Here is a 72,089-nt window from a genome sequence, read left to right on the forward strand (position 1 = left end):
TTTTGTGTTAACTTATTCTATCACATTGCTTCTCAAACTTTTTGGTCTCAGGGCCTTTTATACTCTTAACAATTATTGAAGATCTCAAAGACTTTTTGTTTAAGTGAGTTATATCTGTAAATATTTATTGTATCGAATCTAAAACTGATAACATTTAATATTCATTAAAACAACAATAACTAACCCATTACATGTTAATATCAATAATATATTTTATGAAAAATAACTATTTTCCCAAACTAAATTCATCATTGTTTTACATATTTTTGCAAACCTCTAATATCTGGCTTAATTGGCTAAAGTTGGGTTCTTATCTCCGACTCTGTATTGAATCTGTTGTGATATGTTCTTTTGGTTGTAGTATATGAAGAAAATTTGACCTCACACAGATATGTAGTGGGAAAAGGGAGGGATATTTTAATCGAGAAATAATGTCTTAATATTATTTTGAAAATAGTTTTGACTCATGGACACCCTAAAAGGATCTTGGGAACTCCTAAGGGTGTAAGAATTTTTGAGAGCTGTTGCTGAGACAACAAAAAGTCTCGCACTTGGTTGTTGCATCAGAACTGGGTGCACATAGAAAAGAGTCATCTGAAATATCTCTGCCTCACTTGGTGGTGGTAGTAGTAGTTGTCCTTCACGCTTGAAGAGGACCAAAATGATATCACTATGTTGGGGTCAAGGTACGTTGTCCAACTATGCCTAATCAGACCAATATAAGCTCAAAAGGCTCTACCACGTGTGAACATTGGGAGTGGAGATGTCTCTAAATTTGTACATCTCATGTTTCTTTTGAACCATTGCAATTCTGCTTTACTCAGAGATCATGGCACCTTCTTTGATGTAGGCACATTATGCCTCCCAGTCCTGTGCCCATATCTCCCATGTCTCGTAATTGATTCCAGAGTTCTTCAGAGAGACCTTGAGATTGTCTTTGTATTGCTTCTTCTGACCTCTAGGTGAGCACTCATCTTGTTAGAATTCTCTATGAAATTGTCTTTTAGGCAAACACTCATTTGAATGTGGCCAGTCCATTGGAGTTGGGCTCTGTAGTAGAGTTTGAATGCTTGGCAGTTCAACTCAAGAAAGGATTTTAGTGTCTGGTACTTTATCTTGCCAGGTGATCTTCAGAATCTTCCTAAGACAGTTCAGATGGAAACAATTCAGTTACCTGGTAGCTTTTGAGGGATGATGAAAAAGAAAGGTTTAAGCCGCTGGGTGGAGGTGAGAGATAATTTGCAGTGGCCTTCTGTCAGCTCACTATTCTCCTCACCCAGCTGCCATATTGCCGTGAATACATGGTCTGTCTCTTTTGTGTCTTGACCCTAAGTCAATGAGTATCAGAGGTGAATTTGGCCAGGAGATGACCTAGTGAGCTTTGAAAAGTCAGAAAAGCCATAGACACACAGATACTGGAATCTATAGTAGAGTATGGCAGCAGATGCAGCAATGGAGTCCAGGGAGGGACCGGCTTTGAAGAGCAACCTGTTTGATATAATCCATCAGTGAATTAACCTTAGCAGCTGAGATTTGGTGTCATGGAAGCAAGGGAGTGTCCATTAGCTAAGCCACCCCCAGAAGTTAATTTGGTGAGGGGAATGTTTTATCGTCACCACTTCATTTTGAGTACACTCTCCCCAGGGACTGAGTGAGTATGTAGAGGGGAGAACATGCCCCAATTCAGGCCCTTATTTTTTTTTTTAGGCAATTAGAGTTAAGTGACTTGCCCAAGGTCACACAGCTAGTAAGTGTTAAGTGTTTGGTCCGAGGCCAGATTTGAACTCAGGTCCTCCTAACTTCAGGGCTGGTGTTCTATCCACTGTGCCACCTAGCTACCCCTTGAGTCCAAGTTTTACAGAAGAAATCTTTTTATTAAAAGGATTTATTAATTTGTTAATATGTGAAGTTTGGATTCAGTCAAAGGGCCACACTTCAGGACCTAGAGGCGAAAGGTTCCCCACCCCTGTACCTTAATCTTCATCCTTTTCCTCTGTCAATTATTTTCAATTTATCTTGGATCTACCTTGTTTGCACATGACTGTTGGCATGTTGTCTCCTGAATTAGACCAGGAGCTCCCTGAGGGCAAGGGCCATCTTTCGTTTTTCTTAGTATCTCCAGTGCTTAGTCTAATTCAAGCATTGCTACTCTAGTTAATTAATTAAACCCAAAGATATTTTATCTACATTACCTCTACTGGGATGAGCTAAATTGTTTTGCATGCACACACATGTGTGATATGTATACATATATATGTGTGTATGTGTGTGTAAAGCCATACAATGCATACTTCTATTTATCAGTTCTTTCGCTGGAGGTAAATAATATCTTCCTTCATGGGTCCTTTGTAGTTGATTTGAGTATTTATAACAGTCAGAATTACTTGGTCATTCACAGTTACTCTTCAAATAATATTGCTGTTACTGTATACAGCCTTCTCTTGGTTCTGCTCATTTCACTCTTCATTCTTTCGTGCAAGTCTTTCCATGTTTTTCTAAGATCATCGAGCTCGTCATTTCTCATAGCACAGTAGTATTCCATCACAATCATATACCATAACTTATTCAGCCATTCCTCAATTGACTGGCATCCCTTCAATTTCCAGTTCTTTGCTACCACAAAGAGAGCTGCTACAAATATTTTAGAACGTATAAGTTCTTTCTCTTTTTCCCTGATCATCTTGGGAAACAGACCTAATAGTGGTATTGCTGGGTCCAAGGGTATACACAGTTTAATAACTCTTTGAGGACAATTCCAGCTTGCTCTCAGTAAGCATTTATTAAGCACCTACTATATACAAGACACTGTGCTAGGCACTAAAGACAAAACCAACAGTCCTTGCCACCCTCAAGGATCTCACACACTGCTGGGGAATGCCATCCTGTAAATAGCTGAGTAAATAGAAAGCCATTTGTGGGGGTGGGAGATGAGAACACCAATCCTTTGGGGCATCAGGGCAGACTCTGTGTAAGGGGGGAGCACCTGAGTGGAGACTTGAAGGAAGCTAAAGACTGAAGGAGGCAGAAGTGGGAGGGGGAGCAGTGGGGGCACGGAAGAGAGCCCGTGCAAAGACCTGGATGCAGGAACACCCGGGAAGCCAGTCTGGCTGGAATATAGATGTATGAAGAGTAATATGAGCCATGTCTGGAAAAGCAGGGAAGGCCCTCGGCAGCTGGCTGATCATTTTGTATTTCATTCTAGAGGCAATGGGGAACCACTCTAGTTTCATAGCAGAAGAGTGAGATGGTCAGAATTAAAAAAGAAAATGAAACAAAAGAAATTCCATGAAACTAACCTCCATGTCAACAGTCTGACAGTCAGGGATGGGGAACCTGTGGTCTCGAGGCTGCATGCAGCTCTCTAGGTCCTCAAGTGCGGCCCTTTAACTGAATCCAAATTTCACAGAACAAATTTGGATTTGAAGCTTGGCTTCAGTTAAAGGGACACACTTGAGGACCTAGAGGGTCACATGTGGCGTTGAGGCCACAGATTCTCCACCCCTGCTCTAGACAATGTCTCACCCCACCAGACCTTCATCCTTGCAAAAAGGAAAGTCCAGTTTTCCATCTCCTCTATGAGGCAGTGGGGCACGATGGCTAGAGACTACGCCTCCAAACTGGAGTACAGTCCTGAGTTCAAGCCCTGCTTCCAACATGTTACCAGCTATGTGACTCTGAGTAAGTCATTTTCATCCCCTCAATGTTCTAGGCCATGCTTAGTGGCAGAGAACATGCTCATCTGTCTTGTTGGAAGGAGCTTCCTCACCTGAGAATTCCCAATACCGATGAAATCAGGAGTGTAGTATCCTTATCCATCCTATAGGACCAAACTTGGGCATCACAATTACATAACATTCAGTTTCATCTTTTTGTTGTTGATTTTTCCATTTGCAGTGTTCTAATAATTGCCAGTCAGTCAATAGACGTTTATTAAACCCCTATTATATGCCAGGGGGCAGCTAGGTAGCACAGTGGATAGAATGTTGGGCCTACAGTCAGGAAGACTGGAGTTCAAATCCAGCCTCAGACACTTACTAACTGTGTGACCCTGGGCAAGTCATTTGACCCTGTTTCCCTCAATTCCTCGTCTCTAAAATTGGGACACACTGGAGAAGGAAATGGCAAACCACTCCAGAATCTTTGCCAAGAACCCCTCCCCCCATGGGGTCATGTAGAGCCGGACAGGACTGAACAACAGCTACATTCCAGGCACTCTGGGAATACAAAGAAAGGGAAAAGATAGTCCTTGCTCCCAAAGAGTTTACAATGTAATGGGTTAATAAGGGACAGAGGCAGGATTTGAAGCCTCCTGGTTTCCCAAGATTCCCTCAAGATTCAAAACCCATCTTCTGCAAGGGTCACGCTGCTTACAGCCTTCTCTGGTTATTAGCTCCAACTAACTCTGTGGATTAGTAGTTGGTTTGCACAGAGTTGTTTGCATTGTGTTAGATTGTGAGCTCTCTGAGGGCAGGGGCTGGGTTTTTTTTTTTTTCCTTTCTTTGTATTCTCAGTTCTTAGCACAGTTTCTGGCACAGAGTAGGCACTTTATAAATGTTGACTTGTGGACTGACTGCTCTTAGGGAGCTTACATTCTAACTGGGGAGATAATGTATGTAAGCATGTACAAAATAAGGATGATGTCATTTTTGGGGGAAAGGGGTGAGAGGAACTAGGAGTTGGGAGGAATCAGGTAGAGCATGTTGTGGAGGTGATTATGGAGAAGTTTTGAAGGCGAATAGATTCTAAGAGAAGGAGACAAGGAGGGAACAGAATTCCAGGGGCACAGCCATTGCAAAGGTGTGGAGTTGGGAGATACAGGAACAGTACTTGAGGAACAGTAGGGAGGCCTGGCCTCCTTTTGCTGAACTTTGAGGTCCTTCCCATTTCTCAAATCCAATGGTTTTCAACCATGGAAGGTCTGGTGAGTGCCAGTGGGTCAGGCCAGCCCAGGGGTTGGGAGTTGTTGGTGCGAGGTATTGGTACAAAACTGAGCCCAAGAAGCTCAGAAAGTGCCCGAGTTCGCTTGTCCCACTGGAGAAGGGAGACAGAGTAAACAGAGGTGGCCAGGCCAGGAAAAGGGCAGGCTGTTCCAGGGAGGGGAAGGCGGGGCCTGAGGCCAAGGGGCGGGGCCTGAGGCCAAGAGGGCGGCCCGGGAGGCCCAGGGGGCGGGGCCGGGGGCGGAGGCGGGATGCGCGCCCCTGGAAGCAGCTGCGGAGCGGGAGGGAGGGGGAGGAGGCGGCTGCGGTGGCCGTTAGACAGCAGCAGGAGGAGGAGGAAGGGGAGGAGCAGGAGGAGGTGAGGGGAGGCGGCCGAGGCTGTCCGTCGTGGCCCCCCCACCCCTGGAGCCCCTGGGCCAAGCCCACCACCTGGGGACCAGGAGCGCGGGCCGCTGAGGCCATGGAGCACATCACGCTGCCCAAGGTAAGGCGTGCCGCTGAACTCCGGCCAGGGGAGGCTCGGGGCCACTTCCGGGCTTGGGGGTACCCCCATCGCAGCCCTCGGGGGCGCAGAGACTCCCTCCCGGGGAGTCTTCCCCCAGGTGCCCCTGCTTCCCACTTAGGTCCCGCCTCCCCCAAACGAGCCCTCGGGGCTCCCCTTTGGATCCCGCGTGTGGGTCTCCCCGCCACACCTTGGCACTCCAGTGAACTTCCTCCCCTCTGTCCTGTCCCGTCTGATCCCGTCCCATCCTGTCCTGTCCACTTCTCCCTGAGCTCACCTAGGCAGTGTGGTGTAGTGGGAGGGGTGCCCTCGGGCTTTGAGGCCAGATCCCGGCCTCCCCTTGATGGATGGCCGCTGGACTGTGCCCTTCCCTTTTCTGGGCCTGAGCTTTCCCCCTGTAAAATGAGGGCTTTAGACTTGATCCCCCAAAACCCCTGGTCCTCCGATTCCAGACTTGGAATTCCCGTGTAGGAGAAAACTATCCAATGAAGAAACTCCCCCGCCAAAGTAGATGGACAACTCTTCTGCAACTTTTATGTAGTCTTAGAGAGTTTTGTTCAAAAGAAAAGAAAAAAAAACAGATGAGACCTGTGATTTCATTGGTAGAGGGAACTCCCAGTTAGGGGAATCTCTCTTACCAGTGCAGATCTGTACCTGCTTTATAACTAAGAGTCTTAGAGGGCCCATAGTTGCAGAGCTGAGTGATTTGATGAGTAGAGGGGGACTCTCTGCATTTTGCTACTATCTTCCTACTCTGATATTCTGTGAAAAAATAACCACCACCCCACCCCCATGTAAGGGATATAACTCATTGAGGATGCCAGGTCTAGTTAATAATGGCTGACAGTTTTTATCAAAGGATCAGAGACTCAGTTTCCTTTAAATGAGGAATTTGGATGACATGGCTTCTAAGATCCCCCTCAGCTTTAAATAGGTGATCCTATATCGCCTAATAAAAGGAGACAAATATAGGCATCACTGTGACTTCCTGGAATGATTGGGAAAAGCTCTGAGAGAGTTTACCTGATTTGAGAAGAGAAGTATAAATGAAAGGGGGTAAGTAAAAGAGTAGTTTTGTGTATGAAAAACACATACTCATCAGGAAATTCTGGCACCAGAGGAGTAGAAACATGGTGAAACATTGGAAACATTAGCAGACAGAGAAATAAAAGCAAAGTCGTTGCAAAATACTAAAATACCAAATAATACATAGGCAGAATGAGGACAGAGAAAGGACTTTGGGAGGCAGATCAAAAGCCCAGCATGGAGGCATTGAAGGAGTGATGGTTGAAACCCTGCTGGAACTCTGGAAAAGCAAAGCCACTACTTCATTCTAGGCTTGCTGTATTGATAATTTGGACCTTCAAAAGGTGGAGTAATCATTGAGGGTTATGTGATTTACTGAAATAGAAATGAAAGAACCAATCTTTGAATTTGTGAGGGCAGCTAGGTAGCGCAGTGGATAGAGTGCTGGCCCTGGAGTCAGGAGGACCTTAGTTCAAATGTGACCTCAGACATATGACACTCACTAGCTGTGTGATTCTGGGCAAGTCACATAACCCCAATTGCCGCACAAAAAAAAAAAGAATTTGACAAAGAAGAAAACTGGGCATAGTCTGACATGTACCCTAGCCTTGGGGAAAGCACATTTCAGAAGGTTCATAAAAGGGCTAGACCAGGAGTAGGAAACCTTGGCCTCGGAGACCACATGTGGCTTTCTAGGTCCTTGGGTGCAGCCTTTTGACTGAGTCCAAGTTTTATAGAACAAAATCCTTTTCTTAAGGGGATTTGTTCAGTGAAGTTTAGATCCAGTCAAAGGGCTGCGCTTCAGGACCTAGAGGGCCACATGTGGCCTTGAGGCCCCAGGTTCCCCATCCCTGGGCTAGAGGCATTGAGGTGGCCCATTAGCTAGAATTTCTGGCCTATAGTCAGGAAGACCTAAGTTCAAATTCGATCTCAGATACTCTGCCTCAGTTTCCTCATCTGTAAAATAGGGATAATAATAGCACTCACTTTGCAGGAGTTTTGTGAGGATCAAATGGGATAATGGTGGCAAAGTGCTTAGCACTATATAAAGTTAGCTATTATCATTATTATCTGTCCACACCCTAAAATCCCATAGCCCATAAGATTCTCAAGAGTTAGATTCCGAAGACAGAAAGAGAAACAATTCCAGTGAAGGAATGTAAAGGAGCAGCTATCTAAAAAGACTCATATGAATAGAGAGAATTCATTGACCAAGGTAGTTTTAAAAAATAAAAATAAATTTTATTGCTATCTTTTGTCTTTACATCACCTACATTTCCCATTGTATCTCTTCCCCTCCCTCTCCCAGAGAGCCATCCCTTTTTAATAAAGAATAAAAATGAGGAAGAAAAAAAGTTTTAGTGAGACTGCCAACATGTCAGAAAAGATGGACATTATATGAAGCATTGCCCACCTGTGGTCCCTCGAATTTTCAGAGAATCAGAAGGAGGTATCTTCTCCTCACTTGTTTCGAGGGCCAAATAGAAGATAAAAGCCAGGACTATTTAAAAACGAATATGGAAGCATGATCTAGGCCTGGAAGAATAGGCCAGGAACATGAAAGCTTTGAGTAAACTGAAGCTGGTGATGAAAAACTCAGATTTTTTCTAGCACTTTATGAGGAAGGTGATGAATGCAAGGATTGTCATCCTGATTTTCCAGCACTTGCCATGAAGGGTCACAAAGAACGGCTTTAGGTGGAACAGAACTGACTGGTGATGTACAGCAGAATGCATAAATGATCAAGAAAGTTGTTTAGTGCTTGCTATGTGATAAGCTCTGGATATACAAATAGAAAAGGAGATTTGTCCCTGCCTCTAAGGGGCTCTCATTCTAATAGGGGCAGAGAGCATACATAGACAAGAGAAGAGGTGGCATTTTGATGTATGCCCTTTCCAGGTGCTTTCTGCAGCTCAGGTATACCAGCACTTACTTTCTCATCCTGCCTTAGAATTATAATTCAACAAACAGTTATTAAACTCCTATTGTGTGCAAAGGCACTGTGCTTAACGCTGCTACTGTAGTCTCTGTAAAGGCAAAAAAGACTACAAGCAATAATTATTATTCTGATTGAGGTAAATGGAGGGATCTTAGGGAATATGTGGTCCGACACCCTTATCTTACAGATGAGAAAACAAAGGAAAATGATGGGACTTATCATAGGCCACAGTGTTAGTAAGTGGCAGAGCTGGGCTGGAACCTTGGTCTTTGCACACCAGGTCCTGTGTGAATCTGTAAAATGGGGATAATAATAGCCCCTCCCTCCAAGGGTTTTATGAGGATTGAATGAGATAAAGATCGTAAAGTTACTTACCTACCATCAATGAGGTCCCTGTCCCTGACATCAGCTCTTTAAGACAGTCAGCTCAATACTTTCAACTGTCTTTTCCTAGCTTTAATTAAACAAAAAAAATATATTGAAGTGAAGTGATTGACTCATGATGTCTTCTGGGCCAGGGGTCATTTCTTAAATGGTTTTTAACAAATTTCTTGGCATTACTGCTCTGTCCCAATAGAGCTTACTCCCCCAAAATATTCCCCTCCCAAGTGGCATTTGCTGGGTCTTTTTTTTTTTTGGTTAGGCAATGGGGTTAAGTGACTTGCCCAGGGTCACACAGCTAGTAAGTGTTAAGTGTCTGAGGCCAGATTTGGACTCAGGTCCTCCTGACTTCAGGGCTGGTGCTCTATCTACTGCACCACCTAGCTGCCCCTCCAAGTGGCATTTGAAAGCATCTTCCTGCCTAGGCCTGCTCTGCTCTCCCACCCCAACCCCTGGAATGCTAGAAAGAAAGGGTTAGGCCAAGGGTGGGGAACCAGCAACCTCCAGGCCACGTGTGGCCCTCTAGGTACTCAAGTGCAACCTTTTGACCGAATTCAAACTTCACAGAATGAATTCCCCTTAATGAAAGGATTTGTTCTGTAAAACTTGGACTCAGTCCAAAGGCCGCACCTGAGTATCTAGAGGGCTGTATGTGGCCTGGAGGCCGCGGGTTCCCCATTCCTTTAGGCCACATTAGAAATGATGATGCATTTAGCAGAAAATATGGTATTTCAATATATGGCATCTCCAAATAACAGAAGGAAATAGAGCAGATACTCCGCCTCATCCTTCAATTCCTATTTCTCTGCCCTCTTTTTTTCCTGACCCTTTCCTTCACTGGGGCTGAGTTGCAGGCTTTGTCTGGCACCTCTTTCTTATTCTTGCCTTACTGCTTTCTAGCTCAGGTTGTTTATACTCGCCTGCCTGGCAGGTTTGATGAAATACAGCCATCAGAGTGACATGAACATGGCTACTTCTAATTTAGAGCTTTGTCCCATTCACCTTCCTATCCATCGGGTATATCCCTTCCCCAATTTGAATTCAGGGCCCCTGATCCCCCTCCCTTAAGATAATACATGGTCAAGGAAGCAAAACCAACAACTTCCCCTAAACTAAATCAGTGCTTCATTTCAGAGGGGGGTCCTGGTTGGGGGGATGCGGGGTTAATGCTCAGAGAAACTTTAAACGATCACATACAAGGACTGATTTTAAAAAAAAAAACAAAAACAAAAATGAGGTTAGCCCTCATGTAGATGGATTTTCAGAAACTTACAGCTGTGAAAAGTCTGGTAAGCGTGCCTTTTCTAGTAAGCAGAAGGCATGCTCCCGTCGAGTTCCCCATTCACAGGAGGTTTATCTTGAAAAGCTTAAAGATTTGCTCTTCAGTATTAGGAGAACATGCTCATTCAAAAGGCAAGGGACTGTAACAGAGGATGCTGTTCTTTGCCTTTTTTCCTGAATTTAAAGTCCCGAAATACTTTGCCTCTGGATGCATCATTCTGACTCTCACTTGAGAGAGACTTGCCTGATTTTGTTAAGTCCTGGGAGGCTTCAGAAATGAAGATCTCTTAGATGATAGGCCTTGGGGCTGGAATGGGCCTTAAAGCCCATCTAGTCTGAGCACCTCATTTTACCAATGAAGAAAGTGAGGCCCAGAAAGGAGAAATTATTTTGCCCTAAGTCTCACAGATAGTAAGTAGCTTGGATTTAAACCCAGGTCTGATGACTGTGCTGCTTGCATTATACCTTGTTACCTGATCTAATAAATGCATTCAACTTCTAATAGTGGCCTATACCAGGACTCTATTTCCTATAGTGTTTTTCCACTTAATCTTTTTCAGAATAATAGAATAGCAGAATTTCAGACTTGGAAGAGGCCTAGGTGGCAATCCAATTCAACTCATACTGGAACCCTCACTGCCTACCACAAGGGTTTTTAATCTGGGGTCCACTGTAGCTAGGCTTGGGGAGCCCATGAACTTGGATGAAAAAAAAAACAATTACTCCTTTATTTTTACTATCCTTTGGCTTCCTGTGTAATCCTGGTATTTTATTTTATCTGTTTAAAATGGTGATTCTGAGAATGGGTCTATAGGCTTCCACAGCCTGCCTACCCAAGGTGGTGGGGCAAGAGATGGGAGGAAGAATCTAGGACACACAAAAATTTCAGAATGTCTGCTCTATGACCCAGCCAATAAGTGGTCATCCCGTCTTTGCTGGACCACCATAGATCAAGAGTTCACTGCCTTCATATTGGCTCAAATACTTTCTCAGTCTTCACTTTCCTTCTCTCCCTTCTCCCTTGCATTGTTGATGTTTTACACTTTCTTACTCATCCTTTTAATGGAGAGACCCTGTTGAGAAAACTGAAAAAAGTCTTTTGAAAATGTGAAAAGAAAAGGATTTGGAGGGAGAATACTTGGGTCTAAATCCCCATTCTGTTACTGCCTGAGTGACTTTAGTCAAGTCATGTCATCACTCTGTGCCTCAGTTTCCCTCAACTACAAATGTAGGAGCTGGACTCAGATGAACTCCAAACACTCTGTTTTTCCAGTAGTATTCATGATGAATGATGATATCAGGCATTGATAGTATGGGGCATGTCTGGTGCATGTTCTTAGGCTGGTAAGCTCTTCTGCAGTCACATATTCATCATTTTTAAAAAATAGTAGATTTGAGCTATTGCCAGTACTTGTGGCAAATCAGGGTAGTAAATGGATTAAGAAACCTCGGAAGTGCACCTCATTTCCTTTCTTCCTGGAAGGGAAATGGAAAATGCCATGTTTTATGGGTCACAGCATCTCTAAGAGCAGAGTTCTTGTAAGTGTCACAACATCCGGTGTGGTCGTGGCAGAGGGTGAAGTGGAGGAGAAGGGCATTGACCAAGCAGCCCTTTGGAAGACAGGGCCATCTAAGCTACTTAGCCAGGGTGACCACTTCAGAAGCAGATTGATCCCTTGTTCCTGTAGGCAGAGAATACAGTTGTGTACTCTGATCCTCGGCTCATTCTTAGATTGGGAGAGCAGGCACTATACCATGTTGTCTTATATTTCTGCCAGTGCACAGCACAGTTCTCTGCACGTTTTGGGGTAAGAAATGGTTGTTGAAGTTTGGGGTTTTCACTCTCCTTCCTTACTTCCCCGCTGTGTGGCTCAGCTCTTGCATCAGCTTCCTTCATCCTTTCAGCAAGTATTCTTGAATCACACCCCACCCCAACCCCTTCCCTCTAGTGCCTGAGCCCTTCATTGCTCCTTGACTCTTTCTGGTAGGCAGTCCTAGACACCCATGCACTCCTGACCCATCCATACACACTCTGGTTGAAAGTGCAGAGCCAAGGAATCGTTTTGGAATGCCTCAGTGATCTGTGTGCTCTTTAACATTTTTACAAAAGACTTGGATGAAGAGATACTTATCAAAAGATCTTGATGCATTAGGACATTGGGCCACATATTATAAGGTGAAATTTAATAGGAATAAATGTAAAATTCAAAAAACATCAGCTTCACAAGCACAAGATGGTAGAGATATGCCTCTACTGCAGTTCATCTGAAGAAGATCAGGGGGCCTTAGTAGGCCATATTCTCAGTGTGCTATGACATTCAAGAACACCAATGTCCAGGCCTAGGGAGATGCTAGTCCTGCTGTCTTCTGCCTTGATCATATCTACTTGTAACTAGAATACAGTATTTACTTATGGTTATGTCATTTTAGAAAGGATGTTGGTAAAACTGGAGAAAGTCAAGAGCCACCAGGATAAGGAAAGAAATGTTTCATTCTTATATTTCAGTCACAGGTAGCAAGTTGGAGTTTAATCTTTTTCTCTTTCTTTCTTTTTAAATAGGTTGAAAATGTCCTGTTATTGAATCGTTATGTAAACAAGAAACCAGCTAACGGGACTCTCTACCTTACTGCAACCCATCTGATATATGTAGATGCTTCTGCTGAGGTCCGGAAGGAAATCTGGGTCTGTGTTCCTGATAAGAAATAAGAAAGTATAACAAGGACTTGTACATGGAGGCTTCTCATTTGGCATGTAGGGGCTGCCATAGAGCACCAGTATTTAGTAATGAATTTATTTCCTAAATCATATAGGCCATGAGTGGGGAACCTGTGGCCTCCTAACTCCTCGGGTGTGGCCTTTTGACTAAGTCCAAATTTTACAGGACAAATCCTTTATTAAGGGGATTTGTTTTGCGAAGTTTGGATTTGGTCAGAGGGCCACCCCTGAGTGGACCTAGAAGGCCACATGTAGCCTCAAGGCTGCAGGTTCCTGACCACTGATATAGACCCTTTCCTCCGAAGAACACTGTTGAAATGAACCATTTATGGTGAGAGACATAGGCTGCTGCAGTGACCAGCTCAAACTGTTCTAATTCAACAGATGTTTCTTAAGCACCTACTGTGTGCTAGCTTCTCACATTTCAAACGGTGATGTATTTTGTAATAGGCAAGTCTTGTTTGTTTTCCAAATACTATACTTACCACGCTGTGTATGCTAGGTAAATAAAATTTATAGCAAACAATATTATTTGTAAATTTTCTCTTTTCTGCAATAGCATACCCTCCAAAATCTCTTGCCGTGCTGGTGTCCTGCCTTATACCCTTTGCAAACTATTGGACTAGATTATCTCTGAGGTTTATTCTAATTGTAATGTTCTCTTCCCTAGTGGTTCTTCAATAGTTTTTTTTCTCTGCCTCTCTAAAAAATTCACAGAAACGTGACATTTAGGTCTGGAAGGGAGCTGAGAGGTTGTATAATATAATGCTCATATTTACCATATAAAACTCAGAGGAGAAAGTGACTTGCAATTAAGTGATAGGGTTGGGATTCACACCTGGGTCCTCTGACTCAAAATCTAGCACTGTCTTGCCTACTGTACCGTGTTGTTCCCTAATGTTTACAGGGATTTCCTTCTCAGTTACATTTTAAATCTAATGTTCTATTGTTCTTTATGGCTGTCTTGCCCAGGAGGTGGGAGAAGAAGGCAATGCAGAGACCCTTTATTCCTGGCCAAGGAAGCTTCTTTGCCTTCCGAGTAGAATTGTTGTTCAGTCATGTCTGACTTTTCATGACCATGTGAACCATACTGTCCATTTGCTGTTTCTTGGCAAAGATACTGGAACAGTTTGCCATCTTCTTCTACAGTGGATTAAGACAAACAGAGGTTAAGTGACTTGCCCAACATCACACACAACGTCTAGGGCCTTCCCTACCATCCCCTGCAGGACAGGATGAGTTGCTGCTCCCTGGTTTATCGGGGTGACCTGGACTTAGGAAATTCGATACTTGTTTTTGTAGATGATTTGGTTTTCTACCAGATCTTAGCTCCTCAACCATAACCCAGAACCTGGCACAGTTGTTTTTGGTCAGGACCTATCCATGTTGGGAGCTCCCAGTGAGGAGGTTAATAGAGGTGAAAATCCCTAAGAAGAAAGTCCATAAGGATTTACAGGGAACTTCTGGTGAGCAAACTCCCTTTCTCAATACAGAATAGCATATGCTCTGCCACTTAGAGCTGCCCAGGCCACTAAGAGATGACCCACCCAAGACATGCCTGGGACCCCTTGGCACATCTCAGGTCCACCACCCCAGGCTGCCTCACTTGCATTGCCAGTATCCATTTTATGTGGATCATCAAAGCTCTTTAGTATTCCAAATAGTGAGAGAAAGGGAGCAAGTTAGATGAGCCCAGATGATTTCCATGTTTGTGTTCTTTGCCCATCCACCCTGGCCACCCCACAAGTCTTCATATACTCTCAAGACTTCTAACTGAAAGATTTCGTGAGAGAGACAGCTCTTTGGGGAAGAATTTGAAAAAAAGGGATGAGACAAATGAAGTTGGCAATATCATTCCAGAACTCTAGGAAGGAAACACCACAAAGCTGTAAGAGGTCAGGTTGGATCCTAGTGAAAAGAAGATGATGGAGCCTATGGTAATAGAAAATGAGTCACAGAGATAGGAAGAACTTAAAAGGGAAAAATCCTCCCCCAATTTCTTCTGTATTTTGCTAGCTTCAAAGGGAAGCTGAAATAGTAATGCCATTTGGACAGCATTTCTTCTCTTTCCCCATTCTGTTTTGTTTTCTTTTTTTCTCAGGCAGCTTTAGCATGAGAGGGAGTTACAGGATAAGCCTTGCTTATTCATAGTTCTTGTTCTGGCCTTAGGTCTACCATTAGAAGAACTTACCTACTTTTTTGCAATGACTCTAGGGAAAAGTTAACTAACCAGTGGAATTGACCCTAGAATCAAATTGAATGTTGGAATACTTAGATGGAGCCATGATTTCTCATGACTGTAGGTATTCCTCGCATTGGTGGGAGTTGTACTCAATCAAGTGCCATCCATTCTGGTGGGTGCCACTCTGTCCAGCTTCCAACAGAAAATGCTTAGCAGCAAATAACAATTCCAATTTCCCAGTGTTTCCATTGGAGTATCCCTACCCAATGCACTAGGATCCTTTCTCTTGTCCTTTTAATTCGGAATTGGCTCAGCACTAAGTTGTATTCCATTCCCATGGTGCTTCTGTATTGTAAAACGTTTCCCCCAACAGTCCTATGAAATAAGAAGTGCAAGTATTATATGTTTATATAGTATATCATATCATCTAAAGCTATATTAATATTCCTCATTTATAGATGAAGAAACTTGAGTCTTGGAGAGATGAAGTAATTCAGGATCCTGGAGCTGGAAAGGACCTTAAAAAGTGACCAAAAAGATGAAGTCCCTTCATGTAGGCCAACCCTCTTTTCATTTTACAGATGAAAAACTTGAGTCCTAGGGAAATAAAGTGACTTGCCCGTGGTCTCACATAAGTAGTAGAGGTGGAATTGGAACCTGGATCATCTCCAAATCCAGCGCTCTTTCTACCATGTCTTACTGCCATGGTCATATAACTAACAAGTTTCCTCATCTGAAAACTGAGGAAGTTGGAGGAAATGATCTCTAAAGGAACCTTTCAGATCTAAGGCTAAGGATCCTAAGTTGGTGCAGCCTGGACTTAATCTCAGATTGTCTTATTCCAAGTCCGTTGCTTTTTCCACCTCTTGCCCCTCTGTAGCTTTTGTTTTTTGATCAGATTGTGGACTCATTGTGGTCCAAAGTGATACTCACAATGGCCTGCCAGAGGTTCTTTTTATTTTATTTATTTACCTTTTTTAATATGCTAAGGTGGTCCCTCTAATCCATTTCAGCTTATCCTAAAATGAAGACCTATTGTCAGAATGACATCTTTCCTTGCTCACCCACCTACATGGAAGTACAATGCTTTCCTTTTCTTAAAGGGTACTTCTGGACACTTAGGCCATTGCCAATATCTAAGAATCACTGTTCTGAGAGTCGATGTTGGGCAATTTAACTTCACCATTAGAGAAAATTGCTATTTAAAGACTCATTCATATTTCTTCTTTTGCAGATTCTGCACCACCACATTGCTGTTGTGGAGAAGTCAGCCCTTACCTCCATGGGTCATCCTCTGCTCTTGCATTGCAAAAACTTTCGGACAGCACACTTTGTCTTTGGGTCTGAATGGGAATGTTATGAAGTACATGCCTCACTGCTCAAGCTCTCCCAGCCAGGTAGTTAGGCTTTGTGATGTTTTGTGAATAATAGAAAAGCTTGGGGATGAGGAGTTGAGAATAGAAATTATGGCCAACTGGTAGTTGCCTTTCTATGAACCTCACTAAAATATTGGGCTTTCTTTATATGCTAAAAAAGTTTCCCCATGGTTAATGAAGCTATATCAGAAGATGAAGGTGCTCTCTTGTACAGAAATACAGGCTGATTGCTTTTTCTAAGTTTGAGTGTTACCAGTAACATTTTTGGGGTCCAGACCTATGATTTTAGGAGTATAGGGGCACTCCTGAAATGGAGACTCCCTCCACTAATGTTGGTCTGCAACTAGCTGTAACCTAGAACCACGTTTATCTTCCTGGTTTATGTGGGTGACTTTGGTTCTCTGAAAATTTAGTATTTGTTTTTATTGATGCTACGCCTGTGATTTCAGTTCCTGATAAGGAAATGCCTTCTCCCACGGTATGTCAGCAATTTCTAGTCTTGGAGAATTGCCAAAGACATTGAAAGGTTAAGTGCCTTCCCCATAGTCACAGAGGTAAAAGTTGGACCCAGCTCTTTCTGACTCCAAGACTGTTGTTGCTCTGTCCATTATGACCATGCTGCCTCTTCACAAGAAATCTAACAGTTTAAAAAATAAAAGTCCATTGTAACATTGAAACGTTGTCTCTGTACCCCAAAAGGCAACTTGGATGTAGAATGTATTTTTTTCCTAGGTCTGTCTGGGTATACCAAAAATGACTTTAGGAAGTGGCATCTTGGCGTAGTGGTGAGGCCAAATTAACCTCATCTCCTTTTTTGCTGGGTTTATTAGATTAAATTGGAGAAGGCTGTAGATGTCTTATATCAGGTTTCAGCAAACCATTTGACAAAGTTGCCTTCTACCCTCACTGAAAAGATGGAGAGATGTAGGTTGTGGGTTAGATGATAGTACAGCTGGGAGCGTTTGGAATTGGTTGAATGACCTGACCCAAAAAGTGGTGGTCAATGTCAACTTGGAGGGAGGTGACTAGTGGAATACCCCAAAGATTTGCTCCTGGCCCTTTGCTGTTCAGCATTTTCTTCAGTGATTTGGATGGGAAAAGATCTGAATATATGACAATGAGATGAGAAACTTCACTGTGAAGTTTGGATTCAGTCAAAGGACCACACTTGAGGATCTAGAAGGCCACATGTGACCTCAAGACTGCAGGTTCCGAACCCCTGGTCTAGAGGAAGGGAGGTGATTGTTCCATTGTATTTTTCCCTGGTCAGGCTATGCCAAGCGTTGTGTTTGGTTCTACTTTCCTACATTGTAGGGAGGACTTTGACAGACTGGAAGGTACCCAGATAGTGATGGAAGTAGACATCATTCCATATAATAGCTGTTTGAAGAACCTGAGGGTGCTTAGCCTGGAGAAATGAAGATGTAGAGGGAATATGATAGTTATTTTCCAAGTATTTTGAATGGAAGAAAGGAAATAATTTTGTTGTGCTTAGATCCAAAATGTAGAAATAGAACCAGTTTATAAAAATTACAGAGGAATACTTTGGCTTAATGATGAAGTTTCTTTTTATATATATATATATTTTTTTTTTAATTTTTTTTTCTATATGCTTTTGAGTTGAAATTTTTTTCTCCCTTTTTCTCCCCCCCCCAAGATGGCGCACAATCTGACATAGGCTTTACATTTACATACCCATTAAACATATTTTCACATTAGTGAAGTTGTAAGTAAAAATTAAAACCAATAGGAGGAGCCATCAGAAAGATGAAACAAAACTCAACAGAAGGTAAAAGTAAGTGAGAGCGATTCAACTTCCATAGTTCTTTCTTTGGATGTGGACAGCATTTTCCATCCCGAGGCCTCTGGAGATGTCTTAGATCCTCGTAATGCTGAGAAGGGTTCAGTTTAATATTCTTAGTCATTGCATAACATGGCTGCTATTGTGTACAAAGTCCTCTTGCTTCTGCTCACTTCACTCAGCATCAGACCATATAAGTCTTCCCAGGTTTTTCTGAAGTCAGCCTGTTCATCATTTCTTATAGCACAATAGTATTCCATTACATTCATATACCACAACTTGCTCAGCCATTCCCCAATGGATGGGCATCCTCTCAATTTCCAATTCTTTGCCACCACAAAAAGAGCTTCTATGTATATTTTTGTACATGTGGGTCCTTTTCCCATTTGTTTGATCTCTTTGGGATATAGCCCTAGAAGTGCTATTGCTGGATCAAAGGGTATGCACATTTTTGTAGCCCTTTGGGCATGGTTGGATCATTTCACAACTCCACCAACAATGTATTAGTGTTCCAATTTTCCCACATCCTCTCCAACATTTATCATTTTCCTGTTTTGTCATGTTGGCCAATCTGATAGGTGTGATGTGGTACCTCAGAGTTGTTTTGATTTGCATTTCTCTAATCAATAATGATTTAGAGCATTTTTTCATATGACTATAGATGGCTTTAATTTCTTCATCTGAGAACTGTCTGTTCATATCCTTTGACCATTTAAATGATGAACTTTCTAACAAGTTGAATGAGCTGCCTTGGAATGTGTGGTGGTTTCCCCTTCCTTCATGTAGTCAGGGATACTGAGGAGGGAGTATCTGAGCACCAACCATTTGGATTAGATGGCTTGTGAGGAACCTGTGATCCCTACCTGTGTTGCATTGGGAAAGTCACTTAACTTTTAGGTTGAATTAGGTGGTCTCTAAGGCCCTCTTTCAACACTAAATCTTAGAGAACTAATCCTTTACTTGATTTATGGATGGCTTCCCTTAAGTCTCCCTGATAACTGCACCATTTTCATTACTGTTTCTTTTCCCCAGTGAGACCAGAAGAACTTTATGCTTTTTCTTATAACCCCAAATCTTCAAAAGATGATAGAGAAATGGGATGGAAAACGATCGACTTAAAATCAGACTACAAACGTATGGGAGTCCCAAATGACTACTGGCAAATAACAGATGCAAACAAAAACTATGAGGTAATTGTGAAAGAGCCACTCGAAATTTTTGAGTATTCGTGAGTCCTTTTCCTCTTTCTTTGAGGGATAGGCCTAGTAATGGTAGAGCTGGGTCAAAGGGTCTGCACACTTGAGCATGAATCTGCTTGTTTCAACTCTTTTGTTTCTAGTGGACTTTGTTTACTTTAGTAGGCTTCCTTGTGTGTGGATTTCACCTATTTGTATGTGTGAGTATACGTGTGTTCCTCTGGCTTAAATCCTGGTCATTCTGAGGGTGCATTTTGTATCTGTATATAGTCTCACTATGTCTCATTTCTGGAAATTAATAGCACTATTTGAAAAAAAAAACTTTATAACATGTGTGACATTCTTTCCCCTCTGTGGGCCTCAGTTTCCCTAACTTGAGGGAATTAGACTATATGGTCTTTAGAGTTCTTTCCATTTCTAAATCCAACAGTCCTATGGATAATTGCTGCTAGGCCTGCTACTACCAAATAAATATTATAAGAATTCAGTTGTTTTTTACAATTCTTACTTTTAGGTTTGCAGCACATACCCTCCTGAAATAGTCATTCCAAAAGCAGCTAGCAAGGCAATAGTCATGGGATGTGCCAAGTTCCGAAGTCGAGGACGTATTCCTGTGCTTTCTTACTTCTACAAAGAGAACAATGTAAGTTGAACATACTTCTTTCATGTACTGTGACTTCTAAATTATTTTCTTTCTTCTTTCTTGACTTTAGCTTGGAGGGAAGGGGGCAGGACACACAAACCAAGAGATGAAATGAGCATCCTTGGTCATCTCATTCACTCCTATAACTCCAACTGTCACAGATATGCAGTTAATTCCCAACTTTATGTCTTCAGCTCTTTCCCTCCCCTGAGCTCTAGTCCTACATTTCCAAATTGCAGCATGATATAGTAGAAGTGGCATTAGATCAGGAGTTAGAGAACCTGGGTTCAAATTCTGCCTCTGTAGTATTTATATGACTTTGGGCAATTACTTAATCTCTGGGATACAGTTTTGCCATCTGCAAAATGAGGGGCTTGGATGAGGTAATCTCTAACATCTCAGCTCAGAATCCTTTGATCTTATGAATTTTACATAAAATTTAGCATTGAAAATGACCTTAGAGATCATTTTGTCTAAGATTTTCTCATTTTACAGGTAAGGAAACTGAGACCCAGAGGGGTTAAGTGATTTGCACTATTTGCTTGAATGTCTTGTAACAGAGGGCTTTCAAGGTTGATCATCCTTACAACATTACTGTTGCTGTGTACAATGTTCTCCTATTTTTATGTTCTATAGTGTCCTTCCAGAGTTTGAGGGTTTCCAGCTATAACATGGATTTCCGTTCCCCTGGCTTTTGGGGCATAATTTGTAGGATTGTTGATGGGAATGCACTCAACTTATCTTTGTTATGAGCCTGATCTCCTGGAAAGTGGTATTTTATTGGGAAGCCTTCTATTGCTTAGATAAATACTACTTATCATTTTAAGAAAGGTTCTATTTATTCCTATGATTTCTCCATTTTAAATAGGAATTAATGTTGTATTTTGTAAAAAACAAAACAAAACTCTATATCTGTTGAGATAACCATATGATTTTTTGTCAGTTTTGTTATTGATATGGTCAGTTCTACTTATGGTTTTCCTAATATTGAACCAGCCATGAATTTCTGGTATAAATCCCACCTAGTCACAATGTATGTTTGTGATATATTGTTGCAGTCTCCTTGCTACTATTTTATTTACAATTTTTACATAGATATTCATCAGGGAATTTGCTCAATAGTTTTCTTTCTCTGTTTTTCCTCTCCCTGCTCTAGGTATCAAAATTTATAATTATGTCCTGGAAGGAATTTGAAAGGACTCTGCCTATGTTCCCAAATAGTTTATATAGTATTAGAATTAATTATTTTTTAAATGTTTGGTAGAATTCCCTCATAAATCTGTATTTTTTTTTTTTGGCAATTGGGGGTTAAGTGACTTGTCCAGGGTTACACAGCTAGTAAGTGTCAAGTGTTTGGTCTGAGGCTGGATTTGAACTCAGGTCCTCCTGATTTCAGGGCCGGTGCTCTATCCACTGTGCCACCTAGCTGCCCCAATTCCCTCGTAAATCACCTGGTCTTAGGGATTTTTCTTTTAGGGAGCTCATTTATGACTTGTTCAATTTCTTTTTCTAAGATCGAGTTATTTATGTATTCTACTTTCTCTTCTATTAATCTGGGCAATTTGTCTTTTTGTAAATATTCATCCATTTTACTTAGATTGCAGGTTTTATTGGCATATAATTGGGCAAAATAGCTTCTAATAATTAATTTAATTTCATCTTCATTGGTGGTGTATTTACCCATTTCATTTTCAATGCTGACAATTTGGTTTTCTTCTCTTTTTTTAAAAATCAAATTAACCAACAGTTTATTTTATTTCTTTTATAAAACCAGCTCCTAGTTTTATTTATTAGTTTAATGAATTTTTTACTGTCAATTTTATTAATCACTCCTTTGATTTTTCAGGATTTTAATTTTAGTGTTTGAAGATTTTCCTTTTTTTAGTTACATGCCCCATTTATTGATCTGCTTATAAAATTTCTCTAAATACTGCTTTGGCTACATCCCACAAATTTTGTTATCTTGTCTCATTGTTGTCATTGTCCTTAATGAAATTATTGATTGTTTCTATCATTTGTTTTTTTTACCTACTCATTCTTCAGGATTAGATAATTTAATTTCCAATTAACTTTTGATCTGTGCTTCCAAAGCTACCCATGGAGTGTAATTTTTATTGCATTATGATCCAAAAAAGGTACATTTAGTATTCCTACTTTTCTTCATTTCTTTATGAGGCCCTGATAGATACATGGTCAATTTTTGTGAAAGTGACATGTATATCTGAGAATAAGTATACTCCTTTCTATTACCATTCAATTTTATCCAGACATCTGTCATATCTAACTTTTCTAAAATTCTATTCTTCCAGTGCAGCTCTCTTTCTCACCCCTCCATTTTTTTTAGACCATTATAACATAATCGTCTCACACCTGTGTCTTCTGTCTATGTAGGCTCCTTCTAACTACCCTAATAATGATAAAATTTTTAAATTACAAGTATCATCTTTTCATATAGGAATATAAAAAGTTTAAGCTTATTGAATCCCTCATAATTTCTCTTTCATGTTTACCTTTTTATGTGTCTCTTGAGTCTTATGTTTGAATGCCACATTTTCTATTCAGCTGTGGTCTTTTCATCAGGAATGCCTGAATGTCCTGTATTTCATTAAATGACCATTTTTTCCCATGAAGGATTATTCTGCTTTGCTGGGCAGGTTGTTCTTGGTTGCAATCCTAGCTCCTTTGCCTTCCAGAATATCGTATTCAAAACCCTCCGTTCTTTTAACGTGGAAGCTGCTAAAATCTTGTGTGATACTGACTTTGGCTCTATAATATTTGAGTGGTTTCTTTCTGGCTTCTTGTTATATTTACTCCTTGACCTGGAAGCTCTGGAATTATACTATAATATTCCTGGGAGTTTTCATTTTAGGATCTCTTTTCAGGAAATGATCAGTAGATTCTTTCCATTTTGATTTTGCCCTCTGGTTCTAAGATATTGGGGCAATTTTCCTTGATAATTTCTTGGAATATGATGTTTAGGCTCATTTTTTGATCATGGCTTTCATGTAGTACAGTAATTCTTAAATTCTCTCTCCTTGATCTATTTTCAAGGTCAGTTTTTCTGATGAGATATTTCACATTTCTTCTATTTTTTTCAATCTTTTGACTTTATTTTATTGTTTTATTTTTTGTTTTGATGTCTCATGGAGGCATTAGCTTCCACTTGCCCAATTCTAATTTTTAAATAATTATTTTCTTCAGTGAGATTTTGTACCTCTTTTTTTGCTTAGCCAATTTTGTTTTGTAAGGTATGATTTTCTTCAGTACTTTTTATGCCTCTTTCAGTTAATTTATGCCTCTGTTCAGTTAACAGTTAATTCTCTTTTCATAATTTTTCTCAATTTTCCTCTACCACTCTTATTAGATTTCTGAAATCATTCTTTTGCTTTTTTTTTAGCTCTTTCAGGAGTTTTCAATTGGGCTAGTGTCTAATCTGCATTTTCTTTGAGGCTTTTCACATCATTGGCTTCTTCTGAGTTTGTGTTTTGATGTTCCCTGTCACCACAGTAGATTTTTATGGTTAGGTTCTTTTTGTTGTTGTTGTTGTTTGCTCGTATTTCCAGCCCTTTTTTTCCTTTGAACTTTATGTTTAAGTTGGGTTCTGTTCTCAGAATGAGAGGGTAGGGCACTGTCCCAGGCTTTAGGCTTTTTGGCACTAGGTTTCTCCAGCTAGTACTGGGGGTATATAAGTTTTTCAGTGTTTCCAAAGTGTTGTGATCCTAGGTAAGACATGGTCACTACTGTCCTGGTCTGTGCTTTGGTCTTTACTTAGAAACAGCCCCTGATTCCTTGCAGCTGCAAGAGCTCTTCTCTGCCCTGGAGCTTCATCTCAGAACTCACTGTGTGCAGTGGAGTTGCTAGCCTAGGACAGGGGTCCCCTGTAATTTCTTTCTGACCAGCTGTCCAATTCCCTTACCAGCCTCTGGGCTTAGAGCTCCCAAACCTGCTGCTGCTGTGACAGCCCTAACCACCTTCAAGGCCAACTGGTATTACTCCCATATGTACTCTGGGCCAACCCCAACCTCAGTGTCACAGAACTCTCCTTCTCACCTCCTAAGTCCTCTTGGGCTAGACAAATGTCTCACCCCCACCTTTTATTATCTGTGCTGCTCCAAAATTTGATTTGAGGCATTCTTTTAAAGTTATTTGGAGGGGAGTATTGGGGAGAGCTTAGATGGAGTGCTTCTTCCACCCTGCCGTCTTGGCTGTGCCCTGTCTCCCCCGACTTCTCTTCAAAGCCCTGCTCCGGCACAATTAATTCATGAAATTTTCCCTGATTCTGCCATCTTTACATTTTCCTGGAGCACTGCTTTTGGTTCTCTAGAACCAAATCTAGATTTGCCCCCATCCTATCCAACAGGCGTTTATGAAGTGCTTGCTATGTGTAAGGTACTGAGAAGACAAAGATAAAATGAAAACAAAAAAAAAGGATTCGCCTTGTGTTGTGTATATGTCCTGTTTCCCCAGCTGATTGTCAATTGCAAATAAATGTTGGTTGATTGATCTTATGGTCTTACCTTCCTTGATGGTAGATACTGTCATTTTTTACCTTTCTGAAGTTCTGAGCACAGGACCTTGTCTCTAGTACCCAGCTGATAAATGTTTGTTGAATTGAACTGTAAAGAAAGTGCTGGTAGTGTGATCCTCTGCTTCCTTTTCTCTAAAATGGAGATTATCAAATGTCATAATGTATGTAAGGCACTTTGGCAAACCATATAGAACTGTCAGGTCACCTTCCTAGCATTGGCGCATCCTTTCAGAGATGATGAAACTTGAACCATTCAGTCTTTTCCCTGCAGAATTGCCGCTTACTGAGGTGGCGGAGCCTTTCTGACCTGTGGCCTTTGCTCATTGCAGGCTGCCATATGCCGCTGTAGCCAACCCCTCTCTGGATTTGGGTCCCGCTGCCTGGAGGATGAACAGATGTTACAGTCCATCAGCCAAGCCAACCCAGCCAGCCCATTCATCTATGTGGTAGACACGAGGCCAAAGGTACCTTTTGAGGGGATTCATTGAAATTCTCAACTCAGGGCTAGGTGTGTCTCTTCACTGTATGGATGCCCAACTATCTTATTCATTCATTCATCCATGCAGATAGCAGATATTCATTAAGCCCCTACTGTGTGCAAAGCGCTACACTAGAGTACATACCAAGTTTGGCTAAGATAGGATTGCTGCTGTCAAGGAGCTTACATTCTAATGGGGAGGAAATCTCCCAAACAGAGAGCAATAACACACAGTGTCATATAATAAAAGCAGTAGGGGCAGCTGAGTGGCACAGTGCTCAGAGTGCCAGGCCTGGAGTCAGGAAGACCTGAGTTCAAATCCAGCCTCAGTCACTTACTGGCTGTATGACCTTGGGCAAGTCACTTTACCTCTGTCTGCCTCAATTTCCTCATCTATAAAATGGAGATAATAGTAGCATCTACCTCCCAGGGCTATTGTAAGAACCATACGAGGTGATAATTTTAAAGTGCTTAGCCCAGTGACTGGCACAGAGTAACCACTATATAAACGTTAGCTATTGTATTATTACCAAGAAAGAAAATAAGGAGTAGTAACTTCCATTAAGCAATCTTTAAGGCATAGTATAGTATAGTATAGTATAGTATATCATATCATATCATATCATATCATATCATTCATCATATCATATCATATCATATCATATTATATTATATTATATTATATTATATTATATTATATTATATTATATTATATTTATTATATTACAGTACTACGCAGTGTAATAATAACTGACATATAGTGCTCTAAAGTTTATGAAGACCTTTTCGGACGTTAACTTATTTGATCCTCATAACAACCCTGTGAATACTACAGGCAATATTATCCCCATTTTACAGATGGGCAAACTGAAGCTCAGAAAGAACAAGTGATTTGCCTCCTGATGCCAGCTGTGTCTGATGTGGCAAACAGTCCCAGGTTGTTCTGACTTTAGAATCCAGTACTCTGTCCACTACTTAGTCATAGTCAGAAACCATAGCCAGATTTCTACAACAGCTATTTTCACCAGTACAAGTATTCTTAATTTTTTTTTTTTTGCATCCTGGCCTCCTTTGAAAGTCTGATGAAGCCCATGACTCCCTTTTAAGAATAATATTTTCAAGTGCATAAAAGAAAATCCTTAGGATTACAAAGGAAACTCGATATATTGAAATATAGTTATCACAGTATTTTAAAAAACTCAAATTAATGAACCCCAGGGTAAGAACCCCCACTCTAGTGTTGCCCAGGACCACTGAGGTAGAGGATATCTCTTGTAATTATTGTTTTATTTGTAGAAAGGATTCTTAACCTGAAGTCCACAAACCCCTCCTGCCATGGGATCTAATGGATAAATTTCAAGGGATCCATGAACTTGAATGGGAAGAAAATGGCATCTTTGTTTTCCTTCACCTCACCTCTAAATGAATTTAGCATCTCCTTCAATTATTTAAAAATATTTTTCTGAAAAGGAGGCCCGTAGCTTTCACCAGACTGCCAAAGAGATCCAGACACAAATAAGGTTATGAACCTCTGATTTATAGTAATATACTGTCCTAACAAGTTCACTTGCTACCCAGGGGCCTTGCTTTTCCTTCCCTAGTGTTATATTCTGTTTGTTATTCATTCAATAGCTCTTTAATTACCCTGTGTCTGTATGATAAGGGATTGCAATTAGCCGCAGTCTCTCTTTGAACTGATATATTGCCTTCTAAGCCCATGTTTGTTTTCCTTCTGCCCAGGGTAATGTATATAAGTTATGCCTGAGGTGTTTTGTGTATTTCTTATTAATATGAACCGTGCCCAGTGTACTTGCCAATCTGATAAGGCAGGAAGGACTTAGCATCTGCACTGCCACCATGATGCACAATGCCACAATTAGAGTCATAACATATTGATGAAAGTATATTGCCATTTTCTCAAGTACAGGATTTAAGAAACTGTGAAATTCTACCCTAACCCCTAATTTAGGCCCTAGTTTTTTCCTTTTATGAGCAGGGTTCTAGAAATAAAGAATAATATCATTGAGGCCCACCCCAAGAACAAGTCTTGTCCTTGCCTCACTCAGCCTATTGATGCCTGCCCTACCGTGTCCTTGATTTGCAGCTGAATGCCATCGCTAACCGAGCAGCTGGAAAGGGGTATGAAAACGAGGATAATTATGCCAATATTCGATTCAGGTTCATTGGTATTGAAAACATCCATGTAATGCGGGGCAGCCTGCAGAAACTCCTGGAAGGTATGAAGGCTTGGTCTTAATTGGAGGGAGAGGGAGAGGAAGAGAGGGAAGTGGGGAGAATTTGCCACAGTATACCTCTTAATGTTTATACAAAGATCATGTGCTTTGAAGGTAGAGCCAGAGATGTAACCAGAGGAAGAGAATCAGTTGCCACTGTGGCATTTGATTGGAATGTACTGTTATTGGCCAATATGGTCCTGAAATGTGGCCAGATTAGTTTAGGTTGTAAGGTGCCTGGTAGGAGCAGATCTCAGCTTGGTATATTCATGAGTATAATCAATAATAATAATAGAACCATCTAGAAATGAGATGAGGTGCTTCAGTAGGTTTGTCCATCTCTGGACACATTTAAGGGGAATCTGGATGATGGTCCACATGATTGAGTAGAGAGAATGTTAGTTTTTGATGCCCAACTACTTAAGGTCTCTGAAATAAAGTAGTTAACCCATCCACATCAAGGGGTTTAAGGGCATATGCCTCTGTGATCTGGAAAATCCACATAAAATTTTTTTGGTCATCCCTTTGTACCAGAGAAGAAGTTTGAATTATTATGGTATTAAAATATGTTGATACTATACAATATTATATATATATATATATATATATATATATATATATATATATATATATATATATATATATATTATATATATAATGCATGTCTGAGTTTCTAAACTTTTTCTGTGTCGTCTGCTGGCATTCAAGTGTCATCTGCAGCTTCCTCAAAACTCCCCTAAAATACCCATTTAATTTCTTATGCTGACCCACAATATATTGAAACCACAATGGGGAACGTCGCAATGTGGAAGGGATAACTATAGTTGGACTAGAATGAGGGGTTGGGAACCTGCGGCCTCGAGGTTGACTGAATCCAAACTTCACGTAATAAGTCCCCTTATGAGAAAAGGACTTGTTCTGTAAAACTTGGACTCAGTGAGAAGGCCATACCCGAAGACCTAGAGGGCCCTGTGTGGCCTCGAGGTTGCAGGTTCCCCACCCCTGGTGATGATTGCAAAGGGTTCTTCTACAATAAGGGAATTTGGTTTGCTTAACCATGCATATTCCTTGCAAGGATTTTCTTTTCTTTCTTTTTCACTTGGGAGGGAGAAAGTGGGAGGTAGTTGGTTGAAAAAAATAAAATTTTAAAAAATCAAAGGGTTCTTCTAGCTCTAAGTCTTACAATTCCAAGTTGCTAAAGAGATTCATGCTTCATCCATCACATAAGGGTTGGAATAGACTGCTTTACGAGGTGTCTTCCAACTCTGTTATTCAACATTTCCATTGATTTCACACTATAGTTGAGAACAACTGAGCATCTGTGTTGGGGGAATCAATAGAGCACTTAACTACAGGAGTGGTAGCGTAGGCCTGTGCCAGAAGAAATATGGCAGACTTTTTAGTTTAGCATCATTGTTAGCAGTGAATGCTCCTAAGTTTCCTTTCACTCTTTGCTTTTACTGCTCTGCTGGGTAAGAACAAAGCCTTGAGCATAATCTTGGTCACCTGCCATCACCATAGAATCTTTTGGGAAAGATGGACAAAGAGGATTGGGATCCTTTAGAATTTTGGTCTTAGAGAATACTAAACAAGTGATGGAAAAGACCACACAAGATAAAATGGAAAGTTTTGTTTATATGAAAATTTAAAAGGTTTTGTACAAACAAGTCCAATGTAGTAAAAATTAGAAGGGAAACAGCTGGGGAAAAGTCTTTGCAGCTAGTTTCTCTGATAAAGGTCTCATCCAAGATATATAAGGAACTGATTCAAATTCATGAGGCTTAGCAACATCCCTCGATATAGATATGAGCAGGCAATTTTCAAAGGAAGAAATCCAAGCTATCGACAAGCATATGAAAAAACACTAGCAGCTCAAAGATTCTGTCTCACATTTAGCAGATGAGGAAAAATGCCAAAAAAGGCAAATGACAAATGTTGAAGGAGCTATGGGAAAACAGGTACACTGTTGAAGGAACTGTGAATAGGTCCAGCCATTCTGGAAAGCAGTTTAGAACTGTGCCCAGAAAGTTGCCAAACTGTTAATTCCCTTTGACCCAGCTATACTGCTACTAGACCTGTACCCCAACAAAGTCAAAGAAAATGGAAAAGAACATGTACATATGAAAATATTTATAGCAGCTCTTTTCATAGTAAACAAAATTGGAAACTAAGGGGGTATCCTATTGGGGAATAGTTAAATATGTTGTAGCACATTAATGCAATGGAATATTATTGGGCCATAAGAAATGAAACAGTTTCAGAGAAAACTGAGAACACATCCATGAACTGTTGCATATTGAAGTGAACAGTTAGAATAGTCTAACAGTGACAATAACGTTATAGAGAAAAACAACTTTCAAAGGCTTTAGAACTCTGAACGATACAATGCCACTCACCTCATGTCAGAGGTAATGAACTTAAAACACAGCAAGAGGTGTTCATTTTGAGACTTGGCTAATGTGGGAATTAATTTTGCTGAACAATATGTATTGAGGACATTTTATTTTGCTCATTGGTGAGGAGATGGGGGTGGGAATGGAGAGTGACAGGGACAGATTCATGAAAAATATGAAGAAACAAAAAGGAGCTCGGGGTCCTATGGAACCCTTGTCTTAGGGAATTTCCTCCGGACTTCCAAGGATTCTCAGATGTGGTATGCCACATCTAGGACAAGGTGATGAAAACTTGCCCTTTGGGTGTGTTGTATCTTCTCTGCATCTTTCCTCTGAATTTTTTTATACTGTGATGGACTTTAAAGAGGCAGAGTGGAAAAAAAAAAAGAACATTGTTTTTAAAGAATGTGAATTTGAATCCTGGCTTTACCACTGACTACTTCTGTGACCTTGAGAAGTCATTTCCCTTCCATGGGCCTGTTTACTTCTCTGTTAGATTGAGGGGGTTAGATTAAGTGATCTCAAAGTCACCTTCTAAATCTAATTCCATGCAATAAGTAGGATTTAAGGCACTTTCGTGTCTCCTGCTGGACATTGAAAAGGCATCAAAAGTAACTCATTTTCAGAGCTGTTGATACTCCCCCACTCCAGGTCCCATGGTAAGCAGAAGCTCTCTCACGTGTGAAGGGAGAGACGTTTTTAAAGGACATCTTGGTTTATACCATACTACCTTTTGGTATCCGCCAGTGCTTTATCTGGAGTCAAATATGTTTTTCTCTAACCAGGCATGATTAACTTGAGTGTTTACCTTCGGTTAGCTGAGAAACTGGAGATCCAGATCCACTGTTATGGATCTGATTATATGGGTAGTCTTCATCGTGCCAGTCATTTAAAGACATGCTGTGATTCTTTAGCTGCTCCCCTTTTGTAAAGTGGTTTATCTAGTATGTCAGAGCTCAGAGGGAAGCTCCAGCTTCCTCATTTCACAAAGAACCAAGACCCAGAGACAGGAAGTCACACAACTAGTAAGTAGCAAAGGCAGACCTTGAACCCAGACCTTATGACTCTATATCCTGTGTTCTTTGTCTCACTCTTGGGGGAGTGGGGTGGAGGAGGTGTAGGAAATACTTCATTTCAGTCTTTGTTGTTTTTTTTCTTTCTTAAGTCTGTGAAATGAAAGTTCCGTCAATGAGTGACTTTCTTGCTGGCCTGGAGAACTCAGGGTGGTTGAAACATATTAAAACTATTATGGATGCTGGAATCTTCCTTGCAAAGGTAATTCTCAATACATTTCTGTACTCTTTTCTTCTTCTGCTAACTGATTAGGGAAGCCTGGCTTTTGCAAGTCACTTTGTCTCTCCGAGGTTCCATACAGTTGGAACTGAGATATGTTAAAGACCTTAGCTTGAAAAGGCCAAGGTCTCCCATTGCATCCTGGGCCATCTCCTGTTGTCCTGATCGATATCTGGACACTGGACCCAGGTGGCTCTGGAGGAGAAAGTGAGGCTGGTGAGTCTGCACAGCCTTGAATCCAATTCACTTGCATGTCATGGCATCACTTCCCTGATGTCCTGGTCATCTTCGAGAACAAAGGGCGAACAGCAAGCAGTACTACAGGGTATAATTATGGTAAATTGTAAAGCGTTATAGACAGGTGAGTTTTTAATATTTCTCCCTATCTCACTACCATTCTTCCTTTAGTGGAAAGAAAGGAGAAAGGTTTGGGGCAAACGTTTTCTGTCACTTTCATGAAAGCAGAATTATTTTTTATTTTATGCTGAGGTTTCAGATTGTTAGTCAAGAACAAGATATGCTCAGTGGGGTATCTTTTTTTCGCTGCTTTGAGTAGCCAGGAGTAACAGTTGCCACTCTTCTTCTTCTGGTATCTGAACTCAGCTTTTTAACGTGGTCCTAGCATTGCAAAGAAAAAACACAGCAGTGCCACTTTCACTTGGGAACCATCCATGATTCCAGAGGACTCATGATGAAACCTGCTAACCACCTCCTGATTGGTGCAGATCAGGGCATTTCTTTTTGGACGTGGCCAATGAAGGAATCTGTTTTGTTTGACTGCATATTTATAACAGAGCTTTTGTTTTTCTTGCTTTCTCAATAAGGGTGGTCAGTGGGGAGGAGGTGGGAGGGAGAAAAGGTGGATCTTCTTTGAAAAAAATTATAATTTAAATAATGAATAGATAACACAAATGAATTGATCTATGTGACCTCAAAGGCCTCTACCAGCTCTAGAGCTAGGACATTCTTTTAGTAATATATCTGGAGAATCCAATGTAGCCCTCGGGCTGTCCTGCTTTCATCTCTCAACTACGTGACCAACCCACCCCCTCCCCTAGCTGTCCATACCTCCATGATGTCCAGAACAGAATTCAGTACCTCTCCACAACACCAAGTTTACCTCTTGGCCACCACTCTCTTTTGGCCATGTCTCTCCATTAGAATATAAGCTCCTTGAAGGCTAGCACAATCTTTGTTTTAGATTTGTATCCTTAGTGCTTAGTACTGTCCTTGCCATGGTTTAATAAATGCTTTCTCATCCATTAAAAATCACCCTGCTTGGGGGTTTGAAGTCAGGAGGACCTGAGTTCAAATCTGGCCTCAGACCAAACACCTGACACTTACTAGCTATGTGACCCTGGGCAAGTCACTTAACCCCAATTGCCTAAAAAGAAAAACAAAAAAAATCAGCCCACTTCCTAATTTCTCTATTTCTGTTAATGGCACCACCCAGATTCATAGCCTTGGGTGTCATCCTAGATTCCTCTTACTTACCTCAGCCTGCTCAGTTGCTACATTTTATTTCTTTCTCCGCATCATTTCTTGTATATATCCCTTTTTCTACACTCACACAGCCAGTACCTTAATTCAAACCCCCATTGCTTCTCACAGAGGTCCTCCTGACTGGTCTCTGCCTCAAGTCTCTCCTCACTCCAGTCCATCCTTCATACAGCTGCTAAAATGATTTTCCTGAGGTTCAGGTCTGGCCATCACTTCCTTACTCCAATGGTTCCCTGTTACTTGTAGGATCCCAAATCAGCTCCTCTGGTTCAGCTTTTAAAGCTCTTCTCAACCTCTGACTTGTCTCGGCCTTTCCAGCCTAATTACAGGTTATTCTCCCATTCACTTTATAGTCCAGCCAAATTGGCTTCCTTGGTGTTCTTCATGTGTGACAGACATTCCATCTCTTATTGCCCTGACTTTACACTAACTGTTCCTTTTTTTTACATCATACTCCCTACTCTAAGGCAGCTAGGTGGTGCAGTGGATAGAGCATTGGGCCTGGAGTCAGGAAGACCTGAATTCAAATCAGGCCTCAGATACTAGCTGTGTGACCCTGGGCAAGTCACTTCACCCTGTTTGCCTCCGTTTCCTCATCTGTCAAATGAGCTGGAGAAGGAAATGGCAAACCACTCTAGTGTCTTTGCCAAGAAAACCCTAAATGGGGTCACGGAGAGTCGGACATAACTCAACAGAAACTTCCTCCTCACCTTAACCTTTGGGAATCGATCCCTCAATTCCCTCCAAGAATTAGCTCCAGTACCACCTTCACCATGAGTGTTCTCTTGGTCTCCTCCATTACTAGTACCTCCCCCCAGTGCTACCTTGTATTGGCTCTTATATGTGTTTTGTATCTACTATCATCAGGTCATCTCTCCTATTACGATGCAAACTATTTGAAGATAGGAACTGTTTCACTTTGTATATCTCACACACACACACACACACACACACACACACACACACACACATCTAGCATATTGCTGGGGCCATAGTAGGTGCTGGATTGACTGATTGACTTTGCACAGGTCAGCTCCAATGAAATGCACATAAGCACTATTCATGTTTCTATCCCTGAAGTCAGTATGCTGTGCAGAAGTTATCCATGCTTCCTTTTCCCCCTCTTTTGTTCCCCTCAGGCGGTGAAAGTGGAAAAAGCTAGCGTCTTGGTCCATTGCTCTGATGGCTGGGACCGCACGGCCCAAGTATGCTCTCTGGCTGGCATCCTTCTTGATCCGTTTTACCGGACGTTTGAAGGACTGATGGTAAGAAATCCTACTTCTGATTGTGAGGAAATCTAAGTTGACTCTTACCAAAACAGTCTACCCCTGGGGAGATCCTTTGGCCTTTGAAAGGCCTGATTTTGTTGTTATTTTGATCCAGATCTCTGATTTCATCTGTTAGAAGGAGTTCCCTCAGCTGATACAGATTAGTATCTTGCCTGTAACATAAGGGTGTTGCCTGTGTCACTGAGAAGCTGTGACTTGTCCTTGGCCACACAGCTAGTGTGTGTCAGAGGCAAACTTGAACCCAGATCCTCCTGACTCCAAGGGTATTTGCTATACAGTTATCCCTTCCACGGGTTGAGGACATGGCGCCCTCCAAATCCTCATAAAATTTTTTGACCCTCCCTTTGTACCAGCGAAGAAGTCTGAATTTTTTCTTTTCCTTTCATGGGGTGTTTACAGTACCTTATTGTGTAATTTGGGTTAAGTATTTGGTCATAGGCTCTGTGTCATCTGCTGGCCTTTGTATATTGTCTGTGGTGTCCACAAAACTCCTCCCAAAATTCCCATTTAGTTGCTTATGCCGACCCATGATATAGCAAAACTACAATAAGTTGAGTCGAGATGTGGAAGAGAGAACTATATTACTTGGCCTCCCTTCAAAGTACTTAATGACCTGCTTCACCTTGACAAGTTACTTTCTTTTGTGGGCCTCAGTTTCTTTTTTTGTAAAATGAGAAGTTTGGACTAAACTGTATCTGTGATGCCTTCAAACTCGAAATCCTATGCATATTTTATATTTTTGGTTATCATTGTTTTTCCTCCATCAGGCGCACACAGTTAATGTGGTCTCTGTTTTCCATCCCGAGCCCCTTACCCATTACATAGCAGTTTTGTGCAGACACCCTCATGTAAAAGGGTATTTGGGAGGGGGGTGTGGGAGCAATAGAAGATTTAGGGAAAGAGTAGTGAGGGTGGGAAATATGGCTCCCTGAGATGGGTATATTATGCCTCAGATATCAGCTCTTTGAATTTCTGGTAGATACAACTAGAGAGCTTACATTTACTGTGAAAATCACAAACGTTTCATTGATTTCCAAAAAAACAGAAATCAAAACAGAAAAGCTTTGCTTATGCTTCAGTGGCTAAAGTGCTAGGCCTAGAATCAGGAAGACCTGAGTTCAAATATGGCTTCAGACACATACTAGCTTTGTGACCATGGGCAAGTCACTTCACCTCTCTCTGACTCAGTTTCCTCATCGGGAAAAAGGGGATAACAATAGTACCAATCTCCCAGGATTGTTGTGAAGATTAAATGAGACATTTGCAAAGTGCTTAATACAGTGCCCAGAACACAATAGAGGTTTAATAAATGCTTATTCCCTTCATCTTTATTTTAAAAGGCACTTAAATCTAATCCTTTATTAAAAAAAATTATTTAATTCTTGGTATAAGCTCTCAACAGAAATACTGCTTTGGATTTTTGTTTTTTAAAGGTTCACTTTAATGTGTTTGTTGGAATAGCATTTAGTGATAACTTCAATGGCCTGGCCTACCATAGTACAAGAGCCAAAAGAATCCATACTATATTTAATGCAGAATATTTTCTCTTGGGGGGAATCTGAAATTTTGGGGGAGTATATTCAGCCCTTTAAATGAATTCTAGATGACTTAGTTATTGCTTGGGAAATCCACTTTATTCCATCAGTAAAGCAGCTTCAAGTTATGAGAATTTCATCGTAAGAAAGTCATATGAATATTTAAGTTATGGTCAAAGCATCTTTTTAACCTCCCTGATGTTAACTCTTTTCTCTTTTGGTGTGAAACATCAGGTCCTCATAGAAAGGGAATGGATCTCTATGGGTCACAAGTTTTCACAAAGGTAAAAACATATGCATGTTGTTGGAGGGGGGTGGAGTTCAGTAGTGTTGATAGTGAAATAAAAACAGCCACATTCTACATGAAGTTGTCCCAACCGACCTAGTCTCTCAAGAACATCATTATTACATTATAACCAATTCTGGCCATCACCCATTTAAAACATTGTTCCTTAGTCCCTTGTAGCCGTATTTCTCTTAATGTCAGGTTTTCTTGCTGCTAGTCAAGAATTTTAGGCAAAGTAACACATGTATTATCAAAAACTTTCTAAGTTCCAGGGCAGCCATAGCTTAAATTTGAATGTGGTGTCTTTCCTCTTTAAGGATAAATTGACTTTTGACTCCTTTTGGAGGAAAAAAAAGAGTGAAAATTTCTGTTGTCAATGTTTGTTTCTCAAAGAAATTAATCAATGAGTATTTATTTGGTTCTACTATGTACCTCATAGTACCTACAGTTATCCCTTCCACATCATAAGGGTTGGGGGTGCCCCCGCGATTTGGAAAATCTGAGTAAAAGTTTTTGGCCCTCCATTCATACCAGAGAAGAAGTCTGATTTTTTTTTCTTTTTCTTTCATGGGGTGTTTACAGTACCTTATTGTAAAGTTTGGGTTAAGTATGTGGTCATGGGCTCTGTGTCGTTTGCTGGCCATTGCGTGTGGTCTGTGGCTTCTGCAAAACTCCCCCCGAACTCCCCTCGATATGGCAAAACTGTGATGGGGGAGGTTGTGATGTAGAAGGGATAACTGTACTGTGTACCATGTGTGTATGCTATGGTATAGGGAGCTCAAAGGAATTGTGAGACATGACCCCTGTCTCTTTGGCTGGCTTGATGTGATTCTTATTTATTTCAGCTGGATTTCTAATCTGTCGCCACCTAGGTGGATTAGTAACCATAGGTAGTGAAGTCCAGTCTTCTCTCCTGTGCCAAGGCATGATGTTGAGCCTTATGATTCTCTTGTTTTTGTTTAAATTGCTAGATGTGGTCACCTGGATGGGGACCCCAAAGAAGTATCCCCGGTCTTCACCCAATTTTTGGAGTGTATCTGGCAACTGATGGAGCAGTTTCCCTGTGCTTTTGAGTTTAATGAGCTTTTCTTACTGGAGATCCATGATCACGTTTTCTCCTGTCAATTTGGGAACTTCATAGGAACCTGCCACAAGGAGCGGGAGGAGCTGAAGTGAGTTGGGGAAGGGGCTGTATAGGCATCTGAGCCCTTTATTTTTTTTTAATCAAATGGGGCTGGCTTTAAAGGAGAAGAGCCTGGGAGGTGCAGGGCAGAGGGAGGGCTTGGTAGCTGAGGACTGGTGTGCAGCTTATTTACAAATCAAGCTGCAACATCCCCACGGTGCCCATGGAGATATTGAGTAAATACTCTGAAGATGGAGACTGATTGGAGTCAGGAAGCTCAAGGTCTAGACTATAGCACAGACTTTCCCTCTCACTGGCCTGGCTGGTAATAGGAGTAGCGGCAAACCTGGGAAATGGTTCAGATGAGTAGTGTTCTCCCCATTTTACAGATGGAGAAGTAGAGGTTCAATGGCAAACTCACAACCCGCCTGCTGCTGCTAGCCGGCGTGATGTAAGACAGAGCGGTGAAAGAAAAAGGAGAAGGGGAACTGCAGAAAGAAAAGTTGGGCTACGCCAGTCTGAGACTAATGCTCATAAGACTAGTTTATTTTCAGGTGTTACAAGATTATATACTATAGGAAACAGCTTTGTACCATGAGAAATGATCTGCAAGTGCTAATTAATAACATAAACAATCTAAGCAGCTAAAGATCCTCATTTTCTCATGAGAAAGTAGTTTTAATGCCAAATTTCATCTCTAATGTTTTCCCTGCCCAGTTCTTAGTATTGTCTACCCGATTCGGCCACCTGGTCTCGAGGCTGGGCATGAGTAAGAACTTAGGATCAACAAACCATAACAAAGGGAGCTAGGGCAGGAGTCATGGGAGCGTTTATCCCGAGGCAAGCCTCTATACATACTGACCCCTAAAGTCTATAAGGACTTAGAGATTTTCCACGAGGACTCGGCCTCCCACAGCCTGCCGCTTGTAAGGACTCGAGACTTTTGTGTATGTGTACAGCCAAATGGTGGGAGTATTGACAGATTCCTCTTCTTCCTCCCCCCAGAAAGATAGGAGCACAATAGTGAATTTGATAGGAATCCACCAAGGCCTATTTTCATGTCTCATTGTGGTATGGAAGTCCAGGGGAGTACAAGCTCCCTCTCAGCAACAGTCTTCCGTCTGCCTTCTGAGGACCAGCCTATGTCCTCAGGCTGGCCACTTGGTGATGAATTCTTTTGTCGTGGAAACCCAAGAAACAGACAATTTAAAAATAGCCCTCAGTCTGGATGAGAGGTTGATCTGGTTGCAACATCTGTCACCTCATTGATCATCAGGGTTGATTTGGCTCATCTGGCTGTCTAGGTGGATGTCTCCTTTCTCCCTCACCATTCCATGTACGTTGCTCCCGAAGCTGCACAGTTGGTCAAAGATGACGACCTTCCCTGACAGAGGCGTTCTGTTTTTCGGTCAAGGGTATACAAGTAGCTGTGCTCCCCTTCTAGAACAAGCTCCCAAGGTCCATTTGTAGGAGAACATAGAGTAGTCAAGCTTCCAAGACTCCAGACACATCCAAATGGGGCACTGCACGTGGTAGTCTGCCTTCCTTTAGAAAAAAATAGCCCCCAGTCCTATGCAACCAACAGCGATGGGGTGGTGGGAAAGCAAGCAGAGAATGCTAAAACTCACACAGAGTTAAACCATCTATATACTTTAACTTAGCTGTTGATAACCTAAATGTGAAATCATTGCCTAGTGACCAAACACTGGCCATCTAGCTGGAGGAACTGAATGACGTTGATTTCAACATTATCCTTGTCAGCACTTATGGTCTTCGGACCTTATAAATAACCCACAAAGTTAACAACAGCAAGCCTAGAGCCTTCCTTTCATATCCACATAAAATCATTTATGACAATAAACTACTTGTGTATGGAGCGTATCTTTAATGAGGCAGGACTGTCACAAGCAATATCACACAGTAGACACATCTTTACCATCATACAACCAATTGGTAGATGTCGAGAATACAAAGTCTTGTCTTCGTTGTTTATTAGCTCTTCAAAGAGAGAGTTGATTCAGTAGAGCCAAATGCAGCCTTATAGCTGTCCTCCAACACGGCTCCCTTCTGTTTGTGAGTGAGGGCTCCTTGGGAGAAATAACAACAGAAATGACCTTGTTTGACCTTTTAACCCTTAATATCAAACGAGATATAAAAGAGAAGAGCTTGAACCAGGGGTGGGGCCACAGGTTCCTCATCCCTCAAACTATCCAAAGGTGTTTACCACAGTCTTGGAGGAGATCCAACACAGAGTTCAAGTTGAAGAGGGTTTGCTTATCCATGGTGAGTTCCTCCAAATGCTCCTGTTTCTGGATGACACCCTTGAATACTGCCAGGCCTCTTTACTGAGATCCATAACCACTCAACTAAGTGTCTGTGCAAGAAGACCCAAGTGGGTGAAGCTGCTCATCTAGGCTCTGGGTTGTGGATCACACTCAGGAAGCCCTGCAATGGTCCATGGATTGGTGCCACCAATACAATGTCATCTAGAAACAATCCATATTGTGGGCGAGCACTGTAGAGATACGGAGGAGAGCAGTGGGCTGAATTGGCTTTGCAGATGTGCAGAGTTCATTTAATGACCGCATGTATCTGTCTGATGTGACATTCTGCCCTTCTTCTACCGGTAGCAGTGTTTGGCCACTGTTGGCAGTATTTGGCCGCAAGTCCCAATAGGCGCCTCCAAATTGTAAAACTCCTCTTCGACATTTAAAACCGTCACAATGTGGATCTAATCTTTCTTTCCGGGCACATGTGCTCTCTTCCTGCCAAACTGACCTACTGCTATTCACTGTACATCAGAAGTATCAAATTTGTGGCCCTTGTGGCTAAACCAAAATCAAATGCAATTGGGAAATGTTTAACAAAATAAATACAAATACAATAAGATATAGATAATTGTGGTTTTCTAAGTCAATATTCAGTCCATGGGGATTGGTTTCTCTTTGAGTTTGACACCATTATTATACATGATATCCCATCACCCACCTCTGTGTCTTGGCATACAGTGTCCCCCGTGCGTGGAATACTCTTGGAACCCTTAAGTCTTCTCAAGGTGCAGATCAAATACCGCCTCTGACAAAAGGCCTTTACCCCTGTTGTTAGTGCGTCTGCCAAAGAAATCACTTTGTGTGCATCTTATATTTATTGATCTTTGTACACATTGTATCTCCCCCAAGTTAAAGATAAGCTCCTTGAGGACAAAGAAGGCCTTTTTTGTCTTTAAATCTCAGTACTTAGCACAGTGTCTTCCACATAGTATGTGCTCGCTGAATTAAATTGACATTAAAATTTGTGTCACCCAGAGAGTACATGGTGGGTGTGCAGAGGAGAAATGGAGCAGTGGATGCCAGCAAAGAAATGTAACATCAAAAAAAAAAAAATAGGGGGCAGCTATGTGGCGCAGTAGATAGAGCACCAGCCCTGAAGTCAGGAGGACCTCAGTTCAAATCCAGCCTCAGAACAAACACTTGACACTTACTAGGTGTGTGACCCTAGGCAAGTCACTTAACCCCAATTGCCTAATAAATAAATACATAAATGAATGAGTGAATGAATGAATAAAAAAGAAAATAGGTTGGTCATGTGGCAAAAACAAGGACACTGATATCTCTTCGACATCAAAAGAAATCAAGGGGCAGCTAGGTGGCACAGTGGATAGAGCACTGGCCCTGAAGTCAGGAGGACCTGAGTTCAAATCCAGCCTCAGACCAAACACTTGACACTTACTAGCTGTGTGACCCTGGGCAAGTCACTTAACCCCAATTGCCTGAAAAAAAGCGAGAGATCAAGGAAGGGAGATTGTGTGAAACCCCAGAATGAACCTATGAGAGCACTCAGAGACATTGACAGGCATGGGGAGGTTGTCATGGGGTTCATCGGAGGTAATATACACATTAATTGCAAGACGTACCTTTGAATATTTGGAAGTGAATTGTTTTTTAGACAGATAATCTCAAAGTTAGAGCATTTTAAAGACTTGTCCAAAGTTACATGGCCAGTAAGTACCAGAACTGAGCACTTTGACCATATCATGTCATTAATAAACCTTCCTACCGATGATATCTCTCACCTGTTTTCCCTGTCTGCCCTTACCACCCCTCCACTTGAGTTATATAACTTCTTACAAAAACTTGACTGGTTCACAAGGTCAATCGGACTTTGTTGCTTTTGTTTTTAAACAGAATCTTTGAGAGAACCCATTCCTTGTGGCCTTTCCTGTTACAGAAGAAAACTGAGTTCAGGAACCCACTGTACAAGGGCATCACTGCTTATGGGGTACTTCATCCCAACACTTTACCATTCAGCTTCCAGTAAGTTCTAAGCTGTGTTTCTCCTGTTCTCCTTTCAGAGTAAGAGGAGTAAAGATGATGAGGTTTTTGTTATTTGTGGCTACTTTCTGTTAGTTGCCAGTTTTTCCCCAGTAGCACCTTGCCAGAGAATGGGGAAAAGATAAACAGTGAGCTAGAAAACATGGAGAATAGCTCCACATAGCAGTGGAGGATATCTCTGCATGGCAGCAGAGGATAGCCTCATGGTGGCAAAGGATAACCCCATGTGGTGGCAGAGAATAGCCTCATGGTGGCAGAGGATAGCCTCATGGTGGTAAAGGATAGCCCCATGTGGTGGCGGAGCATAGCCACGTGTGGCAGCAGAGGGTAGCCACATGTGGTGGCAGAGGATAGCCTCATGGTGGCAGAGGATAGTCTCATGTGGTGGCGGAGGATAGCTCTGTGTGGCAGCAGAAGATAGCCTCATGGTGGCAGAGGATAGCTCTGTATGGCAGCAGAGGATAGCCTCATGGTGGTAGAGAATAGCCCCAGGTGGTGGAGGAGGATAGCCCCACGTGGCGGCGGAGGATAGCCACGTGTGGCAGCAGAGGATAGCCTCATGGTGGCAGAGGATAGCCCCATGTGGTGGCGGAGGATAGCCACGTGTGGTGGTGCATGCCTGGAACACCTGCTTTGGGAGAAGCTGAAGCTGGTGGAGTCCTGAGCTATAGTCAACCAAGCTGACCCAAGGAAGAAATGGGGCAGGTCAAAGCTTCTGTGCCAAGCAACAGTAGGATCAGGCCCCTGAATAGACAATGCGCTGCTAGCCTGGGCAAGATAGGGAGGCCAGTCTCCAAAAATTTTTCAAAAAGAAAGGAAAATATATGGAAATTGACTTTTTTTGGTCAGCAAGTCAACCATATCAAGAAGTAGAAGTCAGGGACCACATTGAAAATCTTACTGCCAGCAGCTTCGTCTAGATGCTCATACTTTTCACTAATGAGAACCGTCAGAATCTGCAGACACTTCTAACTTATCTCTGTGCCAAATTGGCCATGGCTAATGAAAATCCATTAAGGGCAGCTAGGTGGTGCAGTGGATAGAGCACTGGGCTTGAAGCCAGAAAGGCCTGAGTTCAAATCCAGACTAAGACTACCTGTGTGACTCTGGGCAAGTCACTTAACCTCTATTTGCTTCAGTTCCTCATCCATAAAATGGGAGCATGCTAGAGAAAGAAATGGCAAATCATTCTAGTACCTTTGCCAAGAAAACCCCATGGACAAAAGTCCATGAGGTCATGTAGAGTTGGCCACAGCTGAATAGCTGAACAACGACATATGGAAATCCACATACATACTTTTAGCCTTGAAAGTAATTTTAATTCAACAAACATTAAGTACCGAATATGTTTGCAGGGGGCTTCAAGAAGCTTATTATCTAATGGGATAATGGCTAAATACACAAGTAACCATTAAATAGAGGCAGGAGTACAGAAGGTGAGAGAGGGATCTAGGCAGAGTGCTCTGAAACATTTGAGGAGGAAAAACAGAGATAGGAAAGTATCAGAACAGAAGAGCTCTTGCTCTTGAAGATAAAGAGGGAGGGAAGGACTTCAGCAAACAGAAATGGAGGACTGGAGCCCATTCTAGGCAGGGAACCAATGTGAGCAAAGATATGAATGTGGGACGGGGTGGGATAAGACACAGGAATGAAGAGGGATCCATTTGGCTAGATGATAGAGTATATGAAGGATGAGATATGCAGTTGGAGAGATAGGATGGGGCCAGGCTGTAGAGGATCTCGAATGCCAGAGCAAGGAAACACTTACCTTGTTGAGTAGGCTATGAAGAACCACTGAGGTTTTTTGAGTAGAGGATTAACACAGTCATACTGGCACATATGGAATATTGCTCAGACTTTGATGTAGACAATAAATTAGATGCAGGGGTGGGGAACCTGTGACCCCTGAGGTCCTCGGGTGTGGCCTTTTGATTGAGTCCCGGGTTTACAGAACAAATCCTTTTATTAAGGGGATTTGTTCTGTGAAGTTTGGATTTAGTCAAAGGGCTACACTTGAGGACCTAGAGGGCCACATATGGCCTTCTAGGTCCTCAGGTGTGGCCTTTTGATTGAGTCCCAGGTTTACAGAACAAATCCTTTTATTAAGGGGATTTGTTCTGTAAAGTTTGGATTCAGTCAAAGGGCAGCACTTAGGGACCTAGAGGGCCACATGTGGCCTGAGGCTGCAGGTTCCCCACCCCTGGATTACAGTGTGGATAGACCAGAGGTAGGAAGCCTGATCTTTCTGCTTCCAGTAATTTCAACCTCTCCACTTACTCTGCAGAGTAGCCCAACAGCCTAATCTGAGGACTTTCTCCTGTACCTGCTCACCCTGGTTATAGCTAGTTGTTTAATGAACTACATGGAAATGCTCAGACTTTGGAACAGCCTAGACAGCAGATAAAAGAAGAAGAGCAAAGGAGCTGAATTATCTACTACCTATTTCTATACTTTGATTAAGTCAGAATTAGTTACGTTTAAAAATAACACATTGTTGGGGCAGCTACGTGGTGCAGTGAATAGAGCACTAGTCCTAGAGTCAGGAGGACCTGAGTTCAAATGTGACCTCAGACACTTGACACTTACTAGTGGTGTGACCCTGGGTAAGTCACTTAACCCCGATTGCCTTACCAAAACAAACAAATAAACAAAAATAATACATGGTTGTTGTGCATTCACAATAGCAGTATTGATTCTTCAGCAAATCTTGTCCCAAACTGCTTAATTACATAGCACACACTTTGCTTTGCACCTCTTGAACATAATCACCATGTAATATTGGGTATTAGAGTTGCAATAATCCTATCCTTCTACTGAACCAGAAGTGCGATGAAATTTGCAACTGTCCTATCTAAATTTTGTATTTCTCCCAGTGCCTAGGATGGGGCTTCTGCAAATGGTCAGTGCTTAATCAATGTTTATCAAGGCACAATCATTCTGGAAAGCCATTCGGAATTCTGCTTTTAACAAAGTTACTAAAATGTGCATAGCTTTCAACCTAGAGATTTCATTGCTGCGCATATGAAACGCTGGTTCATTTCCGGGGTCTCCCCAAACTCTTGAGTGGGATTTGAAACTTTTAATGCTTTACTAGTTTCAGTGTTTGGGTACACATAGCAATGCTTTGTAGAAGCAAAGAATTGGAAGCAAAATAGAACCTTATTAGTTGGGGAAATGGATGAATGAATTGTGATGAGGGAGAGAGGAAATAAGCATTTATGAAGTGCCTGCTGTGTGCCAGGCTTTGTGCTAAGCCTAATGTGATCCTTATAACAACTCTGTCAGGTAGGTGCTATTATAATCCCCATTTTACAGTTGAGGAAACTGAGGCACCCAGGTTAAGTGACTTGGCCAGGGTCTCATACAGCTAGTAAGTATTTGAGGCCAGATTTGAACTTGGGACTTTCTGATTCCAGGCCCAGTGTTCTATAGCACTATACTTCCTAGCTGCCTTATGGTATCTGTATATAATAGAATATTATTGTGCCATGAGAAATGATAAGCATGAAGAATTCAGAGAAACTTGTAAAGATTTTCTAGAAATTAATACAGAGTTTAAAAAAAGCAAATTCAAAAAATTATGCACTCTGATGTTTAAAAAGTTTGAGAGATATAGTTTATGGGTAATTTAATCCTTTTATTACTAAGGCCAACATGTTTATTAATAAAAGAATGGTCATTTTTAGCTGTTCCTTTTAGACCAAAGACCCCTCATGGTGGTGGGCTCACAGTTTATATGCCCTTGGGTTCCTGAGGGTGGTAATCAACTCTGATTGGCTAACAATTAATGAGAAAATGAATATTACAATGTGGGACAATTAATGAGAAAATGAATATTACAATGTGGGTCTTGGAGAATGTGACTTGGACGACCCAAGTCTTGGTCACAGAGACAACAATTTCCATATCACCTGGCCAATAAAAGGGGGAATCAACATTTTCTCAGACCTGAGTAAACACAATGAACAAAAATGCACTCATTAGCCTAAACTTCGAATTTCTTTTATTGTCTTTGATTAGATCTCAGCCAACCTGGCTGGGTAAGTCTTTGAGAAAGATTTCCCATACTGGTTGATTTCTGGATGAGGAAGTAGAAAAGGAGGGAAAGGTTGGTCTTAATTCAATAATTATTTATTAATACAAGAGGGAAATCATCATTTCTCTCAGCACCATGGCTGTAGCAATATTGGTTGGTTGGTGGTTGTCCATTGTTGTCGAAGAGGACCAAAATGGCATCACTGTGGTAGAGTCAACGTAGGGTGCAACTGTACAAACTGCAACAATGCAAAGGGAAAGGGAAAGCAAACCCTAAATGTTGTGACAGCCCTGAAGAAGAGGTGAGAAAATTCCCCTCTCCATTACAGCGGTGAGGGACCATGGATGTGGAGCACTGCATTCGCTATCATAAATAGTCCATGTGTTCATTTCACTTTTTCCCCCTTTTTTATAAGGAATGGCTTGCTGGGTAGGAGAAAGGAAAGGAAGGATCTCTTCAGAGTGAATGTGATATCAAAACAAAAGGCATCAATAAAAATATTTTAAAACAAATGTTCATTGAATGAAATATTTTTTTCTCCTGGAAATATCTTGTGTCCTAGCCATGGTGAAGGCATTGTTGAAAAGCTTTCCTTTTAACTTCTGTTTGAGGCCTTCCTCAGTGACTATTTTGGATGGGTGGAAGTTGATATATGAGAAAAGGGCAGTGACCTTCTGCCCCAGTGTGACTGCCTATTCTTATTCCTTTTCTTGTGCTTTTGAAGGTTCTGGTGTGGAATGTACCATCGTTTTGACAAAGGGATGCACCCCAAGCAGAGCATGCTGGACTGTCTCCTCCAACTTCTGAATCGGCAAGTGAAGATGGAGGAGGACATGACACACTTAGAGACTGTGAGTTTCTGGGGGCCCTCCAAAGATTTCCTTCCTCAGTTAGCCTGGCTAGCCCAACTCCAAAGTTGCTCCTTCAACCTGCTTGCTGGGTTCACCTTTTTATGCAGAATTTTAGGTGGCTTTAGGTAACGCATCCAAGTTCACATCAGTTAAGTCCCCCTTAGAATGCTACAGGGAGAAATGTAAAGTCCCACATTTGGGTTCCAAAAATTAACTGGACAATAGAGGGTGAGGAAGGCATGGCTCAATGCCAGTCCATGTGATAAAGGCTGGAGAGTTTTAATAGGCATTAAGCTCAGTGTGAGTTACATAGGTGAATTGGCAGCCCCCAAAGCCAATTTTGTCCTAGCCTGTTCTAATAATAGCAATATGGTGTCCAGAATAAAGAAGCTGCCTCCCCCTGCCCCAAAGTCCAGTGTAGAAATACAGTTATCCATTCCACATCAAGGGGGTTAAGGGCACGGTACCCCTGCTATCTGCATAAAAATTTTTGGCCTGCCTTTCATACCGTATACATCTAATTTTTTTTTCTTTTTCTTTTGTGGAGTGTTTACAATACCTTATTGTAAAATTTGGGTTCAGTATGTTGTCATAGGCTCTGTGTCATCTGCTGGCTATCTTGTGTTATCTACAGCTTCCACAAAATTCCCCCAAAATTCCCATTTGATTTCTTATGCCAACCCATGATATATTAAAACCATGATGGGGAAAGTCACAATGTGGAAGGGTTAACTGTACCAGGATAATACCTAGGAGAGATTGGTCACAAGCAGAAAGGAGAGGATAGTCTCTGCTTTCCCCTTTTCTGAGCAAGCCACATCCAGAATACTGCATCCAGGTCTGAACACTATTTTCAGAAAGGTTAACATGCTAGAGGATGTCCTGAGGAGGGCGATCTCTAAGGATAGGTGAAAGGTCTTAAAGTTCTTGATGTGAAGATAATTGAAATAGGACTATTGTATGAAAACTATAGTAAGATTTCAACTCAGTATAAGGAAAACCTTTTACTTACTAGATGGTTCTCTAAGTAAAATGGGATTCCTTAGGAAGTAATGAGTTTCCCATGACTGGGCATGGTAAAGTGCAGGGGTGGGGAACCTGTGTCCTCAAGGCCATATGTGGCCCCCTAGGTCCTCAAGTGCGGCCCTTTGACTGAATCTAAACTCCCCAGAACAAATCCCCTTCATAAAAGGATTTGTTCTGTAAAACTTGGACTCAGTGAAAGGGCCACACTTGAGGATCTAGAGGGCCGCGTGTGACCTTGAGGCCACAGGTTCCCCACCCCAGGTTAAGTAGAAGCATCTTGACCACTTGTCTTGACCCACAGAATGATTTAGAAGAGATTTCAGAAGGAATTTAGACCAGTTTGACCATGAAGAAAAACCTTCTCCACAACTATGCCAAGAAATCTTTACCCAGCCTCCGCTTGGAGGCAGTAAGTGATGAGGAGCTGCCAAGGCTGTCTCCCAAGGCTGTCCGTTCTCCTTTTCTACTGCTCTTAGTGTTAGGAAGTTTTTCATTTTGTTGAGCTGAAATCTCTCCAATTTCCTACTGCTCCTGGCTATCAAGGGGATAGAGAGGTTGAATCAGATGACCTCTAATGTTCCTGACAACTCAAAGTTTGTAGGACTTCCTGAGTAATGCTTTTCCTCAATGACTGTCAGCAAAAAGGACAACCAGCTATTTCAACGAAGGTGTTGGTTTTATCAGTTTGGTTGGAAATGAAGGAGTAAGGAACCAGACTGGCACTTGTTGGTGCAATAGACCCAGGGGTGGAGATCCTATGGCCCCAAGGCCACATGTGGCCCTCTAGGTCCTCAGGTGTGGCCTTTTGACTGAATCCAAACTTTCCAGAACAAATCCCCTTCATGAAAGGATTTCTTCAGTAAAACTGGGACTCAGTCAAAAGGCCATACAGGGGGACCTAGAGGGTCACATGTGGCCTTAAGGCTGCAGGTTCCCCACCCCTGAGGGGCTAGCCTAAAGTCATGAGGGATATTAATAAGGTGGCAATGTACCCACCCTACAGATAGATAGTGAGTCTGGACTTAGAACTTTGCTGGTTTAAGGAGCTCTCTGATGGAGAAATTCCCTGTACCTTCTCTTCAGCTTAGAGTCTTAGAGATTTACCTAGAGCATTAAGGGATTAAATAACGTTCCCAGAGTCACACAACCAGTATATGTCAGAAGGAGGGTTTGAACCCAAGTCACATCGGCTTCAAAGCCACGTCTGTCTCCATAACTCTGTATTACCTCTCTGCCCTATTCCACTGATTAGAGTTGTGACATTGTTCTCATTTACTACAAAGAAAATCTCTTCCATGGGCCTTTTCCTGTCCTTTCCACATTAATCATTAACTGATGTTTGAGAGTTTTTACCATCACCTTTACTAGTAACAACAGATTTTAAAAGTTGGAAATGTGTATTAAATGACCAATTTTAAAAGATCTTTTTAGAAAATGTAACGTCTGATGAGCTACCTAGTTGGAGAATAGGCTAAAATGGAAGATGTGTGTGGAAGGGAGAAGGAGAGGGGAGACCCTCGTGAGAGAGAATTCTTCATCAGGGTCTGCTCTTTGTCCTCCAGGAGTGAATCAGCTCTATTCAACTAAGCCACTGCTTTTCTGCTCATTGTGACTGGGCAAGTAGCCATTTTTGTTCTAAAAATTAAATGTATCCTGACCACATCAGATCCCAGTTCCCCTCAGCTTGTGGATATATTGCTGGGAATGAAAAAAAAATTGCAATAACTTGTTTTCCAGTAGTTGGGGGAAACTCCCCTTCCCCCACTATCCTGAGATTCAGGATGTTAGAACCAGTTTAAGGCAGAATTTGGAAGGAGGGAGATTTTTTTCCTTCCTTCTCCCTCCTCCTTTTCCCCAGCCTGGCCCCACACACAGACCAGCATCCTTTGTGCCATTTCAATGGCTCCCTGCTAAGTCTTATTAAAGGTTCTTTGTCCTGCCTTGTTCCCATGGAGCCTTGAGGCGTGACTGGCTTGCTAATGCCATCCTAACTGATGCACTACTAGCTGTGTCGGTGCATTAATGTACTTCCCCATCTTGGCTTCTGGCTGTTTTATGTAATTTTTTTTTTATTTTTCATTTCGTTTACTTTAGCAGGTTTTTTTTTTATTTTTAATATTCATTTTTTTAAATTTTGAGTTCTGAATTCTCTCCCCACACACACACACCAGCCTGTGTTTTAAAAGAGTATTCTAGGGTAAAGTGTCTTATCCCAAAGGAATGAATCTCTATGGATGGGAATTTGAAGACCTTTGGCAACTGGTAGAGATATTTGGGGGGATGGGGGTGGGGATGGCTTCAAAGCAAGTCAAGCGAGTGCCAGTGAGGAAGATTGTTCATGCACCTGCTGGTGCTGTTTGGTTTCTTCTCATGTTTCACAGTTCCTTTCCCCCCCCCCTCTCTCTCTCTGTCTCTCTCTCTCCCCACCCCCCACCTTTCCCTGTTGCTAACATAGAAGCTGCCAGGCCTCCATGTTCTCTCCCTGGAAGATACTTGTATTCAGCCTCAGACAGAAAGTGCCTTGAGGAAGCCTCTGAAAAATCTACCGCCTGACATTCCACCTGCCTTGCTACCCAATGGCAGCCTAACTGGGGAAGGAGATGTACTGCCTGATCTGGCTGCAAAGCAAAAACAGTCTGTGTTCACCTCAAACCAGCCACCCAGCACTGGAAATAGAGGCCAACATCAAGAAGAAAAACATCAGTGATCCGGCTGCATTTGGGGTACAGTGAAATAGATAAAACAATATAGTAAAACCTCCCTGACTAATCTTTGCCCTTCTGCCTGAGGTCATCTACTTAACTGTTGATGGGCAGAATAGTCCTTTTTTTTTTTTTTTTGCTTTTTGGTGAGGCAATTGGGGTTAAGTGACTTGCCCAGGGTCACACAGCTAGTAAGAGTCAAGTGTCTGAGGCCTCATTTGAACTCAGGTCCTCCTGACTCCAAGGCAGAAGCTGTATCCACTGAGCCACCTAGCTGTCCCCAGAATATTCTTCTCTAGGGCATATATGGAGTCCAGAGAAGGAATCTCTGCCCATAACTCCCTGCAGATGAAGTGATCCATGTGTACATGCCAAGCTGTGGGAGATAGAGATGAGGAAGAAAATGTGCTATTGTGTTAGAATGGGATTTTTGGTCAGAAATTCCATCTTTGCCCCCAAGCCCTACAGAAAAGAAAACAACCCCAGCTATTTCTACTGCCCTCTTTCTCATACCCTTCCTTCTCCATCCTTACTGACTCATCCTAGCATACGTGGAGTCATTGGAGATTAATGCAACAGATCAATACAGTAAAATCGTGCTAATTTTTTTTTTTGAATGGAAAGGGAGAGGTCTGAATTCTAGGCTATTTTATAAGAAAATGTCACGTTGAAAGACACATAGTAATAATGCACAGCAAGAACTCATACTTCTCCCAGCACTTGCTTAATGAATGGAGGGGACTCATAGGTAATAATTCTTAACTAACTTTTTAGCATGAATGGGAACAGATGGGTTTTAGAGGCATCAGAAAATGACTAGAAAAAGAACTCAGTCCCCCAAATCCCCTATAGCATTCATTTGCTTAACAATTTCTCTTCTCCAGAAGTAGAAAGAAGTTTCACTTCAGTGACAAAAGTCTCAAAATGCAAAGAGATCTCAGAGGTCATTTAGTCTATCCTCACCAGGGATCCCCCCTCCCCCATCACTAGTAAGGAGTCAATCTAGCCTCTGCTTGAGGACTTCCAGTCTTTAAAGGATGGTAGCCCATTACTGAGCATGGAAACTCATCTCATCTCTGTACAATCCTCATTATTGCTAGGAGGATCTTTTTTACATCAAGCCCAAATCTGCTTCCTTATTACTGAGCTCTGTTACTTATCCCAGTTCAGTCCTTTGAGACCAAGAAGAGCAAATCCAATCTTCCCTCCCATGGCAGCTCTAACCAGAACACAAGGAATGTCATCATAACTCCTCCTTCAGCTCCCCAGTCTTCTCCTTGATGAAGATACCTTATTCCTTCTTTAAATGGTCTCTATCCAAGCCACCCTATTCTAGAGACATTCCAGGAGCTTGTCAATGTACAAGCCAAACTAAGTAGTCCTCAATTCCAAATGAGTGAAGTCAGAATTATTGAAGTTTTCCTTCAACCTCTTTGGTTGGAGGATTGAAAATGTCATTGCGTTGGCCATCGGCTTGCCCACCCATCTGGGTTCCTCAATATATGATCGCGTCAGAGGAAAAGTCATGTCCTATGCCCCTTTTTCCTTTTATATCCAATCCCTTATTTTCTATGTCTAAATACTTTCCAGAAAGTCTTCTTATGACAAAAGTGCTTGGGTTTTTTTCCCTCTTATCATCCTATCCTTGTTTTCTCTTGAATGCAATTGAAGAATCAAAATTGGCACGTGTAAATTTTTGGATACCTGTGGAGAAGAAACTCCTTCTTTTTGGAAGTCTGCAAACTTTAGAAATGTCCCCAGTCCTGGAGCATGCCTAAGGCTTCTGGGAAGGATCTATGCTAGGACTCCTTTTGAGGAGCAATGGGGGAAGAGGTAAACAGAGAGACCCCGAAACATACTCTTCTGGGATCTCATTTGAGCCTGAGGAGAACATGTCTTGAGAAAAAGCGTTGTCTCTGAAAACTAAACCAGCCAGATACAAATAAAATCATCTCTTCTAATAGAACTGTCTGATTCCCTGCCCCGCTTCATTCTTTTCACTGCTTGTCTAGCTGGAAGATGCCATTCACTTGTAGGTCTCAATAGGAGAGAGTGACCAGAATTGGGCCCTGGATTGTTTTTTCCTTTGCTCTAGTCTGTTAGCATTGACAACTTTCTTTTAGGAAAGGGATTCTCATTTCTTGAATTTTATTTTTGAATTTGACAAACATTTATAAAGCATCTGCTATGTGCCAGGCATGGGGCTAGGTTTGGAAACACAAGGACAAAAAACAGTCCTATGCCTAAGGGGTCTTAAATTCCATCTGTGCCATTAGCCCTCAGACTTGCTTCCTGAGCTAATTTCATTCAGAAGCTGCAATTTTCTTCTTACTCCCTATTTCAGTCCCTCCTTCTTGAAAGGGAGTCCTTTGTTTGGGAGTTCAAAGTCACAGGAGCGCCGTATCGGCAAAGAAATCAATTCATCTCTCCCAAGAAAGGAAACAAGTCCCATGAGGCTGAGGGGTGGGGAAGAGGCAGGTGTGACCCTGTGACTCTCTTTGCAGAAACCATGACTGTGGATCCAGGCACCATTCCACCAAGCCTCATAATCTGTGAGAAAGGAAAATACAGGACCCGAGGATGTACTCAACAGGAATTACCCATGACCACTCCCTGGAAATTTGCTTTTTATTTATTTTTTTAAAGGTTTTCTTGTTTTTATTGATACTTTTTGCTTTTCTATCACATTTATTTCTGAATTCGTTCCTCCCACTTCTCCTACCCAAGAAGTCATCCCTTGTAACAAAGATTTTTAAAAACAAGGGGAAAAAAAGCAGTTCAGTAAAATTATCCAGTGCCTCAACTATGTTTGACAATTTATATTATATTCTCCACCTATAGTCCTCCACTTCTTCAACTGAGGAAGGCACGTGCCTTCAGGACAATATTTGGTTATTATCATTATACAGGACTCAATTTCCATTTTTTGTTCTTTCCATATATATTATTCACTTACAGTGAATTCAGAGACTTGGGCAGTGGTCTAGTCATTCATTTCTTCCTCCTTTCTTTCTCCTGATTCCTTCAATTTCCCTTAAATCTTTCACCTTTGGGGGCCTTTTTTGCCCCTTCATGGGTCCTCTTTCTTTAATCCCATAATTCAATCTTTTTTTCCCCTTTAACAATAGGTTATAAACAACAGAAAATTATTTGGTAGTGTTTTCTTGATAATTGGACTGTTTCCCTTCTGTTCCTATTGTTTGAGGTTTTTGCAAGTCAAATAATCAGCTCTCCTTTGTGTTTTTGTTTGTTTGTTTATTTTATCAAGAATGCCCCAAATGCCTTTTGTTGTTGTTGTTGGGTCGATCTTTTTTCATTGATGATTAAGCTTAGATTTTCAGGATGTGTTATTTTGATTGTACCTTGTGCACCCTTTGCTTTTTGCAATATATGGTTCCATTCTGCTGTGATTTCTCATAAATGTGGAGTAATCCTGTTATTTGAATTGCCATTCCTTCATATTTGCAGCTCTGTCTCATGTGCTCTCTCTCTCTTTCTCCTCCTTCTCCTTTTTCCTCTCTCTCTCTCTCTTCTTCCTCCTCTTCTTTTTCTTCTCTCTCTTTTCCTCCTCCTCCTCCTTTTTTTTTTTTGACAAAGCAATTGGGGTTAAGTGACTTGCCCAGAGTCACACAGCTAGTAAATGTTATATATCTGAGGCTGGATTTGAACTCAGGTCCTCCTGATTCCAGGCTTGGTGCCCTATCCACTGTGCCACCTAGCTGCCCCATTCTTCTTCTTCTTCTTCTTCTTCTTCTTCTTCTTCTTCTTCTTCTTCTTCTTCTTCTCTTCTTCTTCTTCTTCTTCTTCTTCTTCTTCTTCTTCTTCTTCTTCTTCTCCTCCTCCTTCTCCTTCTCCTTCTCTTTCTCCTTCTCCTTCTCCTCCCCCTCCTTCTCCCCCTCTCCTCCCCTTCCCCTTCCTCCTCTCAACCTCATTAAGCAAGGCAAATTCCAATATTGGCTTTGTCCAATTGTGCACCTCAACTTTATCACCTCTCTGTCAGGAGGCAGGGTAGCATATTTCATCATATATGCATCCTCTGGAATCATGGTTAATCATTGTATTGATTGTCTATTTCCTGGCTGTTCACAAGATGTATTTGTTATTGAAAATGGTGAAATTTAGCCACTGTATGTGAATTCTGAAGCAGGTCCTCTCCAAAATCTGTGGGTGTGCTTTGTTGCCTCTATTCAAAAGTTATAGATAGCTTTCTTGGGTCATTTGCTGCAATATTATAGTCAAGGTTTTTTGTTAATTTCTTATGTTTAAGTTATCTTGGGAAATCCTGTCCTCAGGGTCAGTTGCTTTGCCTTGCATAGAATTCATGAGTTCTCATGATGTTGTTGACTTTGGCTTATCTTCCTCTGAAATTTCTTCTATTTCTTTATTTTTGTATTATAAACATTTATTCTCTCACTCAGACCCTCTGCTACTGTGAAGAGGTTCTCAGTCACATATTCCTTTTTCCTACTCTACTGTTTGTGTTTTAATTCTCCTTGCTCTCTCTGCCTTCTGACCTAGTTTCATTCCTAATTTTTTTTCTTATAAGCATTTTGTTTCTCTTTTGAACTACTCGGTATTTTCTTGCTGCCGTGCAGTGATTTCTATAGGATTATTTTTTTCCGGTAGGTAATTTTGGTCCATAATAATGATAATAATAGTTCATAATGTTCAGGACTCTCTTTGAGGTTTTACTCATTCATCCTTCTGTCACTGGTTTATCTGCTTAAGGACTATTTTTATTCAGGCTTTCTCTCTTGAATGTTTGTGCCTTTCAAACCCACTTTTGTATTTCCAGTTACTTCCCTTTGATTTTGCTCTCTTTGGCACCTCTTCCTTCTATTGCAGCACTGTGGTACCACTTTAGTTCTAATTTAAATGACTTGCCAAATAGTGCTATAGTGCACATTTAATGTTTAGGATTTTACTGATGGGGAAGTGAGAAGAATAAGGGAATAGTATATTGCAGAATCAGATTATTTTCACAGTTAATTTAAAAATCTCAGATGTATTTCTGTCATTCCTCAGATACTCTGTGGAATCATGTAAACCCAACACAATGTCCAGATTCATTTCCCAAGAAATGGGCTTTTAAAATTGCCATTCTGCAAATGGGATTTCCTTCCCCCTCCCTCCTGTTTTAAAAATAATACTTCATATTTCATATTGATTATTGTTGAATCATTTCAGCTGTATCTGACTCTTTGTGACCCCATTTGGGGTTTTCTTGGCAGACATACTGGAGTGGTTTGCCATTTCCTTCTCCAGCTCATTTTACAAATGAGGAAACTGAGGCAAACAGGGTGAAGTGACTTGCCCAAGGTCACACAGCTAGGAAGTGTCTGAGGCCAGATTTGAACTTAGAAAGATGAGTCTTCCTGACTCCAGGCCCAGTGCTCTATCCCCTGCAGCACCACCTAGCTGCCCTCACATTGATTATAGGACTTCAATAACACTTTCACGCATTTATTAAGGTTTACAAAGTTCTTTCCCTTCAATGCTTCTATGCTGGTATTTACAGAATCACAGATGTTTACAGAATCCCAGAATTTTGGAACAAGAAGGGACCTCGGAGGACATCCCAGAATTTTGGAACAAGAAAGGACCTCAGAGGGCATCTAATTCTGCCCATATCCAAAAAGGCATCCATACTACAATATATCCAACAAATGGTCATCTAGCTTCTGGTTGAAGAGAGATAATGAAGGGGAGTCCAGTATCCCTGAGGTGGCCTGTTCCATTTCAGGATAACTCTTATTTTTTGAGACACTTCTCCTGACCTCAAGCTGAAATCTGCTTCTCTGTAACCTCTGCCTATTCCTCCTACATTTGTCCTCTAGGGCCAAGTAGAATAAATCTAATCCTTCTACTACAAAATCCTGAAAGACAGAAATCATGCATCCTCCCCACCTCCCTTCCCCAAGTCAAAACTTCCCTACATCCTTCAATTCATTCCTCATTAGAGGCCTTTCATCATCATGTTTGCCGTTCCTCTAGACACTCTAGTTTATCGATGCTGCCCAGAACAGAGCACTCTAGTCTCGCTGGGCTCTAACCACAGACTGCAAAGGGATTATCAGATCTTTAATTCCTGGAATGCAAAATTGGGGGGGCTTCCTTATATTGTTGGTCCCTACTGAGCTTGCAGTCCACTAAAACCCCAAGATCTTTTTCAGGCACACTCCTGTATAACCATGCTTCCCCCATACTTGTGAAGATGATTTTTAGAACCCCATTGGAAGACTTTACATTGATCCCTATTGAATTTCATCTGATTAAACTCAGCCCAATACTCTGGCTTAACAAAACCTTTTTGAATGCTGACTTTGTCATCTGGTTTGATAACTATCTCTCCTAGTTTGATGTCCTCTAAAAATGTATTGAGTATCCCATCTCTGCAGCCATAGACTTTGGAACTGGATGGGACCTTGTTCATTGTCTGCTTTAGCCCCTTCATTTAATTTTTTTTTCTGAAATGAAACCAATCATAAAATAAAAGCAACAGCAGCAAAACCTACACCTGTGGCAGGGAGCATGCGGCCTTGAGGCCACCTATGGCCTTGTAGGTTCTCAGGTGCTGCCTTTTGACTGAGTCCAATCCTTTTATGAAGGGGATTTATTCTATGAAGTTTGGATTCGGTCGAAGGGCCACACTTGAAGACCTAGAGGGGAGTTGTTCAGTGAACTTTGGATTCAGTCAAAGGGCTACACTTGAGGACCTAGAGGGCCACATGTGGCCTGGAGGCCACAGGTTCCCCACCCCTGAGTCCTAAACCCTATAAACAATTCAGCAAAAACAACATTTTAAAAATGATTTTGAATGGTTGTGCCTTTCTTTCATTTACCAATTGGCTTTTTAAAAATTTCAACACGGGCATTAACTTTGAACAAGTAGCACCAATGGTGACCATTGTGTTTATTTTCTAGGAGCTATGCTACTGTTTCATATATCTCCTTTACATAATTGAAGTCAATGTTTGTATTCTCTGCTTCTGTCACTCTGTGTCAGTTGAATGACTACCCATATTTCTTTTTCATTTTCATATTTATCATCTCTTATCGTGCAGTTCTTTGTGTCACCAACTACCTATATAGCCATTCCCCAATTGTTGGTTAACAACATAGGTTGCTCCCAATTTTTGTTTTTTCAAATAGTACTCCTGTGAATATTTTTGTTCAGATGGGTCTTTTTTTTCCCCTTTCATTAACCTTCTTAAGATATGAAGGTGAAAGTAGGATTGTTGGGGCAAAGGGTATGACATTTATGTTATGAATGTGATTTCTTCAGCCTGCACTTTCATCCTGAAAATCTGCAAATTGCTAAACTCTTGCCACTCCATTCACGTTTGTAATTATGATCACTGATTATGTATTTCCCTCCATCCTATTCTAGTATGCTTTTTCCTCCTTGACAAAGAAGAGGGTCGTGGACCAGATATCCCTTCTGCAGCAATGCTCTGTGCTTGATGCAGTCAGCTTCCCCTTCCCCCCCCTTCTCTTTAGCCAGACCCCAATCATGGGTTCTCCCCTTTCTTTACTTTTTTAAAATACGTCTTTGTTACAACCCGGGCTTGGAGCTTAGGGTTTGTTTTACTTATGACTAATCGCTCCCTGAGTTATGACTCCCATTTTTGTATTCCTGCCTCTCCTTGCTCTGTTCTCTCCTATTTCCCTGTTGATCTAAATGAATTGCTGTACTAACCTCCATATGTGTGTGTATTCTATCTACCTTTGATCAGTTCAAATAAAAGTGACGTTCAAGTGACCTCTTGTTTCTATAGACTTCTAGTTGTACCACCCACCATTATGTGAGATAAGTTCCCCCCTTCCTTGCTTTTCCTCCTCAGTGTAGTTATCCCTTCTGTATTGAGACTTTTCCCATTATGGTTTTGATATATCATGGGTTGACATAAGAAATTAAATGGGAATTTGGGGGGAGTTTTGCAGAAGCCACAGATGACAGGCTAAGGCCAGCAGAGGACAAAGAAAAAATTTAGAAACTCAGAAATGCATAAAATATATGTATAGTACTGTAAACACCCCATAAAAGAAAAAGAAAAAAAATTCAAACTTCTTCTCTGATGTGAAGGGAGGGCCAAAAAATTTTACTCGGATTTTCCAGATCAAGGGGGCACCATGCCCCTAACCCCTGCAATATGGAAAGGATAACTGTAGGTACTATGTGATACATAGTAGGAACCAAATAAATATTTGTTGGTGGTCTGTCCTATATGGGAGTTTTCAGTTGTTTATGAACATAAATGTTGTTTTCCAGCCTATACTACAATATGCTAATCTTAAAATTTAAAGAGAAGCTGTGAAAAACAAACAAAAGAAGATTTCATCACAAAATGGTAACCTAATAAATAATAGAGTCAGTTATGTCAAGACAACCAATGCATGCTCACTATATTCCACTTTCTTTCTTCTGGGTATCCTTACAGAATCTAGAAAAATCTATGAATAATATTTAAAATTATTACTAATACAAATCAAATAGCAATTCCAAACTTGGAGTGTTTACATTGCTTAGGATTAGAACATACGGTACATGCAAGCATCAATATTATACCTAGTATTAACATGTTACATGTTACATGAGAACATGTTACATGACCTCTTCCCACTTCCCACTATTACTGATGCCCTCTGATTTTCTGTCTAGTGATCAATATCATACCCTTCATGATTCACATCCACCTATCCAGCCCCAGCCTCTCTGCTGATCCCCAATATTGCATCCCCAACTGCCTTGGATGTCAGTAGGTATCTTAAACTTAACATGCCCAAAATAGAACTCATTCTTTATTCCTCAAACCTTCCCTATTACTATCAAGGGCAACACTATCTTCCTAGTCCCTCAGGCTTAAAACCCAGGTGTCATCCTGGATTTGTCACTATCTCTCACCTTCCCCATCCCCCTCCCTGTATCCAATTTGTTACTAAGCCCTGTCCCTTTCTCAAGATGGCAGAGGAAGAGCTAGAAATTTTGTCTTAGCTCACTCACAACTTTCTCCACAATGACCTGCTTCCCTGTTGTGTGAGATAGATTTCTGTACCCAACTGAATGTGTATATGTATGTATGTATATGTATGTGTGTGTACATATATAATATTTGCGTGTATTTATGTATGTGTATGTATGTGTGTATTCTTCCCTTCTGCCACTCCAAAATTTGATTTGAAGCATTATTTTAAAGTTGTTTGGAGGAGAGAATTCTGGGTAGATAGTGGAGTATGTCAGAAAATTTCAAGCTTTCAAGATTTTCCTCCACAAAAGAGATAAAATATTGCCTCATGGTGAACATAGAGGGTAAAAATAAATAAGAGAAGAGCAGAACAGGGGTCCTTCTGGGATAATCGGAGAAGATCTAAAGAAAAATCCCAAGATGAGGTTTGGTCCTAGAGAAGATTAAACACCTCCAGGCTAGGGACCACCTAAACCACAAGTGGTAAGCCCTGGGGTTAGCTGGTTTGGGAGGCTGCCTGGGCCCCAGCAACAGGAACTTGTACCCCTGGGACAGTGAAGGGAGTTGGGTGTCTGAGCTGGGGACCTCTGCTGACGAGGAATGCCAGACCTGGCTGTGCTGTGGAGAAGAGGTGGGGGCGAGAAGGAACCATCATATGCCTGCCCGGTGAGTGCTCACACAGTAGGGCAGGATGCTGCTGGCTGTGGGCACTTACAGGAGGCTGGAGGTCTGGATTTGAGTTCAAGGTCAGAGGGGAGAACCCCAGGACTGGAGCTGATTATAAAAACTAAACTATAACAAAAAATGCATGGGCAAAGGAGAAAGAATCAACCAGAGAGCTTTTATGGGAATAAAGAAGACCGGGGTTCATCTTCAGAGGAAGATATTGAAGCAAAGAAACCCTCTTCTACCCCAAAGAGTAATGTTAGATGGTCACCTGCCCAAAAAGAATTCATTGAAAAACTTTAAAAATGATTTTAAAAAATCAAATGAGAGAGATTCGGGAAAAATTAAAAATAAAAATAAGAACAATCCAAGAAAAACAAGAAGATTATGAAAAGAAAGTCAGCCAGCTAGAAAAGGAGATCCAGAATCTTAAGGAAGAAAATGACTCCTTGAAAATCAGAATTCGGCAAGGGGAAGCCATTGAAGTTATAAGAGATCAAGAAATTTTAAAAGAAAATAAAGAATTAAAAAAATAGAAGAGAATGTGAAATATCACATAAGAAAAATAACTGCTCTGGAAAACAGATCAAGAAGAGAAAACATAAGAATAATTGGACCACCTAAAAGCTATGCTCTAAAAAAGAATCTTGATACAATAATACAAGAAATAATTAAAGAAAATTGTCCTGAAGTATTAGAACAAGGGGAGAAAGTAGAAATAGAAAAAATCCACTGATCACTGCCTGAAAGAGATCCTAGGAGGAAAACTCACAGGAATAATTACAGTTAAATTTCAAAACCCACAGCTCAAGGACAAAATATTATGAGCAGCAAGAAAAAAATAATTTATATATGACGGTGCCACAATTAGAATCACACAAGACCTAGCAGTGGTGACACTGAAAGATCACAGCTCTTGCTACACTGTATATTGAAGAGCAAAAGAACTGTGGTTGTGGTCGAAAATGTCATACCTAGCAAAGCTAAGCATCATTATGAATGAAAAAGAAATAGACATTTAATGAGCTGTCAGACTTTCAGGACTTTGTTTAAAAAAAAAAAACAAAACCTGAACTTAATAGAAGATTTAACATACAAGAGCCAAGAGAAATATAAGGTACATACCAATGATCAATTACAAGGGTAATAAGGACAGACTGTTTATCTTTTATGTATGTAAAATGTGAAACCTATGTCTAAGATTGTTACTAGTAATTAGGTAGCTTTTAAGAAAGATTGGGGCAGACCTGAGAATAATATGACTTCAAAAAGTAAAACCATTCATGAACAGCTAAAAGAGTAATTATCTCATACAAATGAAGTGTGGGAGGAAGAACAAATACAGAGGAATTAGATGGGGGAGGGAGGCTGTTAGTTCTGGAAACCTACTTTCCTCGGGAATGGGATCAAGAAGGAAAAATGCATATACGTTTAGACGAGTAGAAAAGTCTTCTAAATTTAAAAGGAAATAAAACTCTAAGGGGATAGGAAGTGGGGAGAAGATAAAGAAGGGATCTTTAGAGGGGAGGGTGAGGGAATAGTTTAAAAGGGGGCTATAGAAGAGTGTTTAGATCAGTGGGGATGGGAGGATAAGGGAGGGATCTTTAGAGGGGAGGGTGAGGGAATAGGTCAAAGGGGTGTACAAAAGTGATTTGATTTATGGAAAGGGGAGGATAAAGGAGGAATCCGGGGTGGGGGTAGGTTAAGTAGTCGGGCAAGGTAGTGGATAGAAGCAAAGTAGAGAGTTAGGAGAGATAGGAAAAAAGAAATACGCACAAACATAAAAACAAAGATTAGGAGTAGAATTTTTTACAGAAAATATATGTTTATGTATGTATATATGTATGTATTGTGTATATGTATATGTGTATGTATATATCAATATCCACACTTAATTGTAGCCTGGGGGAAGGGGGAAGGAAGGGAGGAAAAAGAACAAAGTAAAAAGTGCACAGCAGAGAACAAAAGAAAACCTACAAGGAAGCAAAGAAAAGATGGACGGCTCTGAACACAATGTGTTATTTATTATATAGGCTTTCTTGAAATGGAAATATTTTGCTACATATTCTGAATCCTCTCCTACATTCTGCTGTGCACATGACATTTTGTTTTCTTATTTTATATTTAAGTTTATAATGTTTCTTTTTCTTTTCTTATTATGTGTTTAAGTTTTAGTATTTGTTTAAAATGAAAAAATTAAAAATTAAAAAAAATGTTTGCAGGGGAATGTTGAGAATGTTCAGCTGGGCTGCATCTAATCCACCATTTTAACAATAGTCATTTTTACCAAAGAACTTATTGCTTATTACTGTATTTGTTTCAGCGTGAAGCTTTTTTGTTTTTCTGGATTTTCTGGCCAGCCAAAAAAATAGTCAGTACTTTCATCATACCCTTTTGGCTGTCTGGTTCAGGATGTGAGATTTTTTTAAAGTCTCACCACTGTGTGACATTAATTAAAATAAATGATTGCTTTCATACAAAAAAAAAATCTACCTTTTTGTTTTTTCATTTACCTAGATGTGGCCAATATTTTGGCCCACTACGAATATATAGGAAAATAAATCTTTCTCATTTCTGCAATTTTCTCAGGATTTATGTTCTGAGAGCACTTCCATTTGTCATGCAGAGTTGATTTTAGCATGTTGCAAGAGCTGACATTTTGTGTTCCAAGGGTTTTCTTCACGCTGACATCCCTTCCTTGAAATGCTCCCCTACCTCTCTCATTCTCTTCTCCATGGCAACCACAAGCCTGACATTTTGTGGGCCACTGCTTCTGACAATGTCAATTCTCAGCCTCTGAACATCCCCCACTCTCTCTGCCCTAACCCCTCCCAACAGCGACATTGCAGCTCAGGATTCTGGATTTAATATTTCCTTCAAGCCCAGACTTTGTAGGTTTTAAGCCCTTTCCCTGACCTGATATTCTGGCTTCCTTTTCCCCTCCATTTAGAGGAGGGACTTACCCCCAGCTGGGAAATTCTGTATCCTAAGCTCTCAGCCACCTCCAACATTCCCCCTTGAATGGCACCTGGAAGCCAGAACATTCAGTGTTCTAAGGACCTTCTAAGACCTGACATTTTTAGTTATAAAGCCACATATGATCTACAAAGTTTTTTTTTTTAATTTTCATTTGTTGGATTATTATTATAATGCACATGCATCTTGCTGATATATAGATTTTGCAATATAAGTTGTGTCTCTTATAAGTTCTTGGTAGATAAAGCATTTCCCCCCCACCCCAATATTCTACATTCATTATCAATAATATCAATATTATTGATAATATTATTATTACTAATAGCAGTCTTTACCAAAGAGTTTTGGGGGGGGGAGCCAAAAATGTACAATATTCTTATCATATTCTTCTGGTAGTGTGGTTTAAGATGTGAGACTTTTTTTTTTCAACTTTGCCACTTACAGAGAGCCCCATACTAGTTGCAAAGTAAATACTTTTATTTTTCCTGAATCCTTTCAGTGAACTGAGGTGAGAATCATTTGGTAAATCTACCAGAAAAGAAAAAGAAATGGGTGGAGTAGAGGCAGCAATTCAGCCAAGTTCTCCCAACATTCCCTTCCAAACAGCCTTAAAATAATGTGTCTAATTGAACTCTATAGTGGCATAGCCAACAAAAGGTCAGGGTGAGACATTTTTCCAGCCTAGCACAACTTAGGAGGTTCAAAGAAGAGTGCTTTGACATTGGGGTAAGGGATAGTTTTGAACGTTGGTGGTGGCAGTGCCAGCAATGGGCCTTGGAGACCACAGTGGTGACAGAGGCAGCTTTGTGAGCTTTCAGCCTAGAGACAGTAAGGGGATTGGATAACTGGTCAGAAAAAGATTATAAGACCCACCTGCGCCAGCTGTGGGCCCAGAACTAGGAGTTGTTTGCAATTTCATTGCCCATGCTCAATTCCAGGGTAAAGAGGAAGACTAGTGGACACAAAGGAACAGGGGCCTTGGTCCCAGTTCCAGGGCCAAGAAGAGCACTAGTGTTTGCCAGCTGCATTGGAACACGGGCCCTTCTAGGTAAAGACCAGCATGTAGACCAGGAGAACAATGACCACACCTCTCCTCAGATCATACCACCCTAGAAGACTGAACACTTACAGATCCTCTGGTACCAGCTGGGAAAAGAACAGCTTGAAAAAGCGCAAAGTTTACCCCTCCCACCACTCAGGTGAGCCAAGCCGAAATATAACATAAGGTTCAAAGTGAAGAAGCAGTCTGGAAAAATGAGCAAACAAACAAACAAAAAAAAAATCTGACCATAAAAATCTACCATGGTGACAAGGAAGATAAAGACACAAACCTAGAAGACCACAGTGCAAAAATGGCTACGAGCAATGCCTCAAAGGAAAAAAAAAATGCATATTGGACACAAGCCCAACAAGAATTCCTAGAAGAGCTAAAGAAAGAGCAAAAAAATTATATAAAAAATCAAATAAGAATGGTAGAGGAAAATGGGAAAAGAAATGAGAGTGATACAAGAAATTTATGAAAAGAGAAGTAAGAGTTTGGTAAAAAAAGGCACAAAAAATGTTAAAGTGAATAACACTTTAAAAAGTAACTGGCCAAATGGTAAAAGAGGCACAAAAATTCACTGAAGAAAAGAACTTCTTAAAAAACAGAATTGGTCAAGTGGAAAAAGAGGTATAAAAGCTAGCTAAAGAAAATAACCCGTTAAAAATTAGAATTGGGTAAGTGGAAGGTAATGACTCCATGAGACATTAAGAAATAATAAAATGAAATCAAAAGAATGAAAAAACAAGAAAATGTGAAATGTCTCATTGGAAAAACAACTGACCAGGAAATAGATCAAGGAGAGATAATTTAAGAATTATTGGACTACCTGAAAGCCATGATCAAAGAAAGAGCCTAGACATCATATTACAAGAAATTATCAACTGTCCCAATATCTTAGATCCGGTAAGTAAAATATAAATTGAAAGGATCCACCAATCACCTCCCCAAAAAGATCCCAAAATGAAAACTCCTAGGAATATTATAGCCAAATTCCAGAGATTCCAGGTCAAAATGAAAATACTTCAAGCAGCCAGAAAGAAAAAATTCAAATATCATGGAGCCAAAGTCAGGATCACACAAGATTTAGCAGCTTCCATGTTAAAGAAGTGGAGAGTTTGGAATATATTCTGAAAGGCAAAGGAGTTAGGATTGCAACAAAGAATAAACTATAGAGCAAAACTGAGTATAATCCTTCACAGGAAAAACAGTCATTTAATGAAATAGTCCACAGAGTGTCAGAAAAAGGTATGTCAGAGGGAGGAGAGCCCTTCAAACCCAGCATATCAGACATATGAGTGTCCCCAATACCATGGAATATGATTGCTGAGAGGTCTTTTAAAAGATAATCATCACCTCTGCAGGATCCACAAAATGGGTAATATTACAAATTGTAAGGTTTTGTGTTAATATATATTCTCAGTGGACCAAAATATTAGCCACTTTGAATTAAATTTAAAAAAACAAAAATAAAATACATTTTTCCCACCCGACTAATTATCTTTTCCATTTTAATTTATGGCGGCCCAGTGGCTATACTTTCAAAAAGAAATCTCGCATTCTCAAGGACACCACTAAAATGGTAGGGTGAACGTAGAGTCTATTTAATAGCTAGCCAAAAACCCCCAGAAAATAAAAAAAACCTTGCATACTGAAACAAATGTAATACCTTGCAATTCCTTCTTTGGTAAGGACTACTATTGTTATTACTATTAATGATAATCAATAAAGAGTCTTGGCAAATAAATAAAGTAATCTATACAGAAGATTCCAAAGGGTCACAACTTACATTTCAAATCATTATATTGTTGAGACACATGTGCATTTTAATAATATCCAAATAAATTAAAATTTGGGAGGAAAAAATACTATTCTAATGGGCTTTAGGGCTTGGGTTGCACATTGTAATGGACAACAAGAATTAATACTTCTCCCAACACTTGCTTAGAACAGAGGAGAATCACATGTCATAATTCTTAACTACCTTGTTAACGTAAATGGGTACAGATGGGTTTTAAAAGCATCACAAAGCATCTATAAAAGGTCCTAAAGCTCCCCACATCCTATATCTTATTAATTTGCTTACCAACACTTTTTCTCCTGAAGAGTACAAAGATTTGACTTTAGTGTCAGAATCTCAGAGTTGAATGTGACCTCATAGCTTATCTTCTCCAGCCTCATCAAGAATCCCTTTTACTTGCAAAAATACTAAATAAAATACTAGCTATATATCATAAAGACTACACATTATGACCAAGTGGGATTTATACCAGGAATGAAGGGCATAATTGATTACATCAATAACAAAAGCAGCAAAAATCACATGATTATCTCAATAGATGCAGAAAAAGCTTTTGAAAAAATACAGTGCTCATTTCTATTAAAATATTTGAAAGTGCAGGTATAAATGGATTTTTCCTTAAAATGATAGGTAGTATTAGCAAGCATTATAAGCAATGGGGATAAGCTAGAAATCTTCCCAATAAGTCAGGGGTGAAGCAAGGATGACCACAATCACCACTATTATTCAATATTGTACTAGAAATTCTAGTCATAGAAATAAGAGAAGAAAAAGAAATTGAAGGAATCAGAATGGGCAATGAAGAATTAAAACTGCCTCTTTTTGCAGACAATATGATAGTATACTTGGAAAATCCTAGAGATTCAACTAAAGAAGTAGTTGAAATAATCATTTTTGCAAAGTAGCAGGATAGAAAATAAACCCGCATAAGTCATCAGCATTTCTATGTATCACAAAAAAAAAAAACCTCTGATACAAGAGATAGTTAGAAATATTTCATTTAAAATAACCATAGACAACATAAAATACCGGAGAGTATACCTACGAAGACAAACCTAGGAACTAGATGAACTTAATTACAAAACACTTTTTATACAAATAAAATCAGATTTTAAAAATTGGAGAAACGTTAATTGTTCACGGGTAGGCTGAGCCAATACAATATAAAAATGATAATTCTACCTAAACTTATCTACTTAGTCAGTGCCGTCCCAATTAAACTACCAAAAATTATTTTACTGAGCTAGGGGAAAAAAAATAACAAAATTCATTTGGAAGAACAAAAGGTGGAGAAAATCAAGGTAATTAATGGAAAAAAATGTAAAGGAAGGTGATAAAGCAGTATCAGATCTTAAAACTGTGTTATATGCAGTGATCTAAGACAATTCCGAAAGACTCATGATGGAAAATGCTATCCACATCCAGAGAAAGAAATATGGAGTCTGAATGCACATCGAAACATGCTATTTTCTCTTTTGTTTGTTTTTTTCTTTCTCATGGTTTTTCCCTTTTGTTCTGACTCTCCTTTCACAACATGACTAATGTGGAAATATGTTTAATATGATTATACATGTATATCCTATATCAGATTGCATGCTGTCTTGGGGAGGGGGGGAGGGGAGGAAGGATGAAAAATTTAGAACTCAAAATCTTATAAAAGCAAATACTGAAAACCAAAAAGTAATACCTGTATTATAAGGCAGTGGTTATTAAAACTATCTGGTACTGGCTAAGAAATAGAATGTTGGATCAGTGGAATACAGTAGATATAGAATACACAATAGTAAATAATTATAGTAACCTCATGTTTGATAAACACAATGATATAAGCTTTTGGGATAAGAACTCACTATTTGGTAAAAATAGGTCAATATCTTACACCATTTACCAAAATAAGGTCAGAATGGATACATGACCTAGCCATAAAGTGAGATATCATAAGCAAATTAGAGGAACGTGGAACATATATCTATCAGATTTATGGCTAAGAGGAGAATTTATGAATAAAGAAGAGATAGAAAACATTGTGGCATATGAAATGGATAATTTTGATTACATTAAATTAAAAAGGGTTTGTACAAATAAGACCAATGTAGCCAAAATTAGAAAAAAAGCAGGAAATCGGGGGAGGGGGGTATTGATAGCCAGTTTCTTAGATAAAGGTCTCATATCTCAAGTATACAGAGAACTGTATCCAATTTAAAAGAATATGAGTCATTTCCCCAATTGATAAATGGTCAAAGGATATGAACAGGCAGTTTTTGGAAGAAGAAATCAAAGCTATATATAGTCATATGAAAAAAAATGCTCTAAATCATTGTTGATTAGAGAAATGCAAATTAAAACAACTCCAACGTACCATCCCACACCTCAAGTTGGCTAAAATTACAGAAGAGGAAAATGACGAATTCTGAAGGGGATGTGGAAAAAATAAGTACACTAATTCACTGTTGGTGGAACTGTGAACTGATCCAACCATTTTGGAACACAATTTGGAATTATGCCCAAAGAATTATAAAATGTGAATACCCTCTAACCTAGCAATACCACTATTAGGTCTGTTTCCCGAGGTGATCAGGGAAAAAGGAAAAGAACACATATGTTCTAAAATATTTATAGCAGCTTTCTTTGTGGTAGCAAAGAATTGGAAATGTTCAGGATGCCCATCAATTTGGGAACGGTTAAATAAGTTGTGGTATATGATCGTGATGGAATACTACTGTGTTGAAAGAAATGATGAGCTCGATGATTGTAGAAAAACATGGAAAGACCTACATGAAATAATACAAAGTGAAACGAGCAGAACCAAGAGAACATTGTATATAGTAATGACAAAATCGCTCCTCAATGTCCAAGTCTAAATTAGTGAAGTCAGAATAATTGAAGTTTCCATTCACTTTCTTGGGAAGGAATTGAAAATGTCATTGCTTTGGACAATGGCCTGAATACCAATCTGGATTCTTCAATATATGAGCCTACCAGATGGTTTTACTTTTTTGCTCGTTTTTTTTTTTTAAAGATGAAAGCAACCTTCTTGGAGAGGTCACACCCCATGCCTCCTTTTCTTTTTGGATCCTATCCCTTCTTTACATGACTAAGGACTTTGTAAAAAGTCTACCTATAGTGACAGCACCTTGTTGTTTTCAACATATTTCGTGTTTGAAGAATCAAAATTGGTGTATGTGGATTTTTAGATTAATGTTAAAAGGAAATAATCCTTTTCGAAAGTTTACCATCCTCTAGTAATATCTCAAGCAGTTAAGAAGTAAGCCTGGAAGAGATAGAGACAGAGAGACCCCAGAACATAGTATTTTTGCATCTGGTTGGAGCCCAAGGACGATATGTCTTCGTGAAAAGAGTTGTCTCTGAAAAGCGTATCTTGATGTAAATAAAAGTGTCTCATATGATTGAATCCTTTCATCCCTTCTTCCCTCTCACCCCTTTACCTTTTGATTTTTGTAAGTAATTATTTATGAGAGAGGATATCATTTATGTAGGTTTAATAGAAGAGGATGACCAGAGTTGGCCCTTCATTTTTTGGTTTATTTCTACACTATTACTCCTGACACAACTTTCTTTTAGGAAAAGGATTCTAATTTCTTGAATTTCATTTTTCAAATCAACAAACATATGGTTTTTTGGTTTGTTTTGGTTTGTTTCCTCTTATGAAGGCGATTTGTTTTGTGAAGTTTGGATTTGGTCAAAGGGCTACACTTGAGGACCTAGAGGGCCACATGTGGCCTCGAAGCTGCAGGTTCTCCACCCTGGATAAGCCATGGGTGTTATGAGGTCTGGGACTGTCTGATCTAAACTTTGTATTTCTCCCTGTGCCTCAGATGATGCTTCTGAAAATGGTAGATGATTAATTAATGTTTCCTGAGGTCAAACCATTCTACAAAAAGGAGCAACCTTCCCCTTGACTTCAGGCCTCCAATTTCATTCTGCACCTGTCTGTTGAGGGAAAAAGAAGAGGAAAGTTGGTGAGGAATGAGACTTCTTTCTCCCGCTTGGCTATTTACTGCCTAATCTCCATCCTCCAGAGTGAAGAGGAGTAGTGAAACAGGGCCTCCCAATCTGATCACCTTACTATGTACTTTCCGTCTCAAGCTGTCCTTGTCTCTAGCCTGAACTCCAGTCTTCTTTGGAAAGAGGATGGGTACTTTCCATTCAGTGATGAATTTTCTCACAGCCAGTCATATTCTCTGCATCCCAGTGATTATGAACCCCTGGAGGTCATTATCCAAACCCCATTCCCCATCCCCCACTACCTGATACCTTATTCCTATCCCCATCAACCCTTTCACCACAAAGTTCCAACTAAACACCACCTTCTCTTTCCACTGTGCCTTCTGGAATGCTCATTCCACGGGCAACAAACTTCCCTTCATCCTAAATCATTTTCTTCTTCCATCCTCTTCCATCTCCTGGCAATCACTGAAACCTGGCTGTCCCCAGTGACACAATCTCTATGGCCAAGTACTGGCTGCACCTTCACAAATTCCTCTTGACTCACTGATTCAGGTAGGGGAATACTCCTTGCTCCCCACTGCCACTTTCAAGTTCTCTCCCTACCTCCATCACTCAGTAACCTCACTTCCTTTGTGGTTCATGCTATTCATCTCTACCACCCAATCCAAATCCTTATGGCTATTGTCTACAGACTTTCAGGTCACTCCTCCTCCTTTATCAATGAGTTTGGTACCTGGCTCGCAATTTTTCCCTCCACTCCAACTTTTGCCCTCATACTAGGGAAATTCAGCTCATACACTGACTCTTCATCAAATACCCTGACCACTCAGTTCTTCAAGCTACCCATTTCCCATGACCTACTCCTCCACCCCACTTCAGCCACACACAAAGATGGTCACAACCTTAATGCTGGCCTCTTGACTGTTCCACAAACAAGACACTCTGTCTTTAAGCTCCAGACATTTTATCTGGATGGCCCTCATTCCTGGAACCCTCCTCCACTCTGACTAATGACCTCCCTCACTTTCTCTAAGTCCCAACTAAAATCCCATTTGTTACCAGAAGCTTTTCCCAACCCCTTTTAATTCTAGTGCCCTTCCCTCTCCTGATCAGTTATCGTGCATATAATTTTCTCTTATAATATATATAATATAATTTATATTATAATAATATAATTTGTTTATTGTCTCCTGTACTGAGGTATATGTATGTCTATGTGTGTATTCACACATACACATATGTGATATGTTCACTTTTGAGAACATGGAGAATATATATAGAGAGAGAGAATATAAAAATAGAGAATAAAGCATAGACTATATACATATGAATATATAGAAAAAATACAAGTTTATGAATTATAGAGAAATTTATGAAATAAATGGATAAAATGTGTGAGTATTCATATACATATATATGAATTCTATGAATACTGGTACATAGGAATAGAGAGAGAGAATACATGAGTACTGTTGTATATGAATATAAAGAAACATATGAATATTCATGGATATGAATTTACAAAGTCAGTCAGATTTTATTAAATGGACTGAGGGATGGTTGTGTGGTTATGTCATTTATCCTTCATTCTCAAAGAGGACTATGACATCAGGGAGATGATGACACAGCCTTCCCTCACTGAGGGATGGACAGACTGATAGATAGATGGGGCAACGGAAATCTGTCCTGGTGCTCTTTCTCCCCACCCTGCCCAGTTCCCTGAAAGACAGTGTAGCACCTTCACCAGATGAACTGTCCTGGGACCACTTGCAGGGATTGGTTTGGGGGTGGCGGTGGCAGCGAAAATGAGCCTAGGAGGGGTGAGTGGGGGAGGGTAGTGGTAGAGAAACCAACCAAGCCTGGGGCCACTGGGGAGAGGAGGTGAGGGACTGGGCTGGTGGAAGGGGGACTAACTATTGCCTCACAAAGGTAGGCTCTGACCAGCCATCGGCTGTCAGCGGGGGGGGGGGGGGGGGGGGGTTCATCTAGCCCAGACTCAATTCCACTTGGTTCGTGGTTGGCTCCCTGAGTACGACCCGTGACTGGGAGTAGATATCTTGGTAACAAGAAATGTCAGAGGACCGAGCCAACGCTCCCCCCCAACAAGGCTTGGGTGCTCCAACGGGGGATCCAGTGGGGCACTAGACACCTGCTCTGAAACCCCTGGACCCTCACTTAAGGTAAGGAAATGATCCTCCACTAGTCCCTAGCAGACTTTGCCTTCTAGTCCCCTGGTCTCCAAGGTGGCCTGTGTGACATGGGGAGCAAAAGAGGCTCCCTAGAGGTGAGCAGCATATGAGTTAAGCTTTCAAGGGTGCGAAAGAAGGAGGAAGTTGTCTACAGAGCAGAGGTGGGAACTGTAGGCAAAGTAAAGGACCATGCTGGGCCACAGAAGGGTGTTGTGGGAATCAGGGTCAGGAAAAGGCCGAAACTCATATGCCCTTTCCTTTTCAACCTTGGGCATGCCTGGCCAGCTGTGCCAAGGAGGAGGGCTCTTCCCCATCCTACAGAAATCCATCTCAAAGACATCATTCACATCATCTCCCTACTGCAAAGAGCCTGAAGTGGAGGACTATTAGGCCAGAAGCCAAAGCAAATTATCAGTATAAATGATGCCATGAATATGGGAAAACACCTTCACCAGGAGTGCTACAACCCCTTCAGCAGTTCAGTGGATAGACACTGACTTTTTAGAGGACTGACATTGGTATAAAGAGAAAAGAAAGCACAACAGGAAAACATATAGACTACATAAATGCACTCCAACCTGACCTATTCCAAAGTGGTATTAATGATTGAAAAGGAGATATGCATTGAAGAAAAGAAACACATACACACACACACACACACACACACACACACACACACACACACACCCCTAATACAAGCATTCCATATAGAATTTTAGCAGATCTAAATCATTTGCCTGTCATAGGGAGGGGAAGACAGGGGACACCAAAGTGCCTTAGCCAACATTTGATTTACTTTCTAAGGGGAGACCCAAGGGTATAACAGATTTAGACCACTGACCCGGATATAAAATCTCATGGAAAAGGATGGTGGAAGAGGGGAACTTAGCTCCTC

At 40.9% G+C, this 72,089-nt stretch overlaps 1 protein-coding gene across 4 annotated transcripts; it reads left to right on the forward strand.

Annotated features, from left to right (window-relative positions):
* Nucleotides 1–5,232: 5,232 nt before the first annotated feature.
* Nucleotides 5,233–57,347, forward strand: MTMR8 (myotubularin related protein 8). 4 transcript variants are annotated; one of them, XM_020979643.2, is made up of 15 exons: nucleotides 5,233–5,421; nucleotides 12,627–12,749; nucleotides 16,199–16,361; nucleotides 19,174–19,331; nucleotides 19,852–19,980; nucleotides 24,838–24,972; nucleotides 27,091–27,223; nucleotides 30,779–30,888; nucleotides 33,546–33,671; nucleotides 35,465–35,514; nucleotides 36,488–36,688; nucleotides 40,824–40,952; nucleotides 45,731–45,857; nucleotides 49,339–49,606; nucleotides 52,090–57,347. In XM_020979643.2, exons 1-14 carry the CDS (start codon nucleotides 5,398–5,400, stop codon nucleotides 49,588–49,590), a joined length of 1,860 nt encoding a protein of 619 aa, XP_020835302.1. In that variant the 5' UTR covers nucleotides 5,233–5,397; the 3' UTR covers nucleotides 49,591–49,606; nucleotides 52,090–57,347. The 4 variants fall into 4 exon arrangements, with proteins under 4 accessions (XP_020835302.1, XP_020835301.1, XP_078004080.1 ...); XM_020979642.2 differs by having other exon boundaries at nucleotides 55,104–57,347; XM_078147953.1 differs by lacking the exon at nucleotides 5,233–5,421 and adding an exon at nucleotides 15,423–15,517 and having other exon boundaries at nucleotides 12,662–12,749.
* Nucleotides 57,348–72,089: the final 14,742 nt, after the last annotated feature.

The sequence above is a fragment of the Phascolarctos cinereus genome, unplaced genomic scaffold (assembly GCF_003287225.1).
Source record: "Phascolarctos cinereus isolate Bilbo 61053 unplaced genomic scaffold, phaCin_HiC Scaffold_8;HRSCAF=390, whole genome shotgun sequence".
Taxonomy (NCBI): Eukaryota; Metazoa; Chordata; class Mammalia; order Diprotodontia; family Phascolarctidae; genus Phascolarctos; species Phascolarctos cinereus.

Coding starts and splice junctions, on each gene's coding strand:
- MTMR8 (XM_020979643.2), top strand. CDS start 5,398: ATGGAGCACATCACGCTGCCCAAG. Junction 5,422..12,626: donor AGCACATCACGCTGCCCAAG/GTAAGGCGTGCC, acceptor CTTTTTAAATAG/GTTGAAAATGTCCTGTTATT. Junction 24,973..27,090: donor TGGTAGACACGAGGCCAAAG/GTACCTTTTGAG, acceptor CTTGATTTGCAG/CTGAATGCCATCGCTAACCG.